The sequence below is a fragment of the Haemaphysalis longicornis genome, unplaced genomic scaffold (genome assembly GCF_048455015.1).
Source record: "Haemaphysalis longicornis isolate Haplotype H1 unplaced genomic scaffold, Haemaphysalis longicornis Haplotype H1 scaffold_6, whole genome shotgun sequence".
Lineage (NCBI taxonomy): Eukaryota > Metazoa > Arthropoda > Arachnida > Ixodida > Ixodidae > Haemaphysalis > Haemaphysalis longicornis.
This window is the reverse complement of record NW_027526407.1, coordinates 192,541,592-192,613,680: the sequence shown is the minus strand read 5'-3', so window position 1 is coordinate 192,613,680 and position 72,089 is coordinate 192,541,592. Positions and strand designations below refer to the sequence as shown.

Sequence of the window (72,089 nt, the reverse complement as noted above, 5' to 3'; positions counted from 1 at the left end):
GCAACCTACTGCTAGCACGTTTCGACAGGAGACTAGCGGAGGCCCTGGAAGTCTCGGGTGTTGTGAAAGTGTTCCGCTTCGTGGACGATTTTTTGGTAGTGTTCGAGCGAGCAGGCGACATGGAAGCACAGGTGGAGAGGATCTTCCAGCTGCTCACTTCAGCACTACAGGTGTTCACCCTAACGAAGGAGCTACCTGAGGAGGGTCGCATTCGATTTCTGGACCTCAGTCTCGTTTTTTCGGCAGATCACGTCTGTTGGAGGTACGAGCCACGATCCCGGAAGGGCATCCTCTCATTTTCGTCAGCACACTCTAAAATAGTAAAGCGAGGGATCGCGATGACGGCACTGAGGAGCGCGTTGGTTCGTTCCTGCCACCACCAAGCTTCCGCAAGCTTTGAAGCCCAGGTGAGCCGGCTGGCTGCTTCGGGTTTCCCAAACGAATTTCTGGGGGCCGTTGCCGAAAGGTTGGTGGCCGAACTAAAGGGAAAAAAGAAAAAAAACGACAAGTGACCAGGAGGAGAAGAAAATAGCTGTCATTCCTTATGTGCACGGGGTTTCCCATAGGCTAAAACAGGTGGGAAACCGAGCTGATGTGAGGGTAGTTTTTTCGGTGAGGACCAAGTTGAACGGTATGTGCCCCCGAGTGAATAGTGACGCGCCAAGGGCCCAACCGTGCCGTAAGAAGCATGACAAGCGCTATCGGGAGTGCGACACCGCGGTGGTGTATGACATTCCACTTTCCTGCGGTCGCTCGTACATCGGACAGACAGGAAGATGCGTAAACGACTGATTAAGAGAACACGCTAATACAGTCAAAAATCGCACAGGAAGCAACCTTACCACCCACTGCGCGTCTTGCAATGATTGTTGGCCTTTTCTCGAAAGATGCGACCTCATCAAGAAGCACAAGGACCAAATCACGCGGGAAATCGTTGAAGCATTCCAAATCGCCGAGAGAGGAGATAAGTGCGTCAGCAAGCCATCGGTCACCTTAACTCCGCAAGAGATGATGTATTTGAAAAGATGAAACAGTACCCAGAGTGGTGTGATTAGTTCGGGCGCGGCGAAAAAATGCTTACGCTGTTTGCATATCTTGTGGTTGTTTTTTGTATCTCTGTTTGTATAGCGTATATATTTGCGTTTGCAATAAACATGCTCAGTTGTTGTCAGCGCTCCTGAGTGTGTTCTCCCTTGTCCTTCGTTTTTTCGCGCTGTTTTGCTTCAGTTCATAATGAACCAACTGGCCCCACTTCAGACATTAATACATAATCACTAGAGGCCGGATTTTTAGGCACTAAAAAAGCACGTTTTAGGCGCCAAAAATAGGTGGCAAAAACAACATTTTAGGCACTAAAAAATAAAATAGGCGCACTAATTTTTAGATAAATGCTAATAATTTCAAGTGAAGACGTGAGCGAACTGTAAGCACGACAGGAAATCCAAAAATGTTATTGCTATGATGCCACAATGGCAGTACCAGTTCAATTCAATTCAATTCAATTCTTCATTTTTCTCTCATAACAAGTTCTATACATTGAACTTAGAAGTGGAATTGCCCCGTAATACCTCTGGGCTAATGGCGATCAATTGGCTTAATTTCACAAGCGCATTGCTTACATACATGTTCAGATGCGAAAGTCACTCAAGCGTCGCATATTATGAAACAGGCAGGAGAAACAATACTTGAAATATGGTAATACTGATTTATAAAAGCGCAAGCGTCGGCACAGGTGCGTCTCTCCTCCACTCTCCTCCTCTCCTCTCTCCGATAGCGAACGCGGTCTCAGTCGACGGTCATCCGTGCTCTGTTTGCACTCTCTCGCAGTACTCGACGATTGCTTGATGCGACGGTTCCTTGAGAGAATCAACCCGATGGAAACACCAATGGAACCACCCAGAGGCGTTGCATCATACCAGGGTTCCCGCGAGGGGAGGTGGGCGTAATTTTTCCCCATCACTTTCTTTGCCCCTGACGGTATTATAGTTCCCCTGAGGAGTAGAGTTGTGCGTACACCGCCAAGTCTTGCGGGAAAGCCCCCCGTAAAGCATGCAGAAGCCGCCGCTCTGGTTGCTCCGGCGCAAAAAGAGGGGGGAGTGAGGGGAGTGTTAAAAATAGGACCAGGTTCAAACCCATAAAATTAAGAACAGTAAATATTTCCAGGTAGAATGAATAAAGGTATCAAATTGCACTCGAAAGCGAAACTTGACGCTACATAGTGCTGATTTAGGCGCCAATTTGAGAAAAAAGGCATTTATAGGCGTTTATCAGAGTTTAGGCACCAACATCCAAAATAGGCATTTATAGGCACTATAAAACCACCATAAAAGCCATCCTTGACCTCCAATTTGTGCTCATATATCGAAATGGGGCGATAGGAACGCGAGGGAAAAAATAGGCATTTGGCTAAAATCCGGTCTCTAATAATCACCTCCATCGAGGCGATAATAATTAGGTACAAAGCTGCGCAGAAGTATATGTGCATAAGCCGGTTCGTTCTTGTTGTGGTTCATCATAAGTGTTTTTTTTCGTTTTCTTGTTTTTCTAGAACGTCCCAGTATTGCTACAAGGCTCTTTATAAATATATGTAATTTTGGCTAGCCATAACTTTTTAATTTTTTTTCGCAAGCGTAATTCGTTCGAATATAATCAAATAAGTACAAAAAATATGCAATATAACAATAAAGGCGAAAAACGTAAAGTTAGCGACCCATACAAAGAACGATAAATATTTAAATAATGCTAAAAATGGGCTTCTATTTATTGAATATTGATAAACAATTGATTTATTACCTTTGAATATACAATATTAGCAGAATTATCATAAAAATTCTGGCTATCCAGAATGTCAACAATGTCACGAGAAATGTGGTTCCCTTCGCGGGATATACGGGTAAATATAAATTATAGCAGGTTTTTGTGGTGCATAATTCAACACCAATTTCTTCAGAGAGATCAATGCCATGGGAAGTAATTCACAGAGTTCCGTATGGTGAAACAATTTATGAAACATGGATTCATGATAACGCTTTCGACGAGAAGACAGCGTAGGTAGGTCGCGTGTGTTTCTGATTTCTCTTATGCTTGCACCTGGAGCGAAAATAGCGAATCGCATTTTTCTGTTCAAGCGCAGTTATTAGTATGTCTGGGCGGTATCCCACACGGGAATGGTGTACTCTAATTTTGAACGTACTAGTGTTGTAAAACCAACAGCTTAGGTTGAAACGGGGTGTTAAAAGGTTTCGCCTCATATACCGTAGCCTATGGTTACCCTTCCTAATAAAATATTCAATGTGGAGGGCCCAGGACAAGTTAGCTATAATGTGATGGCAGAAATATACGAGACGACCAATTTTGAGCAGGGCAATAGCGGGACAAAGGGGTGTTTGTGCGAGATACAGGCAGTACTTTGCATTTGTTAGTGTTGAGCTCCTTTCGCCATTTGTGACCCCCATTTGCGATTGTAGTCAGATCAGACTGCAGGTGCGCGCGATTATTTCCTGTGTTAATTTCTTACAAAATGACACAGTCGTCCGCCAAAACATAAATTTTAGAGGTTGCAAAGGAGGAGACACCGTTAGGATAAATTGAAAATAACGGTGATAAAAACTTAAATCTGAGGTACACCGGTGTGAACGCATGGTGAGGGTGAGTTGTAGCCTTTGCTGTAACTAATTGCGGACGATTAGTAAGTCAACACTCAATCTATTTTACGAGAATATTATCAATATGTAGTTGGTGTAGTTTATGAAGCATAAGTGTATTAGAGACCTTGTCATATGCCTTGCTAAAGTCCAAGAAATACAATATGCAATAAACGATAGATCAAGAATGCGGTGAAGACTGTTTCGAAATGTTACAAGTTAGGTTTCACAAAAAGTATGATTTCCGGAAGCCGTGCTGTCCGCCTTTAAAAAAAATGAGTTTTATGCAATAAAATAACCACATTAGAAAAACTAACATGTTCGAGAATTTTAAAATATCAGGTGGGGATTGCAGTTTGGCTTCAAATAGTGGGATCAGATTTATTTGCAATTTTAAACATAGAAAACACCTTCCCGTTTTTCGACGACGCTGGTAACGTAAGTGCATCCAAAGCTTGTTGAAAAATTTAGATTAGTAGTATACAACAAAGTATTTGTATTTTTAAACCTTGCAGTTATGAGGTCTAATTCACGGGACGAATGATTCTGTAAACAGTCAATTATTTTGGAAATGCCAAGAACGTCGACCGTTTCTTCAGACATGGCTTTATACTCAAAATAATGATGCGCCAAAAGTTTCTGATGCTTTTTTTTTGCACAGACGGCCGTACTGTGGATGAGAAAGTTCTTCAGCCTTTTTAATGCACGGACGCAAGCTTCAGATGTGGTGCAATAAGTATCCCACCGTGTAAATTTTTGGCTGATTGGTAAGAGCGTTTCTTTTCGTTAGACAAGCGTTTGATATTTGCCTAGTCAATATGCTATGTGACGCGGCGGATTGAAAAAAAAAAAAGAATATGCAAATACACTCCGAAACATAGGAATAATCAGCAAAGCTGTGCCAGGCTCCAGCATCGGCAAGGAGCAGTCGGCGCAGTTCCGTTCATTTTCGCAATACCCCTGTCTGCTCCGCAGGAGTGCGTAAGACTGGGGGGGGGGGGGGTATAACCATTTCAGAATGTCATGGGGTTTCTGTTTGCCATTGCCACGTTCAAGCTTCAAAGCCCACACCACCACCGCCACCGTGGTCCAAGTGGGAAATGGTTGGTGTCGTACCGAGGAAGTTATGAACAAGCTAATCCGAAAAATAAAAGGCATCCACATTTCCGCCTTAAGACGACGATTGCTGAAGTGGAACCTTTGGCGTGGTGGGTTCTTTCTTGCCCCGTCACATACTGCGAGTGCGTGCTACTCTGAAGGTACCCACCATTTGTGTAGAATACCCACAATAAATATCGGGTGCACCCTTTTTACACCTAACGTTTGAGTGTGAGGTCTGATGCGTCAATAAGTACCTGCTGCTAGGCGTCAGTGAGCAATTTTTAATGCGTCTCGGCTTAAAGGTGTTGAGCCCCTCGATATGCCGTAACCCAAGCGTCCTAAATTTGTAAATGGGACCTTAAGCCTTACCCTTTGCAATTAACAGTTTTAAGGCACGCACAGCAGCGCCATTCTTCTCGTGGCAGATTTTCTGGTGGTCGTATGAGTTTTCCTAACCGCTTCGACCATGAGGAACTTGAGCACGCAGAACGACGTCCGCTTCATACCACGTTAAACCGAGGTTCAATTCCGGCCATGCGCAGTACTTTGCTTTGTTCACTTCACCCACGATCATTCATCCTAATGGCCTTTTGGTTTTCGTGGAAGCTTTAATGGCGTACAACGCCATTAGTGAGAACACTAAAGCATTGCTCTAAAAGCCGCATGCAAATCTTTACGTCTTCCTCAATCCCAGTCAGTAGGCACTGCGCGCATGCGCTAGCGAGGCGGTATAGGGTCTCCCTTCTGTCATTCTCCACACGCGGGCATCAACATTAGCATTCTGCCAAACGAATTTAACTGATACTGGCACCTCCAAACGGACAGAAAGTGGTACATTTTTTATTTTTTCACGTCAGTAAATACCTGCTTTTTATTCTTGTTCAGTCGAGACTATACTGTGAGAACAATTTATAAAACGTTGGAGCCATATTTTAGAAGGACTGAGACAGTAATTTACCCTCACTGCCTGAAAACGCCGGTGTGTGCCAAACAGTCTGAAACGCTTTCGCCCAAAAAAGGCAACCGGCGTGTAATGCATTTTAGTAGATCATGCTTTCCTGCCAAGTTCCAGGGCGTTTATAAAGTTCAGCAACTATTCTAAGCTTCCCTATGGTGGTATTTCTACATGGGCTTTTCAAACTTATATCCAGGTGCCAGATTCTACATGGATAACTTTTTCAGTGTAAGAGAGGAAAATAATTGAAGAACTCATTGCGCTATCTAGACGAATAACACTGTTGGTAAAATAAAAATGCTTATCTTTATGTTCTGCGCCTCTCATTTGTTTTTCTGTTAGTTTTTCGTCTCTAGCACACGTTTTTGTATCCAGTCTATTACACATACAAGCAGAAATTACAATCCTGATAGAGTACCAGAGAATGCTACTACAATACCAAAGGCACCTGAGGAGCGAACAATCTGTGAAAGTGATACATAAACCTGCAATCTTGAACGGCCAGGGCTACTCTGATCATGTCCCAAAATGCACAAACAGCGCGACCTGTGTTTATGTGAGTTAAAAATTTTATATCCTCTACATCAGCCCTTAGAACGCGCATCTGCCGTGTTTTACTTGACAAATTAATCATTACCATTATTACCAGCCTTCTCAGGCCCACTCCAAAAAAATGGCCTCTTTCATTGACTTCAAACAGCTCCTATCCTCCGCTGCTCCAATCCACTGTTTCTTACCGAATTTCCGTATTTCTTCCCTCCATCGTGCCATCGGCCTTCCCATTCTTCTAGACCCATCTTTTGTTTTTCGCTCTGTTACCTTAATGGTCCACTGATTCCCGGTCCGTCTGACTACATAATAGGTACAAGTATATATTTTTTTGAATTTGAACTACGACTTTATTATGGTTTGTTCCATGATCTATGAAGCTCGTTTGCTCTCCTTGAAAAGACCGTGCAACACTTTCGATAAATGGTTTAACTCTTTCCTTCGCGTCTGAAATTAGTGAGAAAGCGATAGTTTTCGCCAGCACGGAGTGGCACTGCGTTATTTGCTGGTCGCACCAGATGCGCCTTCTGTTTCTGCTTTGTTTTTGTGTTTTTTTTACTTTTCTATAGAAAAGCGCTCCTTGCTGCAAAAAAAAAGAAAAAACGGCCGCTACATGGACTCAGTGACGTTGTTACGGAAAAATGGCGCAGGCAACGTTCGTGTTTGCCCTTAAGTACAATCCGTACAATACCGATGGAACATTCGGGCTGGTCGCTGGCTTCTCCAGGTAGTACAGCTATAGCGCCTCAATGAAATTTCATCGCGGTTCCCTATGACGTTTCCTTTCGAACGATGCGTGCACTGAGTCGCACCATCCATTTAAAAGCTTGAGTGGGTCCTCACGCTCCTTACCACGACATGCGCTGTTTCTCCGCTCTTGACATGTTTTCTACACCTCCAAACTGAGTCACCAATAAGAATTTCCAGTGTTTGCTGAGCCTTTTTTCTTATGTCGCTTTTCGCTTCTGAACGTCGAGCGGACTCCATGGAAAGTCAGGATGGTCGGAGTACGACGGAAGAGAAACGTTTGCATTCCCAGCGTCTCGGACCTGCAGGGAACGCGTGCTTGGTTTGCGTACACAGGCTGAAATGATCATTAGGGGGCCCAAAGGTCACTCATTTCTTCATCTGCGCGAAACGGCGAATGATATTCTCCCCCCACCGGCTAGAAAATTGCTGCCAGGAAGTACAAGTCAACAATCCTAAATTTGTGGGTGTCGCTTCGCGACATGAATCCTTGTGAAGCTGATGATGGTGATGATGGTGTGGTTTATTGGCGCTAGGGTTACTAGCCAAAGGCCACCAAGTTGACGGTTGTGTTTCGGTTAGACGTGCTTGGCTGAAATTGTTGTATAGGAACAATGATTAGTAGTAAAAGTTGGATATAAAACAGTTCGGGAAGCGGTAGTACGTGGGGTCTTCAAAACAGGGTGCCTCGGGGACATCGTATTGCGAAGGCAAAAAAGGGCGAGGCCCATGAGTATCCCACAAGCAACCTTCACCACAGCCTTGATCACTCAGCAGCAGGCTGCGGTTACACACCGTATGATATGTCCTCTGAAAAATCGACATCTGCAAGGTAAGTTAACACCTATTGAGACTCTTAATTGCTTCGTCCTATAGAAAGTGTACTGGGTCCTGTGGTGCGCGTTTTGTGTATACGTCTGCAAAATGTCTGCGTCTTTCTGCTTCTAGTTCTCTACATTCAATAAACACATGGAGTACAGAACGAGCCCCTCCGCATCTAACACAAGTTAAACGTGGTGTATCATTTAAACGATTTTCGTGTGTGCCTTAAGTGTCCAATCCTCAGACAACCAATTCCGACCTGATCAGATCTGTTTAGCTCTCTTCGTGTACATCTTCCGATTGTTGGTTGAACTGCACGGGGCTTGGTGTTTGTTTGCGTATCCAATGTTTCTGCCAGGTCTTACAAAGTTTTCATTTATGAGTGATTTCCGGTCGAAGTACGACACAGATGTAATGTCTACGTCATACCGAAGACCTGCCGCAGCTGATTCCCTGTGAGCAGCGTCATTTCCATCTATTACGCAAGGTCTAGGTACCGAACAGATTATTTCTAGACCCATAGCGTGGGCTGACATGATGATGTTTAAGAGCAAGTTCAACACTGCATTTTGTGAGGTTTCGCAGAATACAAAACAGTCACTACACTGAAGGAATCTATATACATGACTGAACAGTGTATTTGGGGTCGCATGATGTGTTCTACAGCCATTAAAATACCATAGGCCTCACCTCAAAATGTGCTGGTGTTAGAATTTAGTGTTGGAGAGGCCGAGTATGGAAGTTTACAAACAGCACAGGATCCGCCGAGTGGGTTTTAGATGCGTCTGTGGAAAATTCCGTGCATTGGTATTTGTGCCGAAGGCTAAAAAATTGTTGGTGTAATAAGGTACAAGGAGCTTTGTTCTTGTATAGGATTGCAAATGACATGTAACATGCAACTGCCAACTGTTTCCACCCTGGAATGACGTCAGTAAAAGTCGTTTTGTAGGTGTCTTTTCGAACGTTTTATGCTAGATGCCAAAGCGTGCACGGACATTGCATAGGGCTGCGCCAGAGAGGGTCGTTTTAGGAACAAATCTGCATTCGATGTATCATGTGTTATATGTATCATGTCTTATAGGGCCTTTACGAGTAAAGTTGTTTTGACTGAATAAAGCAAGGCTGCGTAGGCAAACCGATTTTCCAGTAACCAATTATCAAAATCTGCATACGTATTTTTTATAGGGCTTGTAGGGAAAGCATCCGTCGCTAATCGAAGGCCTAGGTGGTACACTGGGTAGAGAGAGAAAGAGCAGCCTCTTAGGCTGATTGATAAATAATACTGCTGTAGTCAAGCCTAGATTCGACAACACTACTCAAAATGCTCAGTAAGCAAGCTTTGTCAGTCCCGTATGACTGGGGTGAGATAACGTTTAAAACGTTAATTGCCTTCATAGATTTCATTCTTAGTCTTTTGATGTGAGTTATGAAGCTTAACTTCTGATCCACCACAATGCACAATAACTTCTGCTCATTTTACACTGGAATTTGTTTCCCGTCCCGAGTGAGAAATGGATCTGGCCACATGCATCGAAGCTTTGAAAAGAGGACGGAGGAAGTTTTGTCTCCATTGAATTTAAAACCGTTTTGATCCGCCTACCTCTGCAGACTGCTTAGTTCTAGTTAGACCTGTCTATAGCAAATGGACCTATTGGCAGTCTTTAAACTTACATGCACGTCGTCTCCAAAGACAGAATAAAAAAGTCAGTGGGATAAAACATTTGTTTAACTATTCAGTTTAACAATAAAAAGAGTGCAACTGAGCACACCTCCTTGTGGCACACCAGTTTCTCGGCTAATTACTCGTCATAAACAGTGCCAAGCTGCACTGGAAACGTGCCGTGTGTAAGGTAATGCTCGAGTACAATAAACATATCGCCACCTATTCCAAACGCGCCAACGTTAGGTAAAATTCAAAAACACCAAGCGGTATCACAGGTTTTTTCTATATCAAATCCAAGACTGTCAACTGGGAACCTTGCCCGCCGGAAGCCAGACTAATGGTTGTCTAAATATCCGTTGTATTAAAAAAAATAAATAAGGCGTCTGATTATCATTTTTTTCTAAAAGCTTGCACAGGCAGTTTGTTAATAAAATCGGTGTGTAGCTTCCTGTAAAGAAGTGTTCTTTCCTTCTTTCAGTATTAGGACGACAATGGCCTCTTTCCAGGATTTAATAAGACGTCATCAGGCTTTAGTAAGCTTGCCATATTTTGTTGAATAAGGAGAGACTTTTCTTCTGTCTGCTTTTATGAACATGTTGCACACTTTTCTACGTAATTCTGTCGGCACCTGGGGCAGTTTTACCACGCGCAGAATGTGCCAATGCTAGATCATGCTTAGTGAACCGAAAGTTTTGCTTTCCTCTTTCGCAGTGGCTGCCGTTCAATGCTTCTTTTGTGTTGTAAGAATGGTGTGGTGTAGTGTGCGGAAGTGGAGACGCCCTAAAGTGCTCACAAGGAGCATTGGCTTGATCCTCACGCGTGTCTCCAGCAGTACTTACAAGTTGAAGGGTGTTCGTGTTACGTCCTTGTGTGCTTAAATTTTCTTCCAAACTGGGTGTGTTAGTGCATATGGTAATTGATGTAAGAAATGTCTTAAAATTTGTGACACAAAAAGCCAGGCGCCAAATGCACGGTTCGCTTTTGAGTGTCTTTTTCAGACGTGAAAAATTAAAACCTATCATGTTATGCTCCTTGATTTTTGCCATACGGCCCTCGTGTATTCTACTCCGTTGCACATGATGCGTACAGCGTCATCACTTAGATCAGACACAAAGAGAAAAAAACTCGGGAAAGACGCACTTCCAACTAAGATTTGTTTCTGCAAATCTCGCATATATCGAGAAAAAGTGTGAATGTTAGTTTAAACACACATTTTACAACGCTTAAAGCTAGGATTTTGGTGTGCATGTAGACTGCCTCTTTATGAAAAGAAGATCAGAAATTTAATGAACTGGCCGTTTCAACTGTCGAACTTTTTATTCTTGAAGTTCCGCGGCGCAGGTTTACCCCATACGACTGCACGAGAGCGTGCGCACCCTTAGAGGTGGCTAGCGTCATCAAGGCTTGCACGGGTTATTGCGCCTTTCGAGGGGCTTGCAAACAATACCAACCAAAAATACCGAGCTGAAGTGAATGATCTCCTCGTAAGGAGCATCGGCCAGTTCGAACTTCGAGAACTTTCTACCCAGAGTTTGTGGAGCAATGTCTCGCATGCCGTTCGCCTTGCCGGTTCACGTGCTTTCAAGCGTTAAAGGAGCGCTGACACGAAAATTTTATGTTACACTTTTATTGCTTTTATTGATGCCTAGTGGTCTGGCGAACCTGAAACAGCACTTCAAATACTTCAGCGCGCGATAGTTAATTACACTGAACGGCCTCAAAATTGTTTGTTTCAAATTACCGAGCTTTTATTCCTTAAGGCGCATATGACAGAATCCCGGGATGACCTCACCGCTTTGTGCGGACATCGCCTGCGCCCGCTTGAGAGGGTGCTGCACCCTCTTGCCGCGCATAGGGCCGCGCGCGTGATGTTACGTCATGTGTTTTAGACGACCGCTGTCGCATCACTTTTTTTGGCTTCACGGGGTGATGTCACTCCGTTTGCTGCGGGCCGCTCCGCGCGCTGCTCCGTCGGCGCGATAAATGATATCCAATGGAACTATGTTTTTTGCGTCGCAAGGCGCTCATATTCACGCCCGTGGCTCCACGAGCGGCGAGCGGGTGCAACACTCTCTCAAGCTGGCGCCGGTGACGTCCGCACAAAGCGGTCAGGTCAGACCGGGATTCTGTCATATGAGCTGTTCGGGATGAGAGCGCGGGAATTGGAAACAAACGATTTTCAGGCCGTTCAATGTAATTACTATCGCGCGATGATGTATTTTAAGTGCTGTTTCAGCTTCGCCAACCCATTAGGCATCGATAAAAGCAATCAAAGTATAACATACAATTTTTGTGTCAGTGCTTCTCTAATGCTTGAAAGCACGTGAACCGTCAAAGAGAACAGCATGCGAGACATTGCTCCACAAAGTCTGGGTAGAAAGTTCTCGAAGATCGAACTGGCCGATGCTTGGAGTTTCTTACGAGGAGATAATTCACTTGAGCTCGGTATTTTTGGTTGGTATTTTTTGCGAGCCCATTAAGGGGCGCAATCACCCGCGCAAGCCTTGATGGGTATTTAGCCAGGGTATTGTGTTGAGTGAAGGAAGTGAACTGTGCAATAATATTAACGCCAAAAATTGGTGTCAGTGCTTTTTTAGGTAGGAAGAAAAGACGTGAGGTTCGCGCTACCGGTTGGCGAGATTTCTAGCGGGTGCTAGCGTGGGTCACATTAAGAAGGGTGTGGAAATCTGTCAAGGTGCATGGTTGCACCCTCTGCTCTGTCCTTAGTGGGAGCGGCATAAGTGGGAGTGTGCCAAGAGTGGCCTGCTAGAATAGAATTTAACGTCCACTGGTTTAGATGTCAAAAGAAAAAAAGGGGAACAGCAAACCATACATAAGAAATTAGAATGTGGAAGTAGTCAAGAAGAAAAAAATCAAACAAATGAAGTCTTAGCTGTTTAGTAGATAAAGCGGCCTTTCAACGAAACGTGAAACTAAGGCAATTTTTTTTTGGTGGCAAGCAGAAAGCGGACGCTGAAGCCGAAATAGCGATGACCATTGAGGCGTGCGTCATATTTCGGAGCGAGCACAGTTACAAAACACTGTTTCAATATTGGCCATTTATCGCACAAAGTGCATCGATGGCTTTCGATGGAAATCAGGCCTGATGCATCGACGTATAGTGATTGCTGGCTCGTGTATAGTATATTCACAAAAACATCCCTTTCAAATAAAACATGTGTAGTACCGCCAGAAAAAAGCGGGCCGTTTTTATGTGTAGTCTGTACATATTTTAAATGGCTGAAACGGTACTCCCTATAGAAAGCTGTCAACTGTATATATCACAACAGGGGTGCTGCCAAGAAATGCAGTGGCTAGTGTTTAGAATTCTGCGTGACCTGGGAACCACACTCGACTATCTTGACGTCTTTCATGATGAACGTGTAAAACGAATAGGGGAAACTTCCACAAACCTTTTTTCATTGCAACTATCCTACATAGACGGAGTTCGAAACAATAAAAGCATCTCGTAATCAGTGCTGAACTTTTGAAGAGGGCAAAATTGTTTTCAATATTTCTGTTTGAAGCCACCAGTTAATCACGTAACCTGACTGCAAAGAACCAACTGATGGAATGAAAGAATATTCCAACCGAAGTCCAGTCAGCAATCCCAAATCTTTTAGGGATCTGTAGCAATGACAATACAACATTAAATATTGCACAAACGATCCTCAGCAAAGCCGCCGAGGAATTGGCCGACAAAAACATCCATTCAGTGAAGATACAATTAAGGCTTTGTAACAATATCATCACAATTTACACTATGTGCCCATTGTGAACACAAACATGAATGCCTACAAGTTCAACGCCGCTACAACGAAAAACTCGCCAGCCGTCATGACGTAGTTTTCTCTACATTTCTGTAGGACCGCAGTGCGCAAAAATGTCAACAAAATTATTTTATCTTTTCCCGACGAGCCATGGTTGTGTATTCGTCAAATGTTCTCTTACAAAAACAACACGACATTCGCCTTCTGTTTTCCGTCTTCTAGTCATCCACGCACGTGGCCTATACATCTGTAAAGGTCAGCTCAACAAAAGACGTCAGTCAATATTCTACAAACCCTGTAAAGGCTAATTTTATGTACACGCTAAAAACAGGTGACACACCAGTAGTTATGACGTAATTTTCTCTTCATTTCTGTAAGACCTCAGTGCTCGAAAATGTCAACAAAATTATGTTCTCTTTTCCCGACGAGCCATGGTTGTGTATTCGTCGAAGGTTCTCTTACCAAAAACAACGCGACATTCGCCTTTTGTTTTCCGTCTTCCAGTCATCCGCGCACGCGCCTTACACATCTGTAAAGGTCAGCTCAACAAAAGACGTCAGTCATTGTTCTACAAACCCTGTACAGGCTAATTTTACGTACACGCTAAAAACAGGTGACACACCAGTGATTATGACGTAGTTTTCTCTACATTTCTGTATGACCTCAGTGTGCAAAAATGTCAACAAAATTAGTTTCTCATTTCCCGACGTGCCATGGTTGTTTATTCGTCGAGTGTTCTCTTACCAAACCAAAACGACATTCCCCTTTTGTTTTCCGTCTTCCAGTCATCCAAGCACGCGGCGTATACATCTGTAAAGGTCAGTTAGACAAAAGACGTCAGTCATTATTCTACAAACCCTGTACAGGCTAATTTTACGTACACGCTAAAAACAGGTGACACACCAGTGGTGCCGTAGTTTTCTCTACATTTCTGTATGACCTCAGTGCGCGAAAATGTGAACAAATTTTTTTTCTGTTTTCCCGATGAGCCATGGTTGTGTATTCGTCGAATGTTCTCTTACAAAAACAACACGACATTCGCCTTTTGTTTTCCGTCTTCTAGTCATCCACGCCTGCGGCTTATACATCTGTAAAGGTCAGCTCAACAAAAGACGTCAGTCATTATTCTACAAACCCTGTGCAGGGTAATTTTACGTACACGCTTAAAACACGTGACACACCAGTGGTTATGACGTAGTTTTCTCTACATTTCTGTATGACCTCAGTGCGCAAAAATATCAACAAAAATTATTTTCTTTTTTTCCGAGGAGCCATGGTTGTGTATTTGTCGAATGTTGTCTTAGCAAACAACACTACATTCGCCTTTTGTTTTCCGTCTTCTAGTCATCCACGCACGCTGCTTATACTTCCGAAAATGTCAGCTCAACAAAAGACCCCAGTCATTATTCTAGAAACCCTGCACACGCTATTTTGCGTGCACTCGACAAATAACTGGCCCGTTTTCAATTACAGTAATATGTAAAGTGTGCGTCGTTCTCGAGTCCATCCCTTCCGTTGCATTTTTATTCGACGAATATTTTTGCTACGTAATCTTGTATAAGGAGGGAAAAGATTTATTAATAACAAATGTTTTGGCTCGACGATATTGTCAGCCTCGAACCTCCAAGAGGTTCCATTTCTGCGCCGATTTCAGGGCTTGTTCGCAGTGGGAGTACCAGTTCTCATCGGAGTGTTTTACCTGTGGTTGAGGTTATGTGTGTACCAAAGGACAACAATATTTCTTGTAAGTTGTGCGATTAAGTGTCGGAAGTGTAGTGAGAACAGGAATGGTGAGGTCTGAAAGACGAATATGTTATTGTGAAGTCCTTGTCTATGCCATTTTTTGAAAATATATGCTCGGGGTATGGATTTATTAATTTATAGCAGGGGGTAAGAGTGAAGATACATTCTTCTCACAAGTGTGCCGTTCGAGAGTATTCCCTTTTATGCGTCACCAATAAGATATGAACGAATGAACAGGAGGATCGAAGTTACAAAAAAGAAAGTTTGTTGTTTTTTCAAACCTTCTTTCGAAGAAGGTTACACTAGGGATACTTGTTTAAATGAAAGAAAGTGTATATGTGCATTGAACACTACTTGAAATCGCACGGGGCATCCAGGGTAATCTTTGGAAGGTATTGGCGACACCGAGGACACCGAGCCCCCAAACATACGTTGCTATCTGCCGTGACGATTTGTCAGAGGGGGAGGTAAGAAACCACGAACGGTAGCGGTCGGAATTGTGGTCAAGGTCCGGCCGATGGGCGCCTTGTCGGTTTACCAGGAAGTGAGCTCCGTTGCCTCTTCAGCTATCAAAGTATGGCTGTAGAAGAAAATACCTCGGTTCCTTGCTCCTTATATGCCTTATGGTAAACAATATACACCCCGGAAGCATGTTCGGGCTCTGAAAAGGGCCCATACCGAAGGCTCATTTCTGCCCCTACCGACACTTCTTTTCCCTAAGCCAGATAACTATCCCCAGTTTTAGATTGTTGAATGTCTCGACAAAACAAATCTGGTTACTTCCTAGGCAGTATTTCTGATTTCCAAATTTCTTGATGGAGTTGATTGCAAAACAAATGACGTTAAGGAACTCACAAAAGGGACGTCATAGTTTAAACGAATACACCCAGAAACAAAAAAAACAACCCTTTTTTAACAAACGCGCCTTGCTGATTTCGACATCAGGATCCCACCCCACCACAGCCTGAACAGCTCCCCGGGTGCGACCTCTGAGGTAGATCCGATTAAGTTAAGGAAACCGACGAAGACATTATGAAGGGCCTAAAAGAACAGTGCGTAACGAGTACTAAGAAAATATTTTTACGCCGCGATGACAAGCAATTTGCAACTAAACACAGTATCCCGACTTTCGAGCAGTCCATCCTTATATAATTCTTAAATCCAGGCTTAACACATTGTTTTGTGCGCGTCTAAATCATCAACACGCGGCGCTGCTTCAAGTGCCAGCTTTAGGGTATGGTGCAAACTCTTGCCGTGCAGACTTACCTGCGCCTAGCGCGGCCATCATGACCATCCCTCTGAAGACTGCAAATTACGAAACTTCACCAGTGCCCACTGCCAGGAACCCAACCTAGCATACTCACGTAAATGTCAAAATTTTAAAATGGGGATACAGGTCATCAAGTTTGGGTGACGGAGAACATGACTTTACCAACGGCGCAAAAGAAATTTGACTCTTTGTCAGTGTTTATGTGTGGTGACGCAGCTTGCTCATGGGTGGAGCGGCGTCTGCTTTTTCCCAGAACTGCGCACCTGGAGTCGGACTTAGTCCCGCCGCCACCCCCGTTCTGGGGTTGCCTCAGATAGCCCGACCAGTAACCACACCGCCTGCTTAGCCAGCAGTGTCTGAGTCAACAATCATCATCGGCACCCATGCCGCTTCGGTATCTGCTTCCTAACCTTCCTGCTTCTGATGGGGGCAGCCTAAAAAATAGACACGGAGGTCTAGCATCGGCTCCCACCTCCACTGCACCGTCCGTGGCGCCTATGGCGCTCCCGACACGTTTGACGGCAGCGGGAAAAACAAAAAGCGCAGGAACGGGAGCCAAATTTAGGGGGCCGTGTCCTCCCAGAATCTCCAGACCATCTCCCGATGAGATGGACGTCGGGCCATTCGTCCCTGCAAAACAGTCCCCGATGTCCACGCCAACATATAGGCCGAAAAGGACTTCTCCGAGAGGGCAAGCACCGACACGAAAAAAAAACGCGCCCGCACACGCACACGCACACACACGCACGCACGCACACACACACACCTACGCACACACACACGCACACGCACACACACAAGCACGCACGCACGCGCGCACACACACACACGCACAAGAACACACACACTGGAACGCAGGCACTCACGCACGCACGTACGCACGCACGTAAGCACGCACGCAAGTACGCCCGAACGTGCCCACGTAGGCGGCACGTCTGCACGTCTGCACACGCGTACACACGCACACATGCATACGCGCGCGCACACACAGACACACTCTCACGCACACACACGCACGCACACACACACTCGCGCACATCCGCACGCTCGAACGCACGCACACACTATAACACGCGCACGAGAGGCACGCACGCACATACACCTGTATCTATTAAATGTCTATAATTGTCTATATTTATTGTCTATATAAATGTCTATAATATAGGTTACACATTCGCAATGTAGGTCGCTCAGTCGTCACAGACTGCACGCTTGGCGCGCTGCTCTCACTGTCACGCTTAGATTGAGATGCCTCGATGTCTACACGTTTCATTTGCAGCCGATGCTGTCGCTCCTGTTCTCGACTTCTATCCTCGCGTTCCTCACACTGGCACTCAGCCTCTGCAGCCTGACGCTTAGAGGTCTCCCTGTTATTGATCAGCTCAATGCACTCAGATAGCTCGTCATTGTCAGCCCCTACAGCGAGTATAGCCTGTATCAGCTCTGGCTTTCTCAGCGCGTCTGTAAAATCCAAGCGCAACTCTTTTGCAAGCTCCAACAACTGCGGTTGTTTTAACGCCTTCAAATTCATGGCTGGTCGAGAGTACTGCGTTCCCTCCACCCAAAAAATGTTTTGCTGGAATAACACAAGCGACAAATGCACACGTCCTACCAGCTATCCTCAGAAGCCTGGTAAAACTCAGTGAAGAAAAGTCCAGCACTCACCATTGACCGCCGTGAATTCTGCGAAGTCTGAGGCCGCCTTGACGTACGTGGTGTTGGATCTCGCACCGTTGGCTCCAGGCGTTACGAAGTTGCCATCCCACCGCTGCCAACCAGTTGTTGTCACCTGGTGGGCCGATCCGAGCCAAGCTCTTTCGCCTCCGACATACGTGTGGTAGCGTGGTGTAAAGAGCGGGTGGCCGCTTTTGCAGCCGTAAAAAGTCCACAAGCCGTAGGCTAACGTAACTGTTTACTTCATAGGGAGAGGTGAGCCGAAGCCAAAGAACAATGCCCCGACGGGCGAGGTAACAGTGCAGGACTCGAGAAGAGTGACAACAATGATTCACTTCTCTTACAGGAATGGGTTATAGCGCTTGAGAGTCTCGTATTTAATTCCAAAGCGCAACGGTCAAAACAGCGTTCCTTCTAGATTTGTGCACACGCTACGAACGTCACAGACACACACAACGCCCTTTCCAGAATTCGTGAGCAGTCGGCAGCAGCGGCGCACATTGACTTCGAGAGAGGGGAGAGAGCAAGACTGCGCTGCAATCGCGGGGCCTCTGTGTCCTTGGGTGCGTCTCGACGTGTCGTATGAGTCACCGACACGGAGGGGCTTGTTTGTAAGGCTCACGTAGTGGCTTCGCCGCCAAGCCGCGGATTGCTGAAATAAAGCCCGTCGGCGGGGATACGTAACAGTAAAAGGCGGCGATTTCAAAAGTAACTAGGAGAGTGTCACTCGGTATGTGCCACCCTTAATTAGCTCTTCTATTGTGCGGAGGAAAAATAGGTGTTCTGAACGAATGAAGAAAGAAGAGCCGGAATGTCGGACCCGTGATGATTCAGAAACAGAGATAATGCCTCGGTAGGGGTATTGTTATTAGAAACAATGGGTCTGACAGGAATGTCGGCCGCAGACAATCATCCTACGGTGACTCTGTGGACATTTAGGAGAAAATAATGACGTCCTGCCGGCTTAATAATCGGTTTAATGAAGCTTAGGTCAGTTATCCTTGTTAATCCTTTAGAAGTTCCGTCCCAAGTGACATCCGATTTGCGCCCCGACCGTCATTTGATTTGAGCCGTGAGTCGCACTTTGATTATTCCCTAAATAAAAATGCAGCTCACAGCTCAAATCAAATTGCGCTTGATTGTGGTGTGTGCACGGATGGGCGCCAACGAGCACGGTCGAGCATACTCTGCACCGTTACAGGCAAGAGAGTAAGCCGTTTGACTCTCGGTTACTAACTCGTGGCCGTAGCCCATTGGGTAACACGACTTACACTCACTCTGTCAGGTCTACCAGACACCGGCACGAACCCTGCCGGTGCCTGTGTGATTTTTTCCTACTGTAAATCCTATGCGCATGGACGCGGACGGACATTGTGGGGACCTAAGTTAATCTGCACCGAAAAATTACACCATCTTCCCATGGGGAACCCTGATGAGGATGCGAAGCATCGTGGCGGTTCCGTCTGGTTCCATTGTGTTGCCGGTATGTTGAGTGATCTGGTTTTTACTAGCGCCAAAGGTAATTCCGCGTCCTGGTCAACACCGCTGGCAAAGGCAAGCAAGTACTGTTGTGTTACGGTGTGTAGGCGGTGGTTCTCGAGGCGCCGAAACTCGTCCATCATCTTCTTGTCGATGTTGTCTCTGTGGTAGAATCGGTAGTCTAAGTCAGCGTTGGTGAGGTAAAAGTTGTTGACATTGTTGCACCGGCTGAGAACAATGTACACGCCCTCCTCTTCGCAGCTTTGTCTTCCCCTTCTTCTTCGGCGGTTCCCCTACGGGAAGATGACGACGGTAGTTGAACGCGAAGCTCTCTCGTGATGGATTCTTTGGTTGGCCAATCCCGAGGGGCATCCTGCCACAATCAGCATCAGAGGCGCTGTGGACGGGGCTGTTTGAGCTGCAAGGCGCGCGGCGCTTCCCGCCAGAGTGTTCCCAAGGGAAATTCCACATCCTCCTCTAAAGTTTTCAGTTCGTCTTTTCTGTTGACGTTCAGCTTCGCCTGCCTTCGTTGTATCAATAGTTTCTTGACGTATTTTGAATGAGTCAAGGACATAAGGCGCGTTCGTAGCACTTGCTCCTTTCGCGGATTTGTAGCGTATTGGGAAGAGCACCGCGTACCTCCCGTTGCGGCCTGAGAGTCGTGGGAGTTAAACTGGGCGCCGCTAACTATTTCTTTTTTTATAGTGTAGTATCGCGCAGCTGTGGGTGTGAGGAGGAGAGTTGCGCATGCGCAGTGTGAGTGCAGACGCCGACGCGGGACATGCCGACACCATAAGCTATTTAGGGCAACTTCTTCCGACGGAGAGCGAGCGAGTGAGGGGTAGCGGTGACGTAGAAGTACAACATCCGCCTCAGCGTGCACAGGCACAAAAGTTCGAATTCTAGTGCCATGCAATTTCCGCAGGATTTGAAAAAAAAAGTCCGCGTATTTATGGAATTGCAGAACGAGGCTTGGGGTGTGGCATGACGCCGGCGACCATTACCGGTAACGCACTCTCTCACCAGAGCAGGATTGGCCACCCTCGTGTAGTAACGACTACAAGCTCCCTCGAATACACCAAATAACCCACGGCCCCCAGTCTCCAGTAACTGTGAATCAACTTACCATGGCGGTGGTTAGACCTGTGATGCAGCAGATGGTGGCAAAAATCTCTGGAGGCGGGCAGGCCGCCAACGTGGCAACGTATAACACGAGAACCTTATCTAGCGAAGCGTCTAGAGGTGTTGTTTGAGGAATAAAAGGGCATAAATGAGATGTCGTAGGGCTTAGTGACGTTAGAAGGGCACGTGAAGCCTATACGGAGCTGAAAAATGAACACGTCCTATGTTACCATAATCTAGTTAACAGAAGTGAACTAAGAGTGGAAATTCTAGTAAAAATACCATAGCTGGCAAAATAGAAGAATACTTTAGCATCAACGAAAGGGTTGTAGGTCTTGTAATCAGGATCAATAAGATGTACAAATTCGTAGTGGTACAGGGCTACGCGCCCACGTGAAGTCACGACGATCAACTAGTTGAACGCTTCTATGAAGATGTGGACTCGGCAATGGCTAAAGTAAAAACACACTATACCGTAGGTATGGGAGAAGTCAATGCTAAAGTAGGCAATACTCAGGCTGGAGACAAGGCAGTAGGAACTATGGTCTGGGCTGTAAAAATAGCTGGGGGGAACAACTAGTCGAGTTCGCCCAACTGAATAACCTACACATCATGAATACCTTCTTCTTCAAACAGAAGAGCCGGAAGTGGACGTAGAGAAGCCTGGATATGGAGCATAAAAATGAAATAGACCTTATAATATGCTATTACCCTGGCGTCATGCAGGATGTGGCAGTGATCTGAAGGGTAAGGTGTATTGACCACCGGATGGTGACATCTCGAATAAGGCTGGAGTTTAGAAGCGACCTTAACGACCTAGTACAAAAAAGCCAAATAATGAGCTAACAGTAACACGTAAAGTAAAAGAATTCAGGATCGCGCTGCAGAACCGATATTAGGCTCTCACCAAGGAAGCAGAGTTTACGGCAGACGAAGCCGGCGACAATCTTACACGCATTATCACGGAGTGTGCAGTAGAAGTCGGGGGCACGATGGCTAAACTGGATACTGGTATACGTTCTCAGGAGACAAAAGATCTAATTAGGAGATGGCAAACGATGACATTCTTCACCACAGGTGACAGAATAGAACTAGCGGTGGTTTCAAAGTTTATCAAAAAGCGTAAGACAGCTGGCATACGGAAGTGTAAAATGAAAAGGATCGCATATGCTTTAAAGAACGGAGCAGCCTGAAATAATTTAAGAGGTGCGTGGGCGTGGCTCAACAACATAATTCACCGGCGATGTTCGCTCCACAACCCGGTATGGGCCGTGGTATTGCGAAACAAATTTCGGTGACAGTCCGGGCGTCGGGCATGGTATGTAGAGCCCGACGAGGGATCAGTTCGGGAAAGTTGGAGCTGAGACCGAAACGTCGTGTCGTGCCTTCTGGCGCTGCTGGTCTTCCGCTGTAAAGCGACGAGCAAGCTGGCGACATTCCTCGGCGCGTCGAGCGACGTCTGAAACTGGCATGAATTCGGAGGCGTTAGGTCGGTACGGAAGTATACTGTCCAGCATGCATGATGGCTCACGACCACAGAGCAAAAAGAACGGCGGAAATCCTCTGGTTGTCTGCTTAGCGGTGTTGTAAGCATGCGTCACGAAAGGAAGAACGAGGTCCCAATTGGAATGCTCCGAGGAAATGTACATTGCGATCATATCCCCCAGTGTGCGGTTAAACCGCTCTGTCAGTCCATTGGTCTGTGGGTGGTATGATGTGGTTTTGCAGTGAGCAACGTTGCCTTCAGCTAGAAGGGTCTCCTCGACGTCGGATAAACACGCGACCTCGATCACTGAGTAGCTCGCGAGGAGCGCCGTGGCGGAGAATGAACCGCTGAAGGAGAAATGACGCTACTTCTCCAGCCGTGGCCGCCGGTAGCGCAGCTGTTTCGGCGTAATGCGTTAGATGATCAACGGCGAGGATGATCCAGCGGTTACCGGCAGCTGTGCTGGGAAGTGGGCCGTAGAGATCAATGCCCACTCGGTCGAAGGGTCTCGCTGGACAGGGCAACGGCTGAAGTGGGGCGTTGGTGTGCTGCGGAAGAGTCTTGCGCCGTTGACAGTCTGGGAGAGATTTAACAAACTTTTTCACAAAGGTATACATCCCACGCCAGCAGTAGCGAAGTCGAAGGCGCTCGTACGTTTTCAGGACTCCAGCGTGAGCACACTGCGCGTCATCGTGAAAGGAAGAGCAAAATTCCTTGCGTAGGTGGCGAGGAATCACTAGCAGCCATCTTCGACCGTCGTCGTGGTAGTTGCGGCGGTAGAAGAGTTCGTCACGAACGGTGCAGTGGGCAGCTTGTCGGCGCAGTGATCTTGAAGCAGCGTTTGCCGGCGGGCATGAGAGATATTCGAGAATCGAGGTCATCCACGGGTCCTTACGCTGCTCACCAGCTATGTCCGCTATGGCGAGAGGCGCCAGGTTGTTATCCGCCGTCGACAAGCTCGCGACGTCCGATGGAAGCGGCGAGCGAGAAAGGGCGTCAGGGTCATTATGTTTGCGTCCTGACCTGTACACAACACGGAGAGTATACTCTTCAAGGCGGAGGGCCCAGAGGGCGAGGCGACCGGAGGGATCCTTTAGTGAAGGCAACCAACAAAGAGCATGATGATCCGTCACGACGGCGAAAGGGCGTCCGTACAGGTTGGGGCGAAACTTGCTTATGGCCCAAACGATAGCCAAACATTCCTTCTCTGTCACAGATTAGTTCGCTTCCGCCTTTGTCAATGTACGACTCGCATAACTGACTACATATTCATCATAGCCGTCCTGTCGTTGGGCGAGGACTGCACCCAATCCCACACCACTGGCATCGGTGTGGAGTTCGGTTGGTGCGCGCGAATCGAAATGTCGGAGTATGGGTGGCGACGTAAGGACACGGCGTAGCCTCAGAAAAGCGTTTTCACAGTCAGCGGACCAATCAGAAATTTCCCCACTTCCACCGAGAAGTTGCGTGAGGGGTGCAATGATGGAGGCCAAGTTTCGTACAAAGCGCCGGAAATAAGAGCAGATGCCGATAAAGCTTCGCAGGTCCTTCATCATAGTCGCCTTTGGGAACTCTGCCACGGCACGGAGTTTCGCTGGATCCAGGAGGACGCAATCTTTCGAAACTACATGGCCCAAAATGGTGAGTTTCCGAGAAGCGAAGCGGCACTTTTTAAGGTTCAGCTGCAAACCGGCGGAAGTCAGGCAAATCAGTACTTGTTCCAGGCGCGTTAGATGGGTCGTAAAATCTGGTGAAAACACGACGATGTCATCTGAGTAGCAAAGGCTTCTTTTCCATTTGAGACCACGCAATACGTTGTCCATCTTTCCTTCGAATGTCGCAGGCGCATTACACAGTCCGAATGGCATGACGTTGAACTCGTAGAGCTCATCTGGTGTTACAAATGCCGTTTTAGAGCGATCGGCGTCGGCCGTGGGGACTTGCCAGTAGCCGGACATCAAATCAAATGATGACAAGTACTCGGCCCCTTGCAAGCTGTCCAGGGCGTCATCCGTTCGGGGCAGCGGGTAAACGTCCTTACGAGTTATTTTTTTGAGACATCTATAATCCACGCAAAACCAAATGGATCCAACTTTTTTCTTGACAAGTACCACACGAGAAGCCCAAGGACTCATTGATGGCCGAATGGTGTCGCGTTTTAGCATGTCCTCCACGTGTTCCTCAATAACACGACGCTCGGTGGAGGACGCACGATACGGCCGCTGTCGCAATGGTGCGTGGGTGCCAGTGTCGATCTGATGTGAAACAGTGGACGTGTGGCCCAAAAGAGTGCCATGACAGTAGAATGATGTACTGAAGTGTCGTAGAACGGTCAATAGTTGGTTACGTTGGGTCGAAGTAAGGGCGTCATCAATGGCGTTGAGAAACATAATCGCATCAGGTTGGATATCACGTAAGGAACCGGAGCTAAGCGCGGTGATATGCACGGGAGAAACGTCTTCAGCTACGAGGATAAGACGGAAGGCTCAACTTTCTCTATAAGGCTGACGCATTAACTGCAAAAGAGTTTGATGGGGTATGGATTTGGGTTTGAGAAAGGCACAGAACAGGAACCGGATTTGATGTCGAGGACAGTGAATGGCAGTGGAAAGGATTTGCGAAGCGACAAGAAACCAGAAGGAGCGAAAACGACTGTGGCGTCCGAAACACTGCTGCATGACAATGGCACAAGCACAGTTGAATCCGGTGGGATGTCCGTGTCATCAGCAACAAGCAACTTTGCCGCGGCTTTCTCACAATCGTCTTCAAGTACCGGAAACCGCTCTAATTCAGCGCGCGCGCCGTCAATGATGGCGTGATGTCGTGACAAGAAGTCCCATCCGAAAGTGAGATTGTGAGAGCAGGACGGCAGGACGACGAGTTCGATGATGTAGACGACCCCTTGAATTGTAATCCGAGCAGTGCATGCGGCCAGCGGTTCCACAGGTTGCGCATTAGCGGTGCGCAGAGTAACACCATGTATAGGCGTCGTCACCTTTTGCAACGATCGGCAAAATTTATCGTCGATAACAGAAACCGCAGCTCCAGTATCAATGAGCGCCAGGGTAAAAACACCATCAACGAACAAATTGATTAAATTAGGCGGCGAAGAAGGAGGACTTTGGCATTTCGACGGTGACGCAGTGTTTGCCTCCGTAACTGCGGCGTCTAGTTTTCCGTCTGACTAGTCGTAGCGCGACGGCGCATCGGAGAGTGTGAGCGGCGTGATGGAGACTGCGAGTGACGGCTGGCGACGTCACGGTCATCGAAGGAGATGGGTGTCGTCGAAAACGGGGCTGGGGCGTGCGTCATGGGTGGTGAGGGCGCATAAGGAGAGGACCACGATGAGTTGCGCGTACCCGTCATGCCACGGCGACAGTAGCGTGCCACATGTCCCGCAATCCCACACGAATAACAGATAGGGCAATTATCGGACGTGCGCCAAGGGTTTGCGAATGGAGACGCCGGATGCGGCACGACAGGCATGGGGCGAATGCGTTGAACTCCGGCAGTGGCATGACAATCAGTGCTTGCAGCACTCGCAAGGTAGGGTCCCGGTACGGCTCCAGTGAAGGGCCGTGCCACGGTTTCGCATAGGTTAGAGGCATATGTTGTACTGCGTCAGCGAAAGTCAAAGGAGGGGTCATCGGCATTTGCGGCGTGATGTCGGCGTAAGCCACTGCGGCTACCGCGTGATTGGGCTGCCGGGTGCATGGAAGTGCGTCAGCGACTTGTTGTATCACGCTCTAGAGGGTTGGGGCTAAATTGGGCTGAGGCATCTTCATTATGTCGCCAACGAGAGAAAGCTGACGAGCCACTTCTTCACGAACAAACCGCAGAATCTGGGTGAAGAGGACACCCTTATCGTCAGAGGCTAAGCTGCAAAGCGAGTGGTCTTGCTCCGCGGGTTTGCGAGTCAGAGCCCTCTCTCTGCGGAGTTCATCGAAGTCTTGGCAAGCATTGATGATTTTAGGGAAAGTGCGAGGGTTTTTCGCGATCAGCATCTGGAAGGCGTCGTCTTCTATACCTTTAAGGATGGGCTTGATCTTTCCCGGTTCGGTCATAGCGTTGTTTGCCCTAATACATAAGTCAAGGATGACCTCGATATAAGAGGTAAAGCTTTCATTCCTGCGCTGAGCGCGTTCGCGCAAACGCTGTTCAGCGCAAAGTTTTCGAAGAGCTGGGCGCCCGAACACTTTGGTGAATTTGGTCTTGAAGTCTGACCATGTGCGAACATCAGAGCCGTGGTTCTTATACCACGTCTCTGCAACACCGGTAAAACAGAGACTGACGTTGTTTTGCTTATGCTTATCTAACCAGTTGTTATGGGTGCTCACACGTTCAAAGGTGGCGAGCCAGACCTCAGCGTCCTGTTCATCAGCGCCGTTGAAGAAGGGGGGATCCCATTGACGGACCGTGCCAGGGCAGATGATCAGTGCCACAGGAGGTGTGGACTCGTGGTGGTTACCGTGAGACATCGTCGAGGGAAGTGTCCGACTGCGCAGCTCCAGGGTAGACAAATGGGGACCCGAGCAGGACCGCAAGCTCCACCAAAAATTGTAAAGGAGATACTCGACGTTCCTGTAAAAGGATGGGCCTGTTTATTCGTGAACGAGGCGTCGGCGCAGCAGGGGCGAGCCGAGACGAGCAGCTTATCGCGAGGCTGAGCTTCAACGAGAGCGTCCTCTTCTTCGTCGTCATCCGACGCATACCCACATACGGGGAATTGCCCGTTATGACTTATGCTGGTCACAATTGCGCGTACATTTGCGCTACATACATACTTGCTACAATATATATATATGTATATAAATATATATATATAAATATATATATATATATGTATATATATATATATATATATATATATATATATATATATATATATATATATATATATATATATATATATATATATATATATATATATATATATATATAGGGAGTAGTAGAACTTTGAAGATGGTAGAGAACACAAGAGAAGAAAAACTTCGAACAAGGTAAAAGCACGATTGTGGCCTACGTTTCAGCAAAGAGAACTTGCTTTCCTCAGGGCAATCTCTCGCCTGGCAGGCAGGGTTTATATAGGGGTAGGACCCCAGGTGAAAGGAGAGGGAAAGATGGAAGGGAAATTGAGCAAGCTGATTGGTTTCGGAGTGTGTCGGGGGAGAGATTGAGGGGCCAAGAAGGTTGTCTAGTTTAAGCCGCGAAGTAGGTCACACGGAAGTCAGCTGGTGGTTGATATTCGTGGAATTTTCGGACAGAAAGGAAATATATATATATATATATATATATATATATATATATATATAGCGTCTACATATATATATATATATATATATATATATATATATAGTAAGGAAATCAGGGGCTCGTTGAGGAAATACAGAAAGGTAGGGCAGCAGTCTACAACGCCAAAGGAGGCATAGGGGTGTGGTTAGGCTCTTTTCTTTTTTCACTACGGTTAATGAAGTAAATATTTTTTTAATATACAAATGAAAGAAAGAAAGAAAAACACGCGCCCAGAGTGGGGACCGAACCCACGCCTTTCGATTACATGTCGAATGCCTTACCAATTCGGCTATCTGGGCGACTGTGTTCTCCTTCACTTTCTGGGCTATTTATATTTACTAGCAGTGTATCTGACGCTTGAGGGTGGTTGCCAGCGCCACTCTGACTAAACGGGGAGAAGGGGACCTTCTTTTCAACCCCCGGGGCATGACTCGAGCGTCTACAGCCTGTCATGAGTGGGTAACTGGCGGGAAGCCCTCTTATGCTACCTAGGAATCAAGGCTGCCAGAACCGAGACCCTCGCTAGGCTTTCGCAGAATAATATAGTAAGGAAATCAGGGGCTCGTTGAGGAAATACAGAAAGGTAGGGCAGCAGTCTACAACGCCAAAGGAGGCATAGGGGTGTGGTTAGGCTCTTTTCTTTTTCACTACGGGTAATGAAGTAAATATTTTTTTTAATATACAGATGAAAGAAAGAAAGAAAAACACGCGCCCAGAGTGGGGACCGAACCCACGCCTTTCGATTACATGTCGAATGCCTTACCAATTCGGCTATCTGGGCGACTGTGTTCTCCTTCACTTTCTGGGCTATTTATATTTACTAGAAGTGTATCTGACGCTTGAGGGTGGTTGCCAGCGCCACTCTGACTAGACGGGGAGAAGGGGACCTTCTTTTCTACCCCCGGGGCGTGACTCGAGCGTCTACAGCCTGTCATGAGCGGGTAACTGGCGGGAAGCCCTCTTATGCTACCTAGGCATCAAGGCTGCCAGAACCGAGACCCTCGCTAGGCTTTCGCAGAATAATGTAGTAAGGAAATCAGGGGCTCGTTGAGGAAATACAGAAAGGTAGGGCAGCAGTCTACAACGCCAAAGGAGGCATAGGGGTGTGGTTAAGCTCTTTTCTTTTTCACTACGGTTAATGAAGTAAATATTTTTTTTAATATACAGATGAAAGAAAGAAAGAAAAACACGCGCCCAGATTGGGGGCTGAACCCACGCCTTTCGATTACATGTCGAATGCCTTACCAATTCGGCTATCTGGGCGACTGGGTTCTCCTTCACTTTCTGGGCTATTTATATTTACTAGAAGTGTATCTGACGCTTGAGGGTGGTTGCCAGCGCCACTCTGATTTGACGGGGAGAAGGGGACCTTCTTTTACACCCCCGGGGCGTGACTCGAGCGTCTCGGGGCGTGACTCGAGCAAAGCAAAACAATTCTCATGGAAGATAATTATGTCCAGGTGAGGCAGATAAAGCATTTCTGAAAAAAATAACAGATGATAATGATTACACATAACATTGAAATAGGTGAAATATTCTGCCGCGGAGAACTTCAGTGGTTTTTAACTGCCCGGATTCCGACCAGCAAGGGCATTAAAGGGGAATGTACTAATGCCTTTGAGAATGTGCCGAACTTTATCGTTTTCTTACATGTCGTTGTTCTCCTGGCTTCAAAGCGCAAGCACATCCTCAATGTAAGAGGCGTACGTCTAACCTACAGGTTGAACTCACTGGGAAAGTTTCTTCGTGGCACTCTCCGATGGGCTCGCCGATGTTCCAGAAATCTTGCCATTCTCCCCCGTAAAGGTACTCTAGTCTTCTACGAGATGATCGTTGTTATAAAACCACGTCCTAGCCTGCTTATCAAGGCAGAAGGAGACATTGAAGAGCTTCATAGAGTTGTTCCCCCGATTAAACACATTCACTCTGTTGTAGTGGTCGAGCTAATCCTAAACGTATTCACCAAGAAGACCAGCGAAGAATCTAGGATCCCGTTGGCAGCTGGTAACAGTCCACGGAGGAGGCGCAAAAGCCATTGCAGGGGCGTTGTGAGTAGGGACGTCCTGTTTCATTGGCCGGTTTGGCATTCGATGGCGTCTTCCTGAACGTAGCTCCAGGGGCGCGCTAGATGAGCCAGAGGACGGGATTGATGTGCACCTGCACCACGTGTAAATGGCCTACAAGGAGACGTCGCTCACTCATAGCGCAGGGAATACAGACGCCGTTTATTTAGAAAACGCGCTGCCAAGCAGACCTAGCCTCAGGAAAGATAATATTATTTCCAGGTGAAGAAGACGAAGCAATACTAAAATGGATGACAAGTGATGGGGAGTACACATAAGATGTAAATAACAGAAATATTGGGCTGCAGAGGACTAGATTGCTTTATATATATATATATATATATATGGATATATATATATAAATATATATATATATATATATATATATATATATATATATATATATATATATATATATAGTCGGGAAGCGCAGAGTTCTTAGTTGCTGCTGGAATACGCACAAAGTAAAAGTACCCTCCTCGGAGACTTTCTTTCCAACGTTCCGCCCTGAGACAGGTCTTCCTCAGGAATGACAACTTTGGGAAAAACTCGTACGGACTCAGGGTGGGGTGGCACCCCGAAACACAAGCCAGATTAGAAACAAACACACGAACGACCACACACACAATGCAGAGATTATTCTGCAAAGGCAAGCGAAAAAGACCCCCCAAAAAAACAAATCAAACAAACAAACAAAAATACGAAAGATAGAGGGGGGAGGTTGATCACGAACATACTGCATGAACGCGAGTGGTGGGGATGACAGGAAATGCGGCGATTTCATGGGTGGCGAAAGGCCAAAAAACATTCGGTGTCTCCGAGAGGGGAAAACAAGAAAGCACATGCCGCCTCGAGCAGTGAGTTTACCAGCGCGTCACCGCTAACAATGATTAACCACCGACCGTCTTCAGCGCAAGGTCATGAACGAAAGCGGGGCCCTTTACCGTATCTGAAGCGCAGGCAGCCTCAGCGACTTTGGGGGGTCCCACAAAAGCCAATGGGGGAGCCCATTTGAGGCGTCCCCTTCCCCGCCAGCGCCTCCCTCCATACACGGCATCGCGTCGTTTCGCGCCAGGTTCATACACGGCGTGTTAACTGTTAGGACTCGGCCTGACGCCGGCACGCGGTGACCCCTGGGCTTATTCCACGAAAATATGGCCAAGCGCGGCAATTTCTAAAAACATGAAAACAAGAAGAGGGCGGCGGCCGTCGGTTTGTGCCGCGCTTCCTGGGCAACCAAAAAATATAAAAGAAAAAAAAGAAGAAAACTATGGAAAGAGAAGCCAAGGAAATCATGAACGAAAAGACAGGAAGGACGCGCGCACATCGTGAGCACTAGCATTGGGGATCACAATGAGAATACAAGACGCCCGAGGCATAAGCCACAACAGACCGCAAAATAAAATACCTGTTACACGCTCGGTTGAAATTGGAAGCTTCGATTTCACATAAAATGGGTATGACATCTGGTGACATAAACAGGCAATAGATACAATGAGGTGTGTTATGCTTGCTGGGCGCTGAGACAAGAAAGTGAGAGAGAAAAAAAATCAAAAATAGGGGGGGGGGCAGGAATGGAAATGTTGGTAATCGGTCGGAAGCGGACGAGAAAATTATAGTGACCACGGAGCATTGCGGTTGGTTCTTGGCGTTTCAATGCACAATTTCACACCTTGAGCAACAGGCTGCCTGTGCACCTCAGACGTACAATGTCTTGCGCGAGAAAGGCTGATGCACACAAAGGGCTTAATGTAAGCATGGGAACCGGACAACAAAACTACAAGGTCTCGTATGTCCCGGGGTCACAATGCCTCAATGGTCATGCAGCGTAAGAATTGCAGTCATCGTTCCAGGACTGTCTTTAAGAGCACCCTTAAGGGTATTGAATTTATAGATTAAGTAGAACGGGCATTGTTATCACTCCCTACAGCTAAAAAACTGCTCTGTAGGAGTGTGACTTTAATGTCATCGAAAGAGTGATTTTGCTTCGCTAGGTGTCTGGACAAGGAAGGTTGAGAGTGCTTTAGTGTGATAGTGGCGAGTGTTAAACCGCATTGGAAAAGCTCCATCAGTCTGTCTATGTACTGCATATTACATCCGCCACACTGCAATAGGTAAACCAAATTGGGCGAGTCACAATCAGATGACCCACGTACAGAATATAGGAAGTCCGGATGCGTGCTGATTGCCACCTCATCGTGGTCTGTACGTGTTTACACACCAAACAACTGCTTTTGGCACACGGCCGGCAGCCTAATTGCTGGGTGTCCCTGTTTTTGGCGTGGACAAGATAATCCCCTATTCTTTTAGCGCGCCTGTGGACTACGTGCGGAGGATCACTGAAAATTTTAGAAAGTCGCTCGCTCGGCTGGAGAATGTTGAAGTGCTTTTTTTCAATTTTATTCACGTTCGGCGGGCTAGTAGTAAAAGTTAAGACTAAATTAGCGCGGGAAATGTTAAGACAAAATTAGCGCGGGAAAAACACGCGCCCACTCTGGGCGCGTGTTTTTCTTCCTTTCTTTCTTCTGTATATTAAAAAAAAGAAATGTTTACTTCATTACCGTAGTGAAAAAGAAAAGAGCCTAACCACACCCCTATGCCTCCTTTGGAGTTGTAGACTGCTGACCTATCTTTCTGTGTATATATATACAAGAAAAGAAAACTTTGAACAAGGTAAAAGCACGATTGTTGCCAACGGTTCAGCAAGTCTGTTTGCTGAAACGTTGGCAACAATTGTGCTTTTACCCTGTTCAGAGTTGGGTTTTCTTGTGTTCACTACCAGTTTCACAGTTCTACTGCTCCCTATATATATGTGTGTATATATATATAAATATATATATATATATATATATATATATATATATATATATATAGCGAATCAGAAAGGGGGGGAATGAGGGGCTCATTGAAATGAAATAGAATAAGGGTTGACATACAAGAAAACCACGGAAAACAAAGGAGAATGCGGTAGCACATAGATACAGATAAACAATTGTTTGAGCAAGAAAGAAAGTGGTGAAACAATGCCCGCCGGTGGGAGCCAAACCCACGAAATCCCGAATACGCGTCTGGGCTGTTTCCCGAACGCTGCCTCGGGTATTTGTGTTGAGGTTTTTTCTTGTTTCCAGCACTTGGGGCGGTGACCAGCGCCACTCGAACTACTCGGGGTAAGGAGACCTTCTTTTTTAACCCCCGGTCAAGGACTCGAGTGTCTACAAAATGTCGATAGTGGTTTACCAGCTCTGAACCCTCTTAAGCTTCCTTCGGCACCAAGACTGCCAGAATAGTGACCTTCGGTATGCATGTAGCGAATCAGAAATGGGAAATAAGGGGCTCGTTGAATTAATACAGAATAAGGGTTGACAGTCTTGCAAACCTCAGAAAGCAAAGGGGAGAATGCGGTAGGTCATAGAAACAGATGGAGAATTTTTTGAGACAGAAAGAAAGTGGTCGAAAAATGCCCGCTGTGTTGGATCCGAACCAACGACCTCAAGAATACGCGTCTTTGGCCATAAAAACCACGCTACCGGCGGGGCTGTTTACCCACCGCTTTCTCGGGTATTTATGTTAAGGTTTATTGTTGTTGTTGTTTCCTGCACTTCCGGGTGGTAGCCAGTGCCGATCGGACTACTCGGGGTGAATGGGAGCTTCTTTTATAACCCAGGCATTTTTTCACCACTTCCTTTCTGTCTCAAAAAATTGTTCATCTGTTTCTAAGACGTACAGCATTCTCCCTTTTTCTTTCAGGGGTTTTCTTGTCTGTCAACCCTTATTCGTTCTAAATTCACCAAGCCTCTCACGTGTATTGTATATATATATATATATATATATATATATATATATATATATATATATATATATATATATATATATCTATATATAGGAAGAAATGCTGCCAGTCTACGACACCAAAGAAGGCATAGGGGAATGGATCGACTGTTTTTTACTATTAGTGACTTTACATTAATCTTTTTATTATTAATTACATGAGAAAGAAAGAAAAACACGCGCCCAGAGTGGGGACCGAACCCACGCCTTTCGATTAGATCTCGAATGCCTTACCAATTCATCTATCTGGGCGACTGTGTTCTCCTTCACATTCTGGGGTATTTATATTTACTATAACTGTATCTCATGCTTGAGGGGGGTAGCCAGCGCCACTCAGACTACACGGCGAGAAGGGGACCTTCTTTTTAACCTCCTAACAGTCTAACCATTCCCCTATGCCTTCTTTGGTGTTGTAGACTGCCAGCATTTCTTCCTGTATTTCCTAACGAGCCCCTCATTTCTAAACCCTATTATCGTGCGAAAGCTTAGCGAGGGCCTCGGTTCTGGCAGCCTTGATGCCAAGGTAGCATAAGAGGGATTCCCGCCAGTTACCCGCTTATGACAGGCTGTAGACGATTGCGTCACGCCCAGGGGGTTGAAAAGAAGGTCCCCTTCTCCCCGTGTAGTCTGAGTGGCGCTGGCTACCACCCTCAAGCATCAGATACAGTTGTAGTACATATAAATACCCCAGAATGTGAAGGAGAACACAGTCGCCCAGATAGCCGAATTGGTAAGGCATTCAAGATCTAATCGAAAGGCGTGGGTTTGGTCCCCACTCTGGGCGCGTGTTTTTCTTTCTTTCTTTCTCACGTAATTAATAATAAAAAAAATAATGTAACGTCACTAATGGTAAAAAACAGTCTAACCATTCCCCTATTCCTTCTTTGGTGTTGTAGACTGCCAGCATTTCTTCCTGTATTTCCTAACGAGCCCCTCATTTCTAAACCCTATTATCGTGCGAAAGCTTAGCGAGGGCCTCGGTTCTGGCAGCCTTGATGCCAAGGTAGCATAAGATAGATTCCCGCCAGTTACCCGCTTATGACAGGCTGTAGACGTTTGCGTCACTCCCAGGGGGTTGAAAAGAAGGTCCCCTTCTCCCCGTGTAGTCTGAGTGGCGCTGCCTACCACCCTCAAGCATCAGATACAGTTGTAGTAAATATTAATACCCCAGAATGTGAAGAACACAGTCGCTCAGATAGCCGAATTGGTAGCGCATTCGAGATCTAATCGAAAGGCGTGGGTTCGGTCCCCACACTGGGCGCGTGTTTTTCTTTCTTTCTCACGTAATTAACAATAAAAAAATGTAAATTCACTAATGGTAAAAAACAGTCTAACAATTCCCCTATGCCTTCTTTGGTGTTGTAGACTGCCAGCATTTCTTCCTGTATTTCCTAACGAGCCCCTCATTTCTAAACCCTATTATCGTGCGAAAGCTTAGCGAGGGCCTCGGTTCTGGCAGCCTTGATGCCAAGGTTGCATAAGAGGGATTCCCGCCAGTTACCCGCTTATGACAGGCTGTAGACGTTTGCGTAACGCCCAGGGGGTTGAAAAGAAGGTCCCCTTCTCCCCGTGTAGTCTGAGTGGCGCTGGCTAAACCCTCAAGCATCAGATACAGTTGTAGTAAATATTAATGTAGTGTTGTTCGGTTTCACCAGATGGCCTTCTGAGTCATTAGACACACAATGGATGGCGCCACTGCGCTCGTGTGTATATAAACGATACGCGCTAATTAAACATGGTTATTGTCATGGATCATACAGTGGTGTAGGATGTTTAGTTATGCGTGTCGCCGTGCCGGCTACACGACATTCTGGCGACGAGGATGTCTTCCACGGGCATTTTGCCACCGCCTCCTTTTCTTGCCACCCCCGGCACGCCCGATGTTCCGTGGGCCCGATGGTTACTCCTCTTCGAGAGGTTTCTGCTGGCGTCCGGAGCGACCGAGCTACCCGCACCCCGTCGCCGAGCCCTCCTGCTGCACTGTCTTGGTACGGAAGGACTGCGAATTTTCGACGCGCTTCCGCCTAGTACGACGCAAACCAAGGCAGAGCTAATGAGTGCTGCACCCGGTGTCACGCCCAAGCCAGATGCCGCCGCTGGAATCATCGGAACCACTGCAGCTACTGGAACACAAGACGGGACCACTGGAGCCCCGCGCCCACCCGACGAGTACGACGTAGCCGTTGAGATGCTTTCGAAGCATTTCGCCGCCCCTTGCAACGTCCGCCTTCAACGCCATCGATTCAGGGAGCGTCGTCAACTGCAGGGTGAGCCCATCACTGATTTCGCCGTAGCGCTTCGGGAGTTAGCAGCTCTTTGCAATTTCGCCACCCAAGCGGACGAAAACCTGTGTGAACAGTTCGTAGCAGGCGTCACGTGCCCGCGGCTGCGAGAGCGATTGCTGCTGGAAGACGGTAACCTTACGTTCGATCATGCTGTCGAGGTAGCACGGCTTCGTGAACAAACCCAGCGTGAATCCGAAGCCTTCGCCAGTCCGGTGCAGCGCATTCAGCAGCACTTGCGAGACAGCTCAGCCAGGCAGGGTCGACGAGATAACGGCGATAATGGCACACGCCTCCCGGGGCGTCGCCACTTCAGCTGCTCACGCGCGTACAGCGCACCTTCGCCTGATGTGAATGCCGCCGCCGCTATTGTGTCCCGGGCCTAGAAATGCAAATGCCTGCGGAAACTGCGGCGCAGCAGGGTGTTCGCCTTCGGAATGTCCCGCGCGCGGTCGCACATGTTTTGCCTGCGGACGCCGCGGCCACTTTAAGAGAGCATGTCGCAGCTACCGTCGCGGCCGAGACGGGTATTCTGCAGAGGTCCATGAAATCGTTCCGGAAGATGATGCTGCCAGTGTCATTAGCATCTTGGCGGTCCGTACTGATAAGAGTACAGGCGTCTACGTGGATGTCAAGGTCGCGCCAGTTACCGCGACGACACGGGTGCATACCATGAACTTCTTGGTTGACACAGGCTCGGCCGTGTCTATTATGGATGAGCACCAATTCCAAGGCTTGTTCGCAAGCGCAATACAACTGACAAGTTCCCATCTTACATTGCTGGATTTTTCGCGCAGGAAGATTCCCGTTCTCGGATCATTTCACGCCATAGTCACGTACAAGGGGAAAGAAGCCATTGTAACTTTTCATGTTATGCCATGTGGTACATCTCTCCTTGGCCTGGATGCTGTTCAAGCCCTTGGTCTTCGCATCATGGGAGAGGAATTGCGCTGCCTGCAAATGTCCACGCAGGAATGCCGAGAGCTTCCAGCTATGAGTTCAGGCCTTCCCCAAAGCACCATGCATACAAAACCCCTCGGCCCTCCCAAGTTTGGTATGCCGCCAACACTGTGGACCAAGTTTGGCCACTTGTTTTTGCCTGGCCTGGGTCTTGTAAGAGGTGTGCAACACAAAGTCAAGATGAAAACCTCCATCGAACCAGTCGCACAGAAGCTGAGGCCCCTACCATTTTCAGTCCGCCAGCCTGTCTCTGACGAGATTGAGAAGCTACTTGCTACTGATGTCATTGAGAGAGTCAATGCTTCCGAGTGGGTATCTCCTATTGTAGCAGCCCGCAAAGCAGATGGTAGCATTCGACTGTGTGTCGATCTCCGGGAACCCAACAAAGCTATAGTAGCAGACAACGTCCCTTTGCCTCATATGGAGGAGCTGCTTCATGCCCTCAATGGAGCACGCTGCTTTTCCAAGGTGGACCTGGCATCAGCCTACTACCAGGTTTTACTCCACCCAGACAGCAGAGACCTAACTTCATTTATAACGCACGATGGCCTCTTTAGATTCAAGAGGGTCTGCTTCGGGTTGGCATCGGCACCAGCTGCGTTTCAGCAGATCATGACGCATATTCTTGGAGGTTGCCAAGAGGTCTTGTGCTACTTGGATGACATAATCATTTTTGGCAAGACGGAGAGTGAACACAGGCAAAACCTGGAGGAAGTGCTGGAACGAATAGCAGGAGCTGGGCTCAAGCTCAACGAAAAATGCGTCTTCAACTTGTCGGAGCTATCGTTCTTAGGACATCGCGTCAGCGCAGAGGGTATAGCACCGCTCCAGGCCAAGGTTTATGCAATCATTAATGCTCCTGCGCCTAAAGATGCAGCCACGTTACGCTCCTTTTTGGGGCTAGTTGAATACTATTCTAAATTCGTGCCGCGACTGGCAGAGGAAGTAGAGCCAATGCGCCGTCTACTTCGCAAAGACGTGCACTTCGACTGCGACGACGCCGCGAAAGAGAGCTTCGCGGGAGTAAAAAGACTTCTAGCATCCCACAAGGTCCTCCGAATGTTTGACCAGACGCTACCGGTCATTGTCGCAACAGATGCTTCTGCGTACGGTCTCGGTGCCGTACTGCAGCAAGTGGAGGGGTCCCATGTGCGGACTGTGGCATTTGCATCGCGGACATTAACAGAGACAGAACGGAAATACTCGGCTGGAGAGCGTGAGGCCCTTGCCTGTCTCTGGGCCTGCAAGAAGTGGCACGTTTACCTCTGGGGCCGATCATTTACGCTACTGACGGATCACCAGGCTTTGGTGGCATTGCTCTCGTCCCGTAGCACAGGACAGCGGCCACTTCGTATCGCAAGGTGGACCGCACGACTGCTGCGCTACAACTTCAAAATACAGTACCGCAGCGGAGCCCACCACCAGGTAGCAGATGCCTTGTCCAGACTGCCCGTGCCAGACACAGAGGGTGGCTTCCAGGTTGATGAAGAGGTTGTGTCCTTGGTTACATCGTCTGTACACTGGGGCAATCTTCAGGTTGCTACCGCTGCGGATGACATACTACGGCAGGTCGTGCACTTTGTCCAGTCATCATGGCCAACAAGGAAAAGACTTGCCGCAGAACTGACGCCGTACTACGAAATACGAGACGAGCTCTCGGTAGTAGATGGGTTGGTTCTGCGCACAGAACGCATTGTAGTGCCTGCCAAGCTAAGGGATACATTCATCCAGTTAGCTCATGAGTCGCACCCGGGAATTGTGAAGACTAAGCAGCGCATCAGGGAAAAGTACTGGTGGCCCTGCCTTGACAAGCATGTGGAGGCCGCCGTCCGTAGCTGCAGCGTCTGCCAAGCCTCGGACAAGAGTGTCAAGAACTGGCAAGCATTACTCCAGCCTGTCCCGCTTCCTGACAGGCCCTGGGACAAAATATCCATAGACATATGGGCCCCTTTGAACGTGCACCGGCTGACTGTCGATTTGTCATCGTGGTAGTGGACTACTACTCCAGATGGCTGCACAGTCTCCGGGGGGGGGGGGTCAGCATGCCTCCTCATACGCCAAGCCCACCACGGCCTCCACCAACGGGGACCACGACCTCAGGACTGGGTGCTGATCGTGTCCACGAACCACAGGCCTTCCATCAGCCAGAGGAGCAGCCGTTGCCCCTCCGTCGCACTACACGGGAGCGAAGACCACCAGAGAGACTCAGGGACTATGTGCGGTGACTTGTTTACAGTGGAGACTTTACTATAATTTTACTGTCACGGGTAGTGACTATTTCTGTTCATGCACATAATCTGTGTTCTGTTAAAGGAGGGGGTAGATGTAGTGTTGTTCGGTTACACCAGATGGCCTTCTCAGTCATTGGACACACAATGGAGCCACTGCGCTCGTGTGTATATAAACGATACGCGCTGATTAAACGGGATATTTGTCATGGATCATACAGTGGTGTAGGGTGTTTACTTTTGCGTGTCGCCGTGCCGGCTACACGACAATTAATACCCCAGAATGTGAAGGAGAACACAGTTGGCCAGATATCCGAATTGGTAAGGCATTCGAGATCTAATCTAAAGGCGTGGGTTCGGTCCCCACTCTGGGCGCGTGTTTTTCTTTCTTTCTTTCTCACGTAATTAACAATAAAAAAATGTAAATTCACTAATGGTAAAAACAGTCTAACAATTCCCCTATGCCTTCTTTGGTGTTGTAGACTGCCAGCATTTCTTCCTGTATTTCCTAATGAGCCCCTCATTTCTAAACCCTATTATCGTGCGAAAGCTTAGCGAGGGCCTCGGTTCTGGCAGCCTTGATGCCAAGGTAGCATAAGAGGGATTCCCGCCAGTTACCCGCTTATGACAGGCTGTAGACGTTTGCGTCACGCCCAGGGGGTTGGAAAGAAGGTCCCCTTCTCGCCGTGTAGTCTGAATGGCGCTGGCTACCACCCTCAAGCATCAGATACAGTTGTAGTAAATATAAATACCCCAGAATGTGAAGGAGAACACAGTCGCCCAGATAGCCGAATTGGTAAGTCCTTCGAGATCTAATCGAAAGGCGTGGGTTCGGTCCCCACTCTGGGCGCGTGTTTTTCTTTCTTTCTTTCTCATGTAATTAATAATAAAAAAAATAATGTAACGTCACTAATGGTAACAAACAGTCTAACCATTCCCCTATGCCTTCTTTGGTGTTGTAGACTGCCAGCATTTCTTCCTGTATTTCCTAACGAGCCCCTCATTTCTAAACCCTATTATCGTGCGAAAGCTTAGCGAGGGCCTCGGTTCTGGCAGCCTTGATGCCAAGGTAGCATAAGAGGGATTCCCGCCAGTTACCCGCTTATGACAGGCTGTAGAAGTTTGCGTGACGCCCAGGGGGTTGAAAAGAAGGTCCCCTTCTCCCTGTGTAGTCTGAGTGGCCCTGGCTACCACCCTCAAGCATCAGATACAGTTGTAGTAAATATAAATACCCCAGAATGTGAAGGAGAACACATTCGCCCAGATAGCCGAATTGGTAAGGCATTCGAGATCTAATCGAAAGGCGTGGGTTCGGTCCCCACTCTGGGCGCGTGTTTTTCTTTCTTTCTTTCTCACGTAATTAATAATAAAAAATAATGTAACGTCACTAACAGTAAAAAACAGTCTAACCATTCCCCTATGCCTTCTTTGGTGTTGTAGACTGCCAGCATTTCTTCCTGTATTTCCTAACGAGCCCCTCATTTCTAAACCCTATTATCCTGCGAATGCTTAGCGAGGGCCTCGGTTCTGGCAGCCTTGATGCCAAGGAAGCATAAGAGGGATTCCCGCCAGTTACCCGCTTATGACAGGCTGTAGACATTTGCGTAACGCCCAGGGGGTTGAAAAGAAGGTCCCCTTCTCCCCGTGTAGTCTGAGTGGCGCTGGCTACCACCCTCAAGCATCAGATACAGTTGTAGTAAATATAAATACCCCAGAATGTGAAGGAGAACACAGTCGCCCAGATAGCCGAATTGGTAAGGCATTCGAGATCTAATCGAAAGGCGTGGGTTCGGTCCCCCCTCAGGGCGCGTGTTTTTCTTTCTTTCTTTCTCACGTAATTAACAATAAAAAAAATGTAAATTCACTAATGGTAAAAAACAGTCTAACAATTCCCCTATGCCTTCTTTGGTGTTGTAGACTGCCAGCATTTTTTTCTGTATTTCCTAACAAGCCCCTCATTTCTAAACCCTATTATCGTGCGAAAGCTTAGCGAGGGCCTCGGTTCTGGCAGCCTTGATGCCAAGGTAGCATAAGAGGGATTCCCGCCAGTTACCCGCTTATGACAGGCTGTAGACGTTTGCGTCACGCCCAGGGGATTGAAAAGAAGGTCCCCTTCTCCCCGTGTAGTCTGAGTGGCGCTGGCTACCACCCTCAAGCATCAGATACAGTTGTAGTAAATATAATTACCCCAGAATGTGAAGGAGAACTCAGTCGCCCAGATAGCCGAATTGGTAAGGCATTCGAGATCTAATCGAAAGGCGAATGTTCGGTCCCCACACTGGGCGCGTGTTTTTCTTTCTTTCTCACGTAATTAATAATAAAAAAAATAATGTAACGTCACTAATGGTAAAAAACAGTCTAACCATTGCCCTATGCCTTCTTTGGTGTTGTAGACTGCCAGCATTTCTTCCTGTATTTCCTAACGAGCCCCTCATTTCTAAACCCTATTATCGTGCGAAAGCTTAGCGAGGGCCTCGGTTCTGGCAGCCTTGATGCCAAGGTAGCATAAGAGGGATTCCCGCCAGTTACCCGCTTATGACAGGCTGTAGACGTTTTCGTCACGCCCAGGGGGTTGAAAAGAAGGTCCCCTTCTCCCCGTGTAGTATGAGTGGCGCTGGCTACCACCCTCAAGCATCAGATACAGTTGTAGTAAATATAAATACCCCAGAATGTGAAGGAGAACACAGTCGCCCAGATAGCTGAATTGGTAAGGCATTCGAGATATAATCGAAAGGCGTGGGTTCGGTCCCCACTCTGGGCGCGTGTTTTTCTTTCTGTCTTTCTCACGTAATTAATAATAAAAAAAACATGTAACGTCACTAATAGTAAAAAACAGTCTAACCATTACACTATGCCTTCTTTGGTGTTGTAGACTGCCAGCATTTCTTTCTGTATTTCCTAACGAGCCCCTCATTTCTAAACCCTATTATCGTGCGAAAGCTTACCGAGGGCCTCGGTTCTGGCAGCCTTGATGCCAAGGAAGCATAAGAGGGATTCCCGCCAGTTACCCGCTTATGACAGGCTGTAGACGTTTGCGTCAAGCCCAGGGGGTTGAAAAGAAGGTCCCCTTCTCCCTGTGTAGCCTGAGTGGCGCTGGCTACCACCCTCAAGCATCAGATACAGTTGTAGTAAATATAAATACCCCAGAATGTGAAGGAGAACACAGTCGCCCAGATAGCCGAATTGGTAAGGCATTTGAGATCTAATCGAAAGGCGTGGGTTCAGTCCCCACTCTGGGCGCGTTTTTTTTTCTTTCTTTCTCACGTAATAATAATAAAAAAAATAATGTAACGTCACTAATGGTAAAAACCAGTCTAACCATTGCCCTATGCCTTCTTTGGTGTTGTATACTGCCAGCATTTCTTCCTGTATTTCCTAACGAGCCCCTCATTTCTAAACCCTATTATCGTGCGAAAGCTTAGTGAGGGCCTCGGTTCTGGCAGCCTTGATGCCAAGTTAGCATAAGAGGGATTCCCGCCAGTTACCCGCTTATGACAGGCTGTAGATGTTTGCGTCACGCCCAGGGGGTTTAAAAGAAGGTCCCCTTCTCCCCGTGTAGTCTGAGTGGCGCTGGCTACCACCCTCAAGCATCAGATACAGTTGTCGTAAATATAAATACCCCAGAATGTGAAGGAGAACACAGTTGCCCAGATAGCCGAATTGGTAAGGCATTCGAGATCTAATCGAAAGGCGTGAGTTCGGTCCCCACTCTGGGCGCGTGTTTTTCTTTCTTTCTGTCTCACGTAATTAACAATAAAAAAAATGTAAATTCACTAATGGTAAAAAACAGTCTAACAATTCCCCTATGCCTTCTTTGGTGTTGTAGACTGCCAGCATTTCTTCCTGTATTTCCTAACGAGCCCCTCATTTCTAAACCCTATTATCGTGCGAAAGCTTAGCGAGGGCCTCGGTTCTGGCAGCCTTGATGCCAAGGTAGCATAAGAGGGATTCCCGCCACTTACCCGCTTATGACAGGCTGTAGACGTTTGCGTAACGCCCAGGGGGTTGAAAAGAAGGTCCCCTTCTCCCCGTGTAGTCATAGTGGCGCTGGCTACAACCCTCAAGCATCAGATACAGTTGTAGTAAATAATTATGTAGTGTTGTTCGGTTACACCAGATGGCCTTCTGAGTCATTGGACACACAATGGATGGCGCCACTGCGCTCGTGTGTATATAAACGATACGCGCTGATTAAACGGGGTTATTGTCATGGATCATACAGTGGTGTAGGGTGTTTACTTTTGCGTGTCGCCGTGCCGGCTACACGACATTCTGGCGACGAGGATGTCTTCCACGGGCATTTTGCCACCGCCTCCTTTTCTTGCCACCCCCGGCACGCCCAATGTTCCGTGGGCCCGATGGTTACGCCTCTTCGAGAGGTTTCTGCTGGCGTCCGGAGCGACCGAGCTACCCGCACCCCTTCGCCGAGCCCTCCTGCTGCACTGTCTTGGTACGGAAGTACAGCGAATTTTCGACGCGCTTCCGCCTAGAACGACGCAAACCAAGGCAGAGCTAACGAGTGCTGCACCCGGTGTCACGCCCACGCCAGATGCCGCCGCTGGAATCATTGGAACCACTGCAGCTACTGGAACACAAGACGGGACCACTGGAGCCCCGCGCCCACCCGACGAGTACGACGTAGCCGTTGAGATGCTTTCGAAGCATTTCGCCGCCCCTTGCAACGTCCGCCTTCAACGCCATCGATTCAGGGAGCGTCGTCAACTGCAGGGTGAGCCCATCACTGATTTCGCCGTAGCGCTTCGGGAGTTAGCAGCTCTTTGCAATTTCGCCACCCAAGCGGACGAAAACCTGTGTGAACAGTTCGTAGCAGGCGTCACGTGCCCGCGGCTACGAGAGCGATTGCTGCTGGAAGACGATAACCTTACGTTCGATCATGCTGTCGAGGTAGCTCGGCTTCGTGAACAAACCCAGCGTGAATCCCAAGCCTTCGCCAGTCCGGTGCAGCGCATTCAGCAGCAGTTGCGAGACAGCTCAGCCAGGCAGGGTCGACGAGATAACGGCGATAATGGCACACGCCTCCCGGGGCGTCGCCACTTCAGCTGCTCACGCGCGTACAGCGCACCTTCGCCTGATGTGAATGCCGCCGCCGCTATTGTGTCCCGGGCCTAGAAATGCAAATGCCTGCGGAAACTGCGGCGCAGCAGGGTGTTCGCCTTCGGAATGTCCCGCGCGCGGTCGCACATGTTTTGCCTGCGGACGCCGCGGCCACTTTAAGAGAGCATGTCGCAGCTACCGTCGCGGCCGAGACGGGTATTCTGCAGAGGTCCATGAAATCGTTCCGGAAGATGATGCTGCCAGTGTCATTAGCATCTTGGCGGTCCGTACTGATAAGAGTACAGGCGTCTACGTGGATGTCAAGGTCGCGCCAGTTACCGCGACGACACGGGTGCATACCATGAACTTCTTGGTTGACACAGGCTCGGCCGTGTCTATTATGGATGAGCACCAATTCCAAGGCTTGTTCGCAAGCGCAATACAACTGACAAGTTCCCATCTTACATTGCTGGATTTTTCGCGCAGGAAGATTCCCGTTCTCGGATCATTTCACGCCATAGTCACGTACAAGGGGAAAGAAGCCATTGTAACTTTTCATGTTACGCCATGTGGTACATCTCTCCTTGGCCTGGATGCTGTTCAAGCCCTTGGTCTTCGCATCATGGGAGAGGAATTGCGCTGCCTGCAAATGTCCACGCAGGAATGCCGAGAGCTTCCAGCTATGAGTTCAGGCCTTCCCCAAAGCACCATGCATACAAAACCCCTCGGCCCTCCCAAGTTTGGTATGCCGCCAACACTGTGGACCAAGTTTGGCCACTTGTTTTTGCCTGGCCTGGGTCTTGTAAGAGGTGTGCAACACAAAGTCAAGATGAAAACCTCCATCGAACCAGTCGCACAGAAGCTGAGGCCCCTACCATTTTCAGTCCGCCAGCCTGTCTCTGACGAGATTGAGAAGCTACTTGCTACTGATGTCATTGAGAGAGTCAATGCTTCCGAGTGGGTATCTCCTATTGTAGCAGCCCGCAAAGCAGATGGTAGCATTCGACTGTGTGTCGATCTCCGGGAACCCAACAAAGCTATAGTAGCAGACAACGTCCCTTTGCCTCATATGGAGGAGCTGCTTCATGCCCTCAATGGAGCACGCTGCTTTTCCAAGGTGGACCTGGCATCAGCCTACTACCAGGTTTTACTCCACCCAGACAGCAGAGACCTAACTTCATTTATAACGCACGGTGGCCTCTTTAGATTCAAGTGGTCTGCTTCGGGTTGGCATTGGCACCAGCTGCGTTTCAGCAGATCATGACGCAAATTCTTGGAGGTTGCAAAGGGGTCTTGTGCTACTTGGATGACATAATCATTTTTGGCAAGACGGAGAGCGAACACAGGCAAAACCTGGAGGAAGTGCTGGAACGAATAGCAGGAGCTGGGCTCAAGCTCAACGAAAAATGCGTCTTGAACACGTCGGCGATATCGTTCTTAGGACATCGCGTCAGCGCAGAGGGTATAGCACCGCTCCAGGCCAAGGTTGATGCAATCATTAATGCTCCTGCGCCTAAAGATGCAGCCACGCTACGCTCCTTTTTGGGGCTAGTTGAATACTATTCTAAATTCGTGCCGCGACTGGCAAAGGAAGTAGAGCCAATGCGCCGTCTACTTCGCAAAGACGTGCACTTCGACTGGGACGACGCCGCGAAAGAGAGCTTCGCGGGAGTAAAAAGACTTCTAGCATCCCACAAGGTCCTCCGAATGTTTGACCAGACGCTACCGGTCATTGTCGCAACAGATGCTTCTGCGTACGGTCTCGGTGCCGTACTGCAGCAAGTGGAGGGGTCCCATGTGCGGACTGTGGCATTTGCATCGCGGACATTAACAGAGACAGAACGGAAATACTCGGCTGGAGAGCGTGAGGCCCTTGCCTGTCTCTGGGCCTGCGAGAAGTGGCACGTTTACCTCTGGGGCCGATCATTTACGCTACTGACGGATCACCAGGCTTTGGTGGCATTGCTCTCGTCCCGTAGCACAGGACAGCGGCCACTTCGTATCGCAAGGTGGACCGCACGACTGCTGCGCTACAACTTCAAAATATAGTACCGCAGCGGAGCCCACAACCAGGTAGCAGATGCCTTGTCCAGACTGCCCGTGCCAGACACAGAGGGTGGCTTCCAGGTTGATGAAGAGGTTGTGTCCTTGGTTACATCGTCTGTACACTGGGGCAATCTTCAGGTTGCTACCGCTGCGGATGACATACTACGGCAGGTCGTGCACTTTGTCCAGTCATCATGGCCAACAAGGAAAAGACTTGCCGCAGAACTGACGCCGTACTACGAAATACGAGACGAGCTCTCGGTAGTAGATGGGTTGGTTCTGCGCACAGAACGCATTGTAGTGCCTGCCAAGCTAAGGGATACATTCATCCAGTTAGCTCATGAGTCGCACCCGGGAATTGTGAAGACTAAGCAGCGCATCAGGGAAAAGTACTGGTGGCCCTGCCTTGACAAGCATGTGGAGGCCGCCGTCCGTAGCTGCAGCGTCTGCCAAGCCTCGGACAAGAGTGTCAAGAACTGGCAAGCATTACTCCAGCCTGTCCCGCTTCCTAACAGGCCCTGGGACAAAATATCCATAGACCTAATGGGCCCCTTTGAACGTGCACCGGCTGACTGTCGATTTGTCATCGTGGTAGTGGACTACTACTCCAGATGGCTGCACAGTCTCCGGGGAGGTCAGCACTGCCTCCTCATACGCCAAGCCCACCACGGCCTCCACCAACGGGGACCACGACCTCAGGACTGGGTGCTGATCGTGTCGACGAACTACAGGCCTTCCATCAGCCAGAGGAGCAGCCGGTGCCCCTCCGTCGCACTACACGGGAGCGAAGACCACCAGAGAGACTCAGGGACTATGTGCGGTGACTTGTTTACAGTGGAGACTTTACTATAATTTTACTGTCACGGGTAGTGACTATTTCTGTTCATGCACATAATCTGTGTTCTGTTAAGGGAGGGGGTAGATGTAGTGTTGTTCGGTTACACCAGATGGCCTTCTGAGTCATTGGACACACAATGGATGGCGCCACTGCGCTCGTGTGTATATAAACGATACGCGCTGATTAAACGGGGTTATTGTCATGGATCATACAGTGGTGTAGGGTGTTTACTTTTGCGTGTCGCCGTGCCGGCTACACGACAATTAATACCCCAGAATGCGAAGGAGAACACAGTCGCCCAGATAGCCGAATTGGTAAGGCATTCGAGATCTAATCGAAAGGCGTGGGTTCGGTCCCCCCTCAGGGCGCGTGTTTTTCTTTCTTTCTTTCTCACGTAATTAACAATAAAAAAAATGTAAATTCACTAATGGTAAAAAACAGTCTAACAATTCCCCTATGCCTTCTTTGGTGTTGTAGACTGCCAGCATTTTTTTCTGTATTTCCTAACAAGCCCCTCATTTCTAAACCCTATTATCGTGCGAAAGCTTAGCGAGGGCCTCGGTTCTGGCAGCCTTGATGCCAAGGTAGCATAAGAGGGATTCCCGCCAGTTACCCGCTTATGACAGGCTGTAGACGTTTGCGTCACGCCCAGGGGATTGAAAAGAAGGTCCCCTTCTCCCCGTGTAGTCTGAGTGGCGCTGGCTACCACCCTCAAGCATCAGATACAGTTGGAGTAAATATAATTACCCCAGAATGTGAAGGAGAACTCAGTCGCCCAGATAGCCGAATTGGTAAGGCATTCGAGATCTAATCGAAAGGCGAATGTTCGGTCCCCACACTGGTTTTTCTTTCTTTCTTTCTCACGTAATTAATAATAAAAAAAAATAATGTAACGTCACTAATTGTAAAAAACAGTCTAACCATTGCCCTATGCCTTCTTTGGTGTTGTAGACTGCCAGCATTTCTTTCTGTATTTCCTAACGAGCCCCTCATTTCTAAACCCTATTATCGTGCGAAAGCTTACCGAGGGCCTCGGTTCTGGCAGCCTTGATGCCAAGGAAGCATAAGAGGGATTCCCGCCAGTTACCCGCTTATGACAGGCTGTAGACGTTTGCGTCAAGCCCAGGGGGTTGAAAAGAAGGTCCCCTTCTCCCTGTGTAGCCTGAGTGGCGCTGGCTACCACCCTCAAGCATCAGATACAGTTGTAGTATATATAAATACCCCAGAATGTGTAGGAGAACACAGTCGCCCAGATAGCCGAATTAGTAAGGCATTTGAGATCTAATCGAAAGGCGTGGGTTCGGTCCCCACTCTGGGCGCGTTTTTTTTTCTTTCTTTCTCACGTAATAATAATAAAAAAAATAATGTAACGTCACTAATGGTAAAAAACAGTCTAACCATTGCCCTATGCCTTCTTTGGTGTTGTATACTGCCAGCATTTCTTCCTGTATTTCCTAACGAGCCCCTCATTTCTAAACCCTATTATCGTGCGAAAGCTTAGTGAGGGCCTCGGTTCTGGCAGCCTTGATGCCAAGTTAGCATAAGAGGGATTCCCGCCAGTTACCCGCTTATGACAGGCTGTAGATGTTTGCGTCACGCCCAGGGGGTTGAAAAGAAGGTCCCCTTCTCCCCGTGTAGTCTGAGTGGCGCTGGCTACCACCCTCAAGCATCAGATACAGTTGTAGTAAATATAAATACCCCAGAATGTGAAGGAGAACACAGTTGCCCAGATAGCCGAATTGGTAAGGCATTCGAGATCTAATCGAAAGGCGTGAGTTCGGTCCCCACTCTGGGCGCGTGTTTTTCTTTCTTTCTGTCTCACGTAATTAACAATAAAAAAAAATGTAAATTCACTAATGGTAAAAAACAGTCTAACAATTCCCCTATGCCTTCTTTGGTGTTGTAGACTGCCAGCATTTCTTCCTGTATTTCCTAACGAGCCCCTCATTTCTAAACCCTATTATCGTGCGAAAGCTTAGCGAGGGCCTCGGTTCTGGCAGCCTTGATGCCAAGGTAGCATAAGAGGGATTCCCGCCACTTACCCGCTTATGACAGGCTGTAGACGTTTGCGTAACGCCCAGGGGGTTGAAAAGAAGGTCCCCTTCTCCCCGTGTAGTCATAGTAGCGCTGGCTACAACCCTCAAGCATCAGATACAGTTGTAGTAAATAATTATGTAGTGTTGTTCGGTTACACCAGATGGCCTTCTGAGTCATTGGACACACAATGGATGGCGCCACTGCGCTCGTGTGTATATAAACGATACGCGCTGATTAAACGGGGTTATTGTCATGGATCATACAGTGGTGTAGGGTGTTTACTTTTGCGTGTCGCCGTGCCGGCTACACGACATTCTGGCGACGAGGATGTCTTCCACGGGCATTTTGCCACCGCCTCCTTTTCTTGCCACCCGCGGCACGCCCGATGTTCCGTGGGCCCGATGGTTACGCCTCTTCGAGAGGTTTCTGCTGGCGTCCGGAGCGACCGAGCTACCCGCACCCCTTCGCCGAGCCCTCCTGCTGCACTGTCTTGGTACGGACGGACAGCGAATTTTCGACGCGCTTCCGCCTAGAACGACGCAAACCAAGGCAGAGCTAACGAGTGCTGCACCCGGTGTCACGCCCACACCAGATGCCGCCGCAGGAATCATCGGAACCACTGCAGCTACTGGAACACAAGACGGGACCACTGGAGCCCCGCGCCCACCCGACGAGTACGACGTAGCCGTTGAGATGCTTTCGAAGCATTTCGCCGCCCCTTGCAACGTCCGCCTTCAACGCCATCGATTCAGGGAGCGTCGTCAACTGCAGGGTGAGCCCATCACTGATTTCGCCGTAGCGCTTCGGGAGTTAGCAGCTCTTTGCAATTTCGCCACCCAAGCGGACGAAAACCTGTGTGAACAGTTCGTAGCAGGCGTCACGTGCCCGCGGCTACGAGAGCGATTGCTGCTGGAAGACGATAACCTTACGTTCGATCATGCTGTCGAGGTAGCTCGGCTTCGTGAACAAACCCAGCGTGAATCCCAAGCCTTCGCCAGTCCGGTGCAGCGCATTCAGCAGCAGTTGCGAGACAGCTCAGCCAGGCAGGGTCGACGAGATAACGGCGATAATGGCACACGCCTCCCGGGGCGTCGCCACTTCAGCTGCTCACGCGCGTACAGCGCACCTTCGCCTGATGTGAATGCCGCCGCCGCTATTGTGTCCCGGGCCTAGAAATGCAAATGCCTGCGGAAACTGCGGCGCAGCAGGGTGTTCGCCTTCGGAATGTCCCGCGCGCGGTCGCACATGTTTTGCCTGCGGACGCCGCGGCCACTTTAAGAGAGCATGTCGCAGCTACCGTCGCGGCCGAGACGGGTATTCTGCAGAGGTCCATGAAATCGTTCCGGAAGATGATGCTGCCAGTGTCATTAGCATCTTGGCGGTCCGTACTGATAAGAGTACAGGCGTCTACGTGGATGTCAAGGTCGCGCCAGTTACCGCGACGACACGGGTGCATACCATGAACTTCTTGGTTGACACAGGCTCGGCCGTGTCTATTATGGATGAGCACCAATTCCAAGGCTTGTTCGCAAGCGCAATACAACTGACAAGTTCCCATCTTACATTGCTGGATTTTTCGCGCAGGAAGATTCCCGTTCTCGGATCATTTCACGCCATAGTCACGTACAAGGGGAAAGAAGGCATTGTAACTTTTCATGTTACGCCATGTGGTACATCTCTCCTTGGCCTGGATGCTGTTCAAGCCCTTGGTCTTCGCATCATGGGAGAGGAATTGTGCTGCCTGCAAATGTCCACGCAGGAATGCCGAGAGCTTCCAGCTATGAGTTCAGGCCTTCCCCAAAGCACCATGCATACAAAACCCCTCGGCCCTCCCAAGTTTGGTATGCCGCCAACACTGTGGACCAAGTTTGGCCACTTGTTTTTGCCTGGCCTGGGTCTTGTAAGAGGTGTGCAACACAAAGTCAAGATGAAAACCTCCATCGAACCAGTCGCACAGAAGCTGAGGCCCCTACCATTTTCAGTCCGCCAGCCTGTCTCTGACGAGATTGAGAAGCTACTTGCTACTGATGTCATTGAGAGAGTCAATGCTTCCGAGTGGGTATCTCCTATTGTAGCAGCCCGCAAAGCAGATGGTAGCATTCGACTGTGTGTCGATCTCCGGGAACCCAACAAAGCTATAGTAGCAGACAACGTCCCTTTGCCTCATATGGAGGAGCTGCTTCATGCCCTCAATGGAGCACGCTGCTTTTCCAAGGTTGACCTGGCATCAGCCTACTACCAGGTTTTACTCCACCCAGACAGCAGAGACCTAACTTCATTTATAACGCACGGTGGCCTCTTTAGATTCAAGAGGGTCTGCTTCGGGTTGGCATTGGCACCAGCTGCGTTTCAGCAGATCATGACGCAAATTCTTGGAGGTTGCAAAGGGGTCTTGTGCTACTTGGATGACATAATCATTTTTGGCAAGACGGAGAGCGAACACAGGCAAAACCTGGAGGAAGTGCTGGAACGAATAGCAGGAGCTGGGCTCAAGCTCAACGAAAAATGCGTCTTGAACACGTCGGCGCTATCGTTCTTAGGACATCACGTCAGCGCAGAGGGTATAGCACCGCTCCAGGCCAAGGTTGATGCAATCATTAATGCTCCTGCGCCTAAAGATGCAGCCACGCTACGCTCCTTTTTGGGGCTAGTTGAATACTATTCTAAATTCGTGCCGCGACTGGCAGAGGAAGTAGAGCCAATGCGCCGTCTACTTCGCAAAGACGTGCACTTCGACTGGGACGACGCCGCGAAAGAGAGCTTCGCGGGAGTAAAAAGACTTCTAGCATCCCACAAGGTCCTCCGAATGTTTGACCAGACGCTACCGGTCATTGTCGCAACAGATGCTTCTGCGTACGGTCTCGGTGCCGTACTGCAGCAAGTGGAGGGGTCCCATGTGCGGACTGTGGCATTTGCATCGCGGACATTAACAGAGACAGAACGGAAATACTCGGCTGGAGAGCGTGAGGCCCTTGCCTGTCTCTGGGCCTGCGAGAAGTGGCACGTTTACCTCTGGGGCCGATCATTTACGCTACTGACGGATCACCAGGCTTTGGTGGCATTGCTCTCGTCCCGTAGCACAGGACAGCGGCCACTTCGTATCGCAAGGTGGACCGCACGACTGCTGCGCTACAACTTCAAAATATAGTACCGCAGCGGAGCCCACAACCAGGTAGCAGATGCCTTGTCCAGACTGCCCGTGCCAGACACAGAGGGTGGCTTCCAGGTTGATGAAGAGGTTGTGTCCTTGGTTACATCGTCTGTACACTGGGGCAATCTTCAGGTTGCTACCGCTGCGGATGACATACTACGGCAGGTCGTGCACTTTGTCCAGTCATCATGGCCAACAAGGAAAAGACTTGCCGCAGAACTGACGCCGTACTACGAAATACGAGACTAGCTCTCGGTAGTAGATGGGTTGGTTCTGCGCACAGAACGCATTGTAGTGCCTGCCAAGCTAAGGGATACATTCATCCAGTTAGCTCATGAGTCGCACCCGGGAATTGTGAAGACTAAGCAGCGCATCAGGGAAAAGTACTGGTGGCCCTGCCTTGACAAGCATGTGGAGGCCGCCGTCCGTAGCTGCAGCGTCTGCCAAGCCTCGGACAGGAGTGTCAAGAACTGGCAAGCATTACTCCAGCCTGTCCCGCTTCCTGACAGGCCCTGGGACAAAATATCCATAGACATAATGGGCCCCTTTGAACGTGCACCGGCTGACTGTCGATTTGTCATCGTGGTAGTGGACTACTACTCCAGATGGCTGCACAGTCTCCGGGGAGGTCAGCACTGCCTCCTCATACGCCAAGCCCACCACGGCCTCCACCAACGGGGACCACGACCTCAGGACTGGGTGCTGATCGTGTCGACGAACCACAGGCGTTCCATCAGCCAGAGGAGCAGCCGGTGCCCCTCCGTCGCACTACACGGGAGCGAAGACCACCAGAGAGACTCAGGGACTATGTGCGGTGACTTGTTTACAGTGGAGACTTTACTATAATTTTACTGTCACGGGTAGTGACTATTTCTGTTCATGCACATAATCTGTGTTCTGTTAAGGGAGGGGGTAGATGTAGTGTTGTTCGGTTACACCAGATGGCCTTCTGAGTCATTGGACACAGAATGGATAGCGCCACTGCGCTCGTGTGTATATAAACGATACGCGCTGATTAAACGGGGTTATTGTCATGGATCATACAGTGGTGTAGGGTGTTTACTTTTGCGTGTCGCCGTGCCGGCTACACGACAATTAATACCCCAGAATGCGAAGGAGAACACAGTCGCCCAGATAGCCGAATTGGTAAGGCATTCGAGATCTAATCGAAAAGCGTGGGTTCGGTCCCCCCTCAGGGCGCGTGTTTTTCTTTCTTTCTTTCTCACGTAATTAACAATAAAAAAAATGTAAATTCACTAATGGTAAAAAACAGTCTAACAATTCCCCTATGCCTTCTTTGGTGTTGTAGACTGCCAGCATTTTTTTCTGTATTTCCTAACAAGCCCCTCATTTCTAAACCCTATTATCGTGCGAAAGCTTAGCGAGGGCCTCGGTTCTGGCAGCCTTGATGCCAAGGTAGCATAAGAGGGATTCCCGCCAGTTACCCGCTTATGACAGGCTGTAGACGTTTGCGTCACGCCCAGGGGATTGAAAAGAAGGTCCCCTTCTCCCCGTGTAGTCTGAGTGGCGCTGGCTACCACCCTCAAGCATCAGATACAGTTGGAGTAAATATAATTACCCCAGAATGTGAAGGAGAACTCAGTCGCCCAGATAGCCGAATTGGTAAGGCATTCGAGATCTAATCGAAAGGCGAATGTTCGGTCCCCACACTGGGCGCGTGTTTTTCTTTCTTTCTTTCTCACGTAATTATAATAAAAAAAAATAATGTAACGTCACTAATGGTAAAAAACAGTCTAACCATTCCCCTATGCCTTCTTTGGTGTTGTAGACTGCCAGCATTTCTTCCTGTATTTCCTAACGAGCCCCTCATTTCTAAACCCTATTATCGTGCGAAAGCTTAGCGAGGGCCTCGGTTCTGGCTGCCTTGATGCCAAGGTAGCATAAGAGGGATTCCCGCCAGTTACCCGCTTATGACAGGCTGTAGACGTTTGCGTCACGCCCAGGGGGTTGAAAAGAAGGTCCCCTTCTCCCCGTGTAGTCTGAGTGGCGCTGGCTACCACCCTCAAGCATCAGATACAGTTGGAGTAAATATAAATACCCCAGAATGTGAAGGAGAACACAGTCGCCCAGATAGCCGAATTGGTAAGGCATTCGAGATCTAATCGAAAGGCGTGGGTTCGGTCCCCACACTGGGCGCGTGTTTTTCTTTCTTTCTTTCTCACGCAATTAATAATAAAAAAAAATTGTAAGGTCACTTACGGTAAAAAACAGTCTAACCATTCCCCTATGCCTTCTTTGGTGTTGTAGACTGCCAGCATTTCTTCCTGTATTTCCTAACGAGCCCCTCATTTCTAAACCCTATTATCGTGCGAAAGCTTAGCGAGGGCCTCGGTTCTGGCTGCCTTGATGCCAAGGTAGCATGAGAGGGATTCCCGCCAGTTACCCGCTTATGACAGGCTGTAGACGTTTGCGTCACGCCCAGGGGGTTGAAAAGAAGGTCCCCTTCTCCCCGTGTAGTCTGAGTGGCGCTGGCTACCACCCTCAAGCATCAGATACAGTTGTAGTAAATATAAATACCCCAGAATGTGAAGGAGAACACAGTTGCCCAGATAGCCGAATTGGTAAGGCATTCGAGATCTAATCGAAAGGCGTGGGTTCGGTCCCCACTCTGGGCGCGTGTTTTTCTTTCTTTCTTTCTCACGTAATTATAATAAAAAATATGTAACGTCACTAATGGTAAAAAACAGTCTAACCATTTCCCTATGCCTTCTTTGGTGTTGTAGACTGCCAGCATTTCTTCCTGTATTTTCTAACGAGCCCCTCATTTCTAAACCCTATTACCGTTTGAAAGCTTAGCGAGGGCCTCGGTTCTGGCAGCCTTGATGCCAAGGTAGCATAAGAGGGATTCCTGCCAGTTACCCGGTTATGACAGGCTGTAGACGTTTGCGTCACGCCCAGGGGATTGAAAAGAAGGTCCCCTTCTCCCCGTGTAGTCTGAGTGGCGCTGGCTACCACCCTCAAGCATCAGATACAGTTGTAGTAAATATAAATACCCCAGAATGTGAAGGAGAACACAGTCGCCCAGAAGCCGAATTGGTAAGGCATTCGAGATCTAATCGAAAGGCGTGGGTTCGGTCCCCACACTGGGCGCGTGTTTTTCTTTCTTTCTTTCTCACGTAATTAATAATAAAAAAAATAATGTAACGTCACTAATGGTAAAAAACAGTCTAACCATTGCCCTATGCCTTCTTTGGTGTTGTAGACTGCCAGCATTTCTTCCTGTATTTCCTAACGAGCCCCTCATTTCTAAACCCTATTATCGTGCGAAAGCTTAGCGAGGGCCTCGGTTCTGGCAGCCTTGATGCCAAGGTAGCATAAGAGGGATTCCCGCCAGTTACCCGCTTATGACAGGCTGTAGACGTTTGCGTCACGCCCAGGGGGTTGAAAAGAAGGTCCCCTTCTCCCCGTGTAGTCTGAGTGGCACTGGCTACCACCCTCAAGCATCAGATACAGTTGTAGTAATTATATAAATACCCCAGACTGTGAAGGAGAACACAGTCACCCAGATAGCCGAATTGGTAAGGCATTTGAGATCTAATCGAAAGGCGTGGGTTCGGTCCCCACTCTGGGCGCGTGTTTTTCTTTCTTTCTTTCTCACGTAATTAATAATAAAAAAATAATGTAACGTCACTAATGATAAAAAACAGTCTAACCATTCCCCTATGCCTTCTTTGGTGTTGTAGACTGCCAGCATTTCTTCCTGTATTTCCTAACGAGCCCCTCATTCCTAAACCCTATTATCGTGCGAAAGCTTAGCGAGGGCCTCGGTTCTGGCTGCCTTGATGCCAAGGTAGCATAAGAGGGATTCCCGCCAGTTACCCGCTTATGACAGGCTGTAGACGTTTGCGTCACGCCCAGGGGGTTGAAAAGAAGGTCCCCTTCTCACCGTGTAGTCTGAGTGGCGCTGGCTACCACCCTCAAGCATCAGATACAGTTGTAGTATATATAAATACCCCAGAATGTGAAGGAGAACACAGTCGCCCAGATAGCCGAATTGGTAAGGCATTCGAGATCTAATCGAAAGGCGTGGGTTCGGTCCCCACTCTGGGAGCGTGTTTTTCTTTCTTTCTTTCTCACGTAATTAATAATAAAAAAATGTAACGTCACTAATGGTAAAAAACAGTCTAACCATTCCCCTATGCCTTCTTTGGTGTTGTAGACTGCCAGCATTTCTTCCTGTATTTTCTAACGAGCCCCTCATTTCTAAACCCTATTATCGTTTGAAAGCTTGGCGAGGGCCTCGGTTCTGGTAGCCTTGATGCCAAGGTAGCATAAGAGGGATTCCCGCCAGTTACCCGGTTATGACAGGCTGTAGACGTTTGCGTCACGCCCAGGGGATTGAAAAGAAGGTCCCCTTCTCCCCGTGTAGTCTGAATGGCGCCGGCTACCACCCTCAAGCATCAGATACAGTTGTAGTAAATATAAATACCCCAGACTGTGAAGGAGAACACAGTCGCCCAGATAGCCGAATTGGTAAGGCATTTGAGATCTAATCGAAAGGCGTGGGTTCGGTCCCCACTCTGGGCGCGTGTTTTTCTTTCTTTCTTTCTCACGTAATTAATAATAAAAAAATAATGTAATGTCACTAATGGTAAAAAAACAGTCTAACCATTCCCCTATGCCTTCTTTGGTGTTGTAGACTGCCAGCATTTCTTCCTGTATTTCCTAACGAGCCCCTCATTTCTAAACCCTATTATCGTGCGAAAGCTTAGCGAGGGCCTCGGTTCTGGCAGCCTTGATGCCAAGGTAGCATAAGAGGGATTCCCGCCAGTTACCCGCTTATGACAGGCTGTAGACGTTTGCGTCACGCCCAGGGGATTGAAAAGAAGGTCCCCTTCTCCCCGTGTAGTCTGAGTGGCGCTGGCTACCACCCTCAAGCATCAGATACAGTTGGAGTAAATATAATTACCCCAGAATGTGAAGGAGAACTCAGTCGCCCAGATAGCCGAATTGGTAAGGCATTCGAGATCTAATCGAAAGGCGAATGTTCGGTCCCCACACTGGGCGCGTGTTTTTCTTTCTTTCTTTCTCACGTAATTATAATAAAAAAAAATAATGTAACGTCACTAATGGTAAAAAACAGTCTAACCATTCCCCTATGCCTTCTTTGGTGTTGTAGACTGCCAGCATTTCTTCCTGTATTTCCTAACGAGCCCCTCATTTCTAAACCCTATTATCGTGCGAAAGCTTAGCGAGGGCCTCGGTTCTGGCTGCCTTGATGCCAAGGTAGCATAAGAGGGATTCCCGCCAGTTACCCGCTTATGACAGGCTGTAGACGTTTGCGTCACGCCCAGGGGGTTGAAAAGAAGGTCCCCTTCTCCCCGTGTAGTCTGAGTGGCGCTGGCTACCACCCTCAAGCATCAGATACAGTTGGAGTAAATATAAATACCCCAGAATGTGAAGGAGAACACAGTCGCCCAGATAGCCGAATTGGTAAGGCATTCGAGATCTAATCGAAAGGCGTGGGTTCGGTCCCCACACTGGGCGCGTGTTTTTCTTTCTTTCTTTCTCACGCAATTAATAATAAAAAAAAATTGTAAGGTCACTTACGGTAAAAAACAGTCTAACCATTCCCCTATGCCTTCTTTGGTGTTGTAGACTGCCAGCATTTCTTCCTGTATTTCCTAACGAGCCCCCCATTTCTAAACCCTATTATCGTGCGAAAGCTTAGCGAGGGCCTCGGTTCTGGCTGCCTTGATGCCAAGGTAGCATGAGAGGGATTCCCGCCAGTTACCCGCTTATGACAGGCTGTAGACGTTTGCGTCACGCCCAGGGGGTTGAAAAGAAGGTCCCCTTCTCCCCGTGTAGTCTGAGTGGCTCTGGCTACCACCCTCAAGCATCAGATACAGTTGTAGTAAATATAAATACCCCAGAATGTGAAGGAGAACACAGTTGCCCAGATAGCCGAATTGGTAAGGCATTCGAGATCTAATCGAAAGGCGTGGGTTCGGTCCCCACTCTGGGCGCGTGTTTTTCTTTCTTTCTTTCTCACGTAATTATAATAAAAAATATGTAACGTCACTAATGGTAAAAAACAGTCTAACCATTTCCCTATGCCTTCTTTGGTGTTGTAGACTGCCAGCATTTCTTCCTGTATTTTCTAACGAGCCCCTCATTTCTAAACCCTATTACCGTTTGAAAGCTTAGCGAGGGCCTCGGTTCTGGCAGCCTTGATGCCAAGGTAGCATAAGAGGGATTCCTGCCAGTTACCCGGTTATGACAGGCTGTAGACGTTTGCGTCACGCCCAGGGGATTGAAAAGAAGGTCCCCTTCTCCCCGTGTAGTCTGAGTGGCGCTGGCTACCACCCTCAAGCATCAGATACAGTTGTAGTAAATATAAATACCCCAGAATGTGAAGGAGAACACAGTCGCCCAGAAGCCGAATTGGTAAGGCATTCGAGATCTAATCGAAAGGCGTGGGTTCGGTCCCCACACTGGGCGCGTGTTTTTCTTTCTTTCTTTCTCACGTAATTAATAATAAAAAAAATAATGTAACGTCACTAATGGTAAAAAACAGTCTAACCATTGCCCTATGCCTTCTTTGGTGTTGTAGACTGCCAGCATTTCTTCCTGTATTTCCTAACGAGCCCCTCATTTCTAAACCCTATTATCGTGCGAAAGCTTAGCGAGGGCCTCGGTTCTGGCTGCCTTGATGCCAAGGTAGCATAAGAGGGATTCCCGCCAGTTACCCGCTTATGACAGGCTGTAGACGTTTGCGTCACGCCCAGGGGGTTGAAAAGAAGGTCCCCTTCTCACCGTGTAGTCTGAGTGGCGCTGGCTACCACCCTCAAGCATCAGATACAGTTGTAGTATATATAAATACCCCAGAATGTGAAGGAGAACACAGTCGCCCAGATAGCCGAATTGGTAAGGCATTCGAGATCTAATCGAAAGGCGTGGGTTCGGTCCCCACTCTGGGAGCGTGTTTTTCTTTCTTTCTTTCTCACGTAATTAATAATAAAAAAATGTAACGTCACTAATGGTAAAAAACAGTCTAACCATTCCCCTATGCCTTCTTTGGTGTTGTAGACTGCCAGCATTTCTTCCTGTATTTTCTAACGAGCCCCTCATTTCTAAACCCTATTATCGTTTGAAAGCTTAGCGAGGGCCTCGGTTCTGGTAGCCTTGATGCCAAGGTAGCATAAGAGGGATTCCCGCCAGTTACCCGGTTATGACAGGCTGTAGACGTTTGCGTCACGCCCAGGGGATTGAAAAGAAGGTCCCCTTCTCCCCGTGTAGTCTGAATGGCGCCGGCTACCACCCTCAAGCATCAGATACAGTTGTAGTAAATATAAATACCCCAGACTGTGAAGGAGAACACAGTCGCCCAGATAGCCGAATTGGTAAGGCATTTGAGATCTAATCGAAAGGCGTGGGTTCGGTCCCCACTCTGGGCGCGTGTTTTTCTTTCTTTCTTTCTCACGTAATTAATAATAAAAAAATAATGTAATGTCACTAATGGAAAAAAAACAGTCTAACCATTCCCCTATGCCTTCTTTGGTGTTGTAGACTGCCAGCATTTCTTCCTGTATTTCCTAACGAGCCCCTCATTCCTAAACCCTATTATCGTGCGAAAGCTTAGCGAGGGCCTCGGTTCTGGCTGCCTTGATGCCAAGGTAGTATAAGAGGGATTCCCGCCAGTTACCCGCTTATGACAGGCTGTAGACGTTTGCGTCACGCCCAGGGGGTTGAAAAGAAGGTCCCCTTCTCCCCGTGTAGTCTGAGTGGCGCTGGCTACCACCCTCAAGCATCAGATACAGTTGTAGTGAATATAAATACCCCAGAATGTGAAGGAGAACACAGTCGCCCAGATAGCCGAATTGGTAAGGCATTCGAGATCTAATCGAAAGGCGTGGGTTCGGTCCCCACTCTGGGAGCGTGTTTTTCTTTCTTTCTTTCTCACGTAATTAATAATAAAAAAATGTAACGTCACTAATGGTAAAAAACAGTCTAACCATTCCCCTATGCCTTCTTTGGTGTTGTAGACTGCCAGCATTTCTTCCTGTATTTTCTAACGAGCCCCTCATTTCTAAACCCTATTATCGTTTGAAAGCTTAGCGAGGGCCTCGGTTCTGGTAGCCTTGATGCCAAGGTAGCATAAGAGGGATTCCCGCCAGTTACCCGGTTATGACAGGCTGTAGACGTTTGCGTCACGCCCAGGGGATTGAAAAGAAGGTCCCCTTCTCCCCGTGTAGTCTGAATGGCGCCGGCTACCACCCTCAAGCATCAGATACAGTTGTAGTAAATATAAATACCCCAGACTGTGAAGGAGAACACAGTCGCCCAGATAGCCGAATTGGTAAGGCATTTGAGATCTAATCGAAAGGCGTGGGTTCGGTCCCCACTCTGGGCGCGTGTTTTTCTTTCTTTCTTTCTCACGTAATTAATAATAAAAAAATAATGTAATGTCACTAATGGTAAAAAAACAGTCTAACCATTCCCCTATGCCTTCTTTGGTGTTGTAGACTGCCAGCATTTCTTCCTGTATTTCCTAACGAGCCCCTCATTCCTAAACCCTATTATCGTGCGAAAGCTTAGCGAGGGCCTCGGTTCTGGCTGCCTTGATGCCAAGGTAGTATAAGAGGGATTCCCGCCAGTTACCCGCTTATGACAGGCTGTAGACGTTTGCGTCACGCCCAGGGGGTTGAAAAGAAGGTCCCCTTCTCCCCGTGTAGTCTGAGTGGCGCTGGCTACCACCCTCAAGCATCAGATACAGTTGTAGTGAATATAAATACCCCAGAATGTGAAGGAGAACACAGTCGCCCAGATAGCCGAATTGGTAAGGCATTCGAGATCTAATCGAAAGGCGTGGGTTCGGTCCCCACTCTGGGAGCGTGTTTTTCTTTCTTTCTTTCTCACGTAATTAATAATAAAAAAATGTAACGTCACTAATGGTAAAAAACAGTCTAACCATTCCCCTATGCCTTCTTTGGTGTTGTAGACTGCCAGCATTTCTTCCTGTATTTTCTAACGAGCCCCTCATTTCTAAACCCTATTATCGTTTGAAAGCTTAGCGAGGGCCTCGGTTCTGGTAGCCTTGATGCCAAGGTAGCATAAGAGGGATTCCCGCCAGTTACCCGGTTATGACAGGCTGTAGACGTTTGCGTCACGCCCAGGGGATTGAAAAGAAGGTCCCCTTCTCCCCGTGTAGTCTGAATGGCGCCGGCTACCACCCTCAAGCATCAGATACAGTTGTAGTAAATATAAATACCCCAGACTGTGAAGGAGAACACAGTCGCCCAGATAGCCGAATTGGTAAGGCATTTGAGATCTAATCGAAAGGCGTGGGTTCGGTCCCCACTCTGGGCGCGTGTTTTTCTTTCTTTCTTTCTCACGTAATTAATAATAAAAAAATAATGTAATGTCACTAATGGTAAAAAAACAGTCTAACCATTCCCCTATGCCTTCTTTGGTGTTGTAGACTGCCAGCATTTCTTCCTGTATTTCCTAACGAGCCCCTCATTCCTAAACCCTATTATCGTGCGAAAGCTTAGCGAGGGCCTCGGTTCTGGCTGCCTTGATGCCAAGGTAGTATAAGAGGGATTCCCGCCAGTTACCCGCTTATGACAGGCTGTAGACGTTTGCGTCACGCCCAGGGGGTTGAAAAGAAGGTCCCCTTCTCCCCGTGTAGTCTGAGTGGCGCTGGCTACCACCCTCAAGCATCAGATACAGTTGTAGTGAATATAAATACCCCAGAATGTGAAGGAGAACACAGTCGCCCAGATAGCCGAATTGGTAAGGCATTCGAGATCTAATCGAAAGGCGTGGGTTCGGTCCCCACTCTGGGAGCGTGTTTTTCTTTCTTTCTTTCTCACGTAATTAATAATAAAAAAATGTAACGTCACTAATGGTAAAAAACAGTCTAACCATTCCCCTATGCCTTCTTTGGTGTTGTAGACTGCCAGCATTTCTTCCCGTATTTTCTAACGAGCCCCTCATTTCTAAACCCTATTATCGTTTGAAAGCTTAGCGAGGGCCTCGGTTCTGGCAGCCTTGATGCCAAGGTAGCATAAGAGGGATTCCCGCCAGTTACCCGGTTATGACAGGCTGTAGACGTTTGCGTCACGCCCAGGGGATTGAAAAGAAGGTCCCCTTCTCCCCGTGTAGTCTGAGTGGCGCCGGCTACCACCCTCAAGCATCAGATACAGTTCTAGTAAATATAAATACCCCAGAAAGTGAAGGAGAACACAGTCGCCCAGATAGCCGAATTGGTAAGGCATTCGAGATCTAATGTAAAGGCGTGGGTTCGGTCCCCACTCTGGGCGCGTGTTTTTCTTTCTTTCTTTCTCACGTAATTAATAATAAAAAAATAATGTAACGTCACTAATGGTAAAAAACAGTCAACCATTCCCCTATGCCTTCTTTGGTGTTGTAGACTGCCAGCATTTCTTCCTGTATTTCCTAACGAGCCCCTCATTTCTAAACCCTATATATATATATATATATATATATATACATATAAATCTAGAGAAATATAAACTCACAAAGCGCGCAGAAATAGTATAAGTAAAGAGTCGGATACACAGCAAGAACCATAACAAACAATGTTTAATTACGTAGCGGCAACGGGACTTGCCTTCATCAGAGTAAAGATACATGATTTTGCTGTCGCAAACATTTTGAACACATTTCTTATTTAGGTTTGCATAAAACAGTGAGAAAGAGCGGAAAATGTTTCCGAAATGGGGAGTGTGCATACAGTCAGGCTATGCCTATGTTACAACATCAACAAACAAACAAGAAAAATAAAAATGGGGGGGGGAGCGAGAAAGAGAAAAAGGGGTCGTGTTAACAATGCAGCGTTCAAGGTTGCACCATGACGGGTCAACGTATGCCGCGCGGGCTGCAAGTTCAGACAATGGGGGAAACTGGACAACCGCGGTTTGAAAAGAAAGGGCAGAGTATACATTGAGGTATTCAGTGACTGCTGAGACTGGTTCGGGGGGAAGCGAAAATGGGTGTGCCCCCCGCGGGTCAAGAGAATAGATAGTGGGCACAAAACAGCATTTCACAGAAGCTAGCAATTCAACAGGAAATAGGTAGGGTCACAAAAGGTTAAACATGAATAGATCACAAAGAGTTAAACATTCTGAAGTGATGGTGGAAACGAGGCCTCCCTCCCCAGTACAAATGGCATTGTTGAGCCGCATTAGGCTAATAAAGCTGCTGTATTAAGAGAGTTTCTGCGAATTATGATGGCAAACTCGAGGTTAGGAATAATGAACATAGTTATAAAAATTACGAAGCCGCTAATTTTAATCGAGGGATAAGCACGTTAGTTTTCCGTATCTTTCAATAATTCCAAGCGTGGCTGACCAAACTTATAAATGAGATAAGGTTCCCGAACCTCGCGGTCGTGGTGCGTTTTGAAGGCGGATTCTAAAATCGTTGCTTTAAGATGTTCAAATGCAAGCCCGGGACTGTTCACATGTCTTGACAGGGGCAAATAAGAGTAGCTTTTTGCATGAGAGCCGTGAATATTGAACCGTATTCGGAAGGGCGTTTCAGTTTGGCCGATATATTGTTGCATACAAACAGTGCACTCTAGAAGATATACGACATTAGCGGAGTCAGAGTTAAAGTTACCTTTTATATTTACGTAGTAGTCTGAAGCCGTGCTGGTGGTGCACTGTGTAGTGGTCATGTGTGGGCATACTTTACATCGGGGTTTATTGCAGGGCATGCAGCCAGTAGTTGCCGGTCGGTTGATACAAGAGTTAGTAAGAAAGTCACCTAAATTCTTATTACGCCGGTAGACAACGCGTAGTGGTTCGGGGAATATGCTTTTTAGCGGTCCCTTTGCATTAGGATATTGTGAGGATTTTTGAGCACGGTTGACACCCTTGGAGCGGAGGATGAGTGGGTTAAAACTAAGTTAGTTTGCGGGTTCCCGTTGGGGGCTTTTTTCTTACAGATTGCGTTACGGTCTAATTGGTTGGCTCGCACAATAGCGTCGTCGATAACTTTTTCCGGGTATTTTTTATTCAGGAGGGCGGGCTTGAGTTCTCGACAGTTTGAGTCAAAGCCGCCTTGGTTTGAGCAAATTCTCCTAAATCGGTGGGCTTGGCTGTAAGGTATTGCTGTCTTGCAGTGTCTGACATGGCTGCGTCGGAAGTGCAAATACTGCCGCGTGTCTGTCGGTTTTTATACAGTTTAGTTTGAAGCCGACCCTGGAAGGTAGTAGCGGTGACGTCCAGAAAGTTTACAATGTGTTCCGAATAGGAATGAGCAAGGGAAATACTAGGATGGGCTAGGTTAAATGCCTCAATGAAGGTGAGGAGCTCCGCCTCACCGGGTTGCCAGATCATGAGTATGTCATCAATATACCTTTTATAGTACATTGGCTTTAAATTTTGGGTGTCAAGAAAGTTTGATTCCAGGTGAGCCATAAAGATATTAGCGTAGTTAGGTCCGATTCGAGTTCCCATTGACGTTCCGCTGACTTGCACGTAATGAACTCCGTCAAACTCAAAATTGTTAAGTTCAAGAATAAGCCTAAGGAATGTTTGGAGAGCAGAAGAATCGATAGGTTTGTCGCACGATGACTGCTTATACGCGAGGGATACAGCGGCGATGCCATCTTCATGGGGGATGTTAGTATACAGTGACGCAACATCAAGGGTGACTAGAAGGCAGTCTTCAGGAATTTCAATTTTTGAGATGTCTGAGAGAAAGTCATTGGTATCCTTAATGAAGGAGGGAAAGCTGGGCGGAATGTCGAAAATGAGATTATCCACATAGCGCGAGAGGTTTTCGGTAACAGTGCCAATGCCAGAAACAATGGGGCGCCCTGGGTCGTTCACCTTATGAATCTTCGGGAGAAGATAGAATTTACCGGCTACTGGGCTTAAGGGGATCAGGGAACGAGCCCTGGTTTTATTAATTGTTTTATTTTTAACAAGCTCAGCAAGTTTATCTTTGACAATTTGCTTATAATCTTGAGTGGGATCATTGGGTAGTGCTTTATAGAACGTGGATAATGATAGTTGCTTATTGGCCTCGTTAACATAGTCGGTTTTGTCAAGGATTACGATTGCGCCTCCCTTGTCGGCAGGTTTAATAATTATGTCGGGACAGCTTGCGAGTTCCTCTAGGGCTTTCTTTTCGTTGGTAGTCATGTTGTGATGGAACGAAATTTGTGTTTGGTAAGCTTTTCGCACATCGCGTTGGACAGCTTTGATGTACATGTCGAGGCAACTGTCACGCTGTGTGGGAGGGGTCCAGTGCTTATAGCTAGGTAGGGTTCTGCGGGCTTCTTCCGTCGCGGGGTGACCGTAGAAGTATTCTCGTAGTCTCATGTTTCTGGCGAAGTTATCTAAGTCCTTAAAAAGTTGAAATTCATCAAAACCACCAGTAGCCGGGCAAAAGTTTAGGCCTTTGACAAGACGTTCTTCTGAGCTGGGGAGAGGGTTATACTTGAAAGGTTCATTACATTCCCGGTAAGGTTTTCTTTTGTGACGGCAGGCGAGGGAAAAATATTAGTACAGGGATTTAACTGAACTGTTTGGGGTGCAGTAGTCGAAGCATTTATTACAGTCGTAGTGACATTATCGGCCGTATTGTCAGAGTTGTGGCAGGTACTAGTGCCGGAGCTTGTTAGGTTCTTACGCATGTGGCCAGTGTTAGAAATCTTATCTCGGTTAAACTTTCGGTCTTTTGTTCGGGATATGGCGGAGGCCGTCTTAGATTCGTAGTTGCTTAAAAGGTTCAACTCTCTTTTGCTTAGTTCCTGACTAAGTAGTTCCTCTTTCTTTCGGAGAGAATGGGCCGTAGTTTCGTAGTGATTGAGGATTATTTCAGTTAATTGTAAGGATGCTTTATCGAGTACCTGTTTCCACTTATTCATTTTGGACGGGGAGAGTCGGTAGTAGCAGGTTTTATTCTAATCCTAAGACCCCTGGGAGCGACCGCGGCAGTCAAGTACTGTGCAAGAGCGGAAACGTGCAATTCGGAACGTATGCGCTTTTTGGTGATTTTTCCTAGCTTTAAAAACTGTCTTGAAACGGGGAAGGAGGCCGCGTTACCTGTTTTTTTTTGTGTTGTAGTCAGTTGCTGCTATGCCGATTCTTTCTAAGGTTGTAAGGGCGTGTGGCACGGAGGGCTTGATTTTGTACCCCGTAAGGTCCGGTGGACGCGCTGCTGTAGGTTTTCGTGGGCTCGGTGGTCGCTGAAGATGCGGAGGTTGGGTGTGGCATGCTGTTGGTGCGGCGCTGGTCAGGGAGCTTCTTAGTGTAGCCGCGAGCGTTCCCTCGGGGTGTTGTGGCCGCTGCAGGTTTGCCAGTAGGGGTTGGCATGTCGCTGGTGCGACGCTCGTCCGTGGACTTCGAGGTTGGGGCGCTGGCGCTCGCCCGGGGCGCCGTGGTTGTGGTGGATCTGGGGGGCGGTGGAGCAGTGTCGTGGACACCGGAGCAGTGTCGTGACAGCAGCCCACCGCCACCGCCCCCCAGATCCACCACAACCACGGCGCCCCGGGCGAGTGCCAGCGAAACTACGCAAAGTTACCTAAACGAAATATCCTAATGCAAAGTTACCGCTTAAAAAGCATATTCTCCGAACCACCACGCGTTGTCTATCGGCGTAATAAGAATTTAGGTGACTTTCTTACTAACTCTCGTATCAACCGACCGGCAACTACTGGCTGCATGCCCTGCAATAAACCCCGATGTAAAGTATGCCCACACATGACCACTAAACAGCGCGCCACCAGCACGGCTTCAGACTACTACGTAAATATAAAAGCTAACTTTAACAGTGACTCCGCTAATGTCGTATATCTTCTAGAGTGCACTGTTTGTAGGCAACAATATATCGGCAAAACTGAAACGCCCTTCAGAATACAGTTCAATAATCACCGCTCTCATGCAAAAAGGTGCCCTTATTTGCCCCTGTCAAGACATGTGAACAGTCCCGGGCATGCATTTGAACATCTTAAAGCAACGATTTTAGAATCCGCCTTCAAAACGCACCACGACCGCGAGGTTCCGGAATCTTATCTCATTTATAAGTTTGGGTCAGCAACGCTTGGAATTAATGAAAGTTACGGAAAACTAACGTGCTTATCCCTCGAATAAAATTAGCGGCTTCATAATTTTTATAACTATGTTCATTATTCCTACCCTCGAGTTTGCCATCAGAATTCGCACAAACTGTCCTAATACAGCAGCTTTCTTAGCCTAATGCGGCTCAACAATGCCATTTGTACTGGGGAGGGAGGCCTCGTTCCCACCATCACTTAAGAATGTTTAACTCTTTGTGATCTATTCATGTTTAACCTTTTGTGACCCTACCTATTTCCTGTTCAATTGCTAGCTTCTGTGAAATGCTCTTCTGTGCCCCCTATCTATTCTCTTGACCCGCGGGGGGCACACCCATCTTCGCTTCCCCCCGAACCAGTCTCAGCAGTCACTGAATACCTCAGTGTATACTCTGCCCGTTCTTTTCAAACCGCGGTTGTCCAGTTTCCCCCATTGTCTGAACTTGCAGCCCGCGCGGCATATGTTGACCCGTCATGGTGCAACCTTGAACGCTGCATTGTTAACACGACCCCTTTTACTCTCTCTCGCTCCCCCCCCTTTTTATTTTTGTTGTTTGTTTGTTGATGTTGTAACATAGGCGTAGGCTGACTGTATGCACACTCCCCATTTCGGAAACATTTTCCGCTCTTTCTCACTGTTTTATGCAAACCTATATAAGAAATGTGTTCAAAATGTTTGCGACAAGTGGCCCAGCCAGAACGACAGAGAAGATGAGAAGGAAGATGTGCGGGCGTAAGTGATCGCAGAAGCTGGTACGCGAACGGCTGAAAGCCAAGCGGCGGAACAGGGTGCGCTTGCATGGTAACTACCCCGTTGGACGCTTGGTCCACAGGCCGCCTCGAGCACAACCGTCGCTGCCCACTACCAAGGCTCGAGAGCCCGTCTTGGGGCCGTCATCATGGCGCTGGTTTGCCGACTGCTGACGTTCCGGTCAGGTTGTTGGGCGCTGCCATTCCTTCTGTTGAAGTGTATAGGAACGCGTCGTGACTGAGAGTGAGCTGACTGGCCTATTGGGCATTGCTCTGGGACCTTCTGAACTGCGAGGTCATTTTGTGTATCTTTGAACTGTAGACTTTGTGTACGTTTGACCCAAACCCATCCTCTCTGTTACGTCCCGACCTCTACTATGCTCACGTCCTGTGCTTGTCCTCCATCCCGTGGAATATAGTCTTGGACGTGTTAAACAGTGTTCGTTTACTGCCTGCCTGCGTGGTTTTCGGCCCATTCATAACAAAAAGTGCCGAGCCTGCCAGGATCGCACCCTTGACATCTGCAGGAAGAAGTTGAGTGCTGGGAAACACGTGATTAAATACTCCACCATGGACGTGGAGAAGCTAGTGGCGATCGGGACGCAGCTGGGTCTCTCAGGACCGGACCTTCGCGAGTGGATAGACACCCAGCGGGCAGAGCAGCGTGCAGAGAGTTCAGCTGAAAGATAGGCACTCCGTGAAGCTGCAGAATGAGAAAGAGAGCGACAGCGAGAAGCTACCGAGATCGCAAAGGAAGCTGCCCAGATGGCCAAAGAAGCTGCCGAGAGGGAAATGCGAATCCTGGATTTGAAGATTCGTCTTCAAGAAGGGTCGCAAAGCACCAACACCATTATTGCCGGGAACGAAACCAACCCAAATATGCCCGTCGTGAATCCGCAGAAAGTCCTACCCCTGGCGGGCATTTTTTCACCACTTTCTTTGCGACTCAAAAAATTCTTTATCTCTTTCTTTGACCCACCACAACCTCTCCTTTGCTTTCCGAGGTTTTATTGACTGCCAACCCTAATTTTCTGTCCTATATATATATATATATATATATATATATATATATATATATATATATATATATATATATATATATATATATATATATATATAGAGTAAGGAAATGAGGGGCTCGTTGAGGAAATACAGAAACATAGGTCGGCAGTCTACAACGCCAAAGGAGGCATAGGGGTGTTGTTAGGCTCTATTTTTTTCACTACGGTTAATGAAGTTAAGATTTTTTTTATAAGAAAAAAAGAAAGAAAGAAAAACACGCACCCAGATTGGGGACCTAACCCAAGCCTACCAGTTCGGCTATCTGAGGGACTGTGTTCTCCTTCACTTTCTGGGGTATTTATATTTACTACAACTGTATCTGACGCTTGAGGGTGGTAGCCAGCGCCACTTAGACTACACGGGGAGAAGGGGACCTTCTTGTCAACCCCCAGGGCATGACGCGAATGTCTACAGCCTGTCATAAGTGGGTTACATGCGGGGAACTTCTTGGTAAGGCATTCGAGATCTAATCGAAACGCGTTGGTTTGGTCCCCACTGTGGGCGCGTGTTTTTATTTCTTTATTTCTCACGTAATAATTAAAAAAAAATAATGTAACGTCAATCCCGGTAAAAATAGTCTAACCATTCACCTATGCCTTCCTTGGCGTTGTAGACTGCCGGCATTTTTTTGTGTATTTCCTAACGAGCCCTTCATTTACAAACCCTAATATCGTGCGAAAGCTTAACGACGGCCTCGGTTCTGGCAGCCTTGATGCCAAGGTAGCATAAGTGGGTTCCCCGCTTATGACAGGCTGTAGACATTCGCGGTGCGCCCCGGTGGTTGAAAAAAAGGTCCCCTTCTCTCCGTGTAGTCTATGTGGCGCTGGCTACCACCCTCAAGCGTTAGATACAGTTGTAGTAAATATAAATACCCCAGACAGTGAAGGAGAACACAGTCGCCAGATAGCCGAACTGGTAGGGCATTCTAGATCTAATCGAAAGGCGTGGGTTCAGTCCCCACTCCGGGAGCGTGTTCTTTTTTCTTTCTTTCTCACGTAATAAAAAAAATATATCAGTTAATGTAACGTCACTAACGGTAAAAAATAGTCTAACCATCCCCCTATGCCTTCTTTGGCGTTGTAGACTGCCGCCATTTCTTTCTGTATACATACACACACACACACACACACATATATATATATATGTACATTGAAATATATATATATATATAAGAAAAGAAAACTTTGAACAAGTAAAAGCACGATTGTTGCCAACGTTTCAGCTTTGCTCAAACACGATTACATGAAGAATTTTCAACTTTTCCGTCTTTCTGATCTTACTAATCTTATCCCCTTTTCTTTTTTCAACTTTACTAAAATGTGCCTTACATGCAGAGTTTTAACCTGGTGATTTTTAATCTTTGCAAAAGTTTCAACATCAGTGGGGTTTCACTATTTGCCTCCACGTGAAAGGCAGCAATCGCAGCTTGGTTGGATCCTGCGAGGTTGGGTTCTTCATCATAAACCTTTACCCGCTGGGTCACCGCGGTTGTTAGGTGCGGCTTTCCCACTCCCATGGCGAATATTGGGAAAATGGCGTGCATTATTATTTCGTTCTCTGGAATAATTTGCGCTAAAACAGCACATACTAACAGCAGAAACAACAGAATACCTCAAATTGCAGTACCTCATACTGCAATACCTCATATTGCACCCGTTATGTCTCGGTGGAACGGGAAGGGTTTCAGTTCATGAGCCCGTGTAATGAAGTACCATGACCTGCTGAACATATTTCGGCAAAAAATAAAGCAAAGAAAAAATATAAGAGCACTGGAAAATTTGGTATTTCCTATTGTGAGGAAACACATCACTGGGAAGTTTTTTTTTATAAATCTAAGAAATGTACGATTTGTAGTGTTTTTGCTTCCGCTAATAAGTACTTCGGAGCATTTTTGTCTTTGAAACCCCAGGCGTTCGAACAGAAACATCCTCATCTGTGCTAAAAGTGCACTGGTACATACAAAGCTGCACTCTGTTCAAAACAATTTTCCTGCATGCTTATCCTTCGAATAGGCTGAATATTCATCCGAGATGGAATATTTGCAATAGTGCAATAGGCCCCATTCAAACGATGAATTGATGAGTCACACTAAAAGCTTACACGTCGCGTTTTGGTACTGCCGTTTTAACCCACTAATTATTAATCCCCGTTTCTTTTTCTATTAAACTAAAGTCAACGTAAATTTGTACGTTCATATGTCTTTAGAAGAAATAGCAAAGGCGAGATCTCCCCCAAATATATTTTTGTTGCGTGTGGCTACCATCTGTGTTACTGCTGTCTTTTGCAAAATTATCGTTGGATATGTGCGTTCCCCAAGAAAAGGTGCGAAATATTTCTTCCTTACACTTTTCTTCACCGTATCAAAATCCCGATAAAGGATGAAGCCTTCCTTTTGCAGTTAAACTATCACTCAGCTATTATTGCAAACAGTTTCTACGTCACCGTGTTCGGAAGAATAAATTTTATTTTTATTGTGCGGGGTGAACAGATGCGTGGCGGCAATGTTCACCCAACAGAAGAAAAAAATTTATTCGTTGTGTGCATTCGCTTCCCTGCTTCAGCTGTGAATGCTGCATTAAGGGGTGTGATTCCTGCTATTGTTTCAAAAATTGCAAATTGTCTGGTTTACCGTTTTATAGTGCAGTACATTACAAAGCAGATTTTTCGAAGACCATGATAGAAACCTTGCTGTCGAAACTTGTCGCCGTCGAATATTGGTATCGCATTGGTGGTGCTTCTTTCTATACGAGTTTTCGATGGTTAGAAAATTGCAGCCATCATCCAAGCATGTTAGTACCAGACATGCGTCTACATTCGCCTTCAATACAGGCGCACAGCAGCTTCCTATTGCAGGTATTACCCTGTGGTTGGCACTGAAACAAACACATCAAGTATGCCTATTTCCAATAGAACAACCGCTTGAAGAACACATTTTATGTGGGACTACCCTCATTGGTGGGGTTACGTGAAAGAGAAACATATACTCGAAGTATTTCTCGAGGGTACACGTTTAAAATAAGACAAAATGTTGTATGTCAAAATTTCATTGTCGTCATGATTTTACCGCTTGATATACCATTCACAAATGTACAAACTTTCTTGAGAAGTACGTTCCTAAACTGTAATAAAAAACCTTCGTAAAAAAGCCTTGTTAGGACGGAAACGCACGCGTGAAATTAACTACTTTTGTTCTTTTATTCATACTACCTAGCATATAAAATGCTATGCCGTAACGTATGGTTCATTTATTTAGGAGCAATTACTATAAAGAATCAGAGTTTATATTCACCTTCGGGAGTACCTGTTGTATCGTTTTTCCGTTCCTGTGCTGTTTAACCGAAAAGTATTTAAAACCCGGGTGGTACCAGCAACCGGCTCCAAAAAGCTCTCCTAAAATCGACGACTTGCTTCGCAATA

The 72,089-nt window shown here is 47.7% G+C and overlaps 1 non-coding gene and 3 pseudogenes across 1 annotated transcript; all 4 read left to right on the top strand.

Moving 5' to 3' along the window:
- The first annotated feature begins 35,030 nt into the window (after positions 1–35,030).
- On the top strand, positions 35,031–36,310 carry LOC144142138 (uncharacterized; annotated as a pseudogene).
- A 5,057-nt stretch (positions 36,311–41,367) lies between these two features.
- Trnai-uau (transfer RNA isoleucine (anticodon UAU)) lies at positions 41,368–41,439 on the top strand. Its single transcript has one exon. It is a non-coding gene; the product is annotated as a tRNA-Ile (tRNA).
- A 1,347-nt stretch (positions 41,440–42,786) lies between these two features.
- Positions 42,787–44,760, top strand: LOC144142137 (uncharacterized; annotated as a pseudogene).
- Positions 44,761–48,805: 4,045 nt separating this feature from the next.
- On the top strand, positions 48,806–50,779 carry LOC144142136 (uncharacterized; annotated as a pseudogene).
- The last annotated feature ends 21,310 nt before the right edge of the window (positions 50,780–72,089 follow it).